The sequence below is a fragment of the Schistocerca serialis genome, chromosome 7 (genome assembly GCF_023864345.2).
Source record: "Schistocerca serialis cubense isolate TAMUIC-IGC-003099 chromosome 7, iqSchSeri2.2, whole genome shotgun sequence".
NCBI lineage: Eukaryota > Metazoa > Arthropoda > Insecta > Orthoptera > Acrididae > Schistocerca > Schistocerca serialis.
Window position 1 is genome coordinate 167,373,406 of NC_064644.1, and position 72,089 is coordinate 167,445,494.

Consider the following 72,089-nt stretch of genomic DNA (forward strand, 5'->3'; position numbering starts at 1 on the left):
AGTGAATAGACTCGCGTTCCCTGTTCTACCTTCCGCTCAAAGACATGCATTGTATAGGAATGGTGTGTTAATTACTGTCGATTGACTGTCATCCATTTTTGCATTACATATTGATTGGCAAATGTTCTCATAACTGTCGATTTACTTTAGGTGTCATCTTCACCTTCTCATTGCGATTTGTAAAGGTCTCATGTAAGGTGCAAATCTGACCATTTATTCTGCCACCTTACAAGGTGAAAGGATAATAAATGTTAAATAATGTCAGTATTTTTGAAGACAAGAAGTTTCTGATGAGACTGAAGCACTGCAAAGCTAGGAATGATTACTATGAGCTATTTAACTAGCTCAGAGCTGAGAGAAAGACCACCCCACTTCCCTGAGTCATGTATTTACATTGTTTAAGCTGTTTGATTTTTATAGAAATTCTCTGTTAACTTAGTACTCTCTCTAAATCATTGGTAACTTTCTTGTGCACAATATTGTTCAGAACCATATTATGTGTGAAGATCACGTGAATTTTCTCTCTGTCTTTCTGAACATATATTTCATTCAAAAATCTTTGTCTTGGAAAATAATTTCATAGGCATAGTTACTCTCCCCATTCCACTGTTTATCATTACACATTACCACATATAACAGTATGAATATATATTTCGAAACAAAAATCTGGCTTACCCGCTGCCTGCTTACTGTTTGCTGTTGTGCTTTAGAGGAATCTGCAACAATGTTGTCAAGATACGAGGAAAGTGGAAATTTTAATTAGGGGCAGATAATTTTTTTTTACTTCAGTTGTGCATTTAACATAAAGACAAGCTGCATTCAGATCAGTTGCAGTTCAGTTCAGTTTAGGTTCTGTTTAATCAGAGATTAGCATATGAGTGTAAGTTGAGTAACAGTTCATGAATACATAGTTTTAGTTATACGTAGGCTTTTATAGGGTGGGAGATAAAGTTAGGCTAAATTACGTACTGAATCAAATACAGAGAGGAGCTTGAAAAGTCAACATTAAAATTCTGATTTGCATGTTTTCAGTGTGCTCCTGCTGTGGTCACTGTAATGTGTGCCACCTCGGAACAATTAGCTATAGTTGACTAAAGATTAATCACTTTATTACACATTCATTATTTGAGGGATACATTACAATACCTTACTGACTTCAACTACACACGTAATTGTTTGACAGGAATTAATCCATCAATAAGAGGCACGCATACCCCCGCCGTAATTAAATATATATTCTAGGAAGCTCCAATTTAGCAGAAATTGTCGTTCGTAGGTTATATAATCAGGCAGAGAGGAACCGTAAACGCCAAAACGTTGCTTCTACAGTGTACAATTAAGGTTGGGGAGTTACAAACCCATTTAATATCAGTAATGTAATAAATAAGGTTATAAGCCCCTCATGCTATGTTTATATCTGAACTGAACTGGGAATCTGTTTCTATATTGAGTTCGGGTATTGATTGTTCCTCCAACACTTTACATTCGTTGTGCATTGTACAGAAGATATCGGGCATACTCAAAAACTTATAGTATAGCGCTGTGAGGGTACTACATACAGTGTTACTAGCCTTTCTGCTGCCAAAGCATTGTTTCCGCCAACAATTCTACTCAGTCATTGTTCTCATCTTGAAGCTGAAAAAAATCTCAAACTGTCAAAATTGTTAAGTGCAACAAACAGGACAAGAAAGAATAAAAAAATATCATCCCAGTAACTACCCTGATGCAGCAGTCGAAATCGAAGCACATTCTGCTTTAATCTAGGAAGACCATCGAAAAGCAAAGCGTCAGCCAGTACTAGGTATCAGAGTACCAGGTTCATCAGCTATCTGCCAAGGGCACTTCACAGGGCCTGGCAGCACAAATGTTTCATATCCTCTATATCTACATGTATCCCGACTGAATGAAGACTCTCCAAATCCAAAGAAATCCGCACACACAAAATCAGATACACCGCTAGCCGATTCCACTGCACGATACGACGCGAAATCTTTTACAAGCTTTCGTTTCTGTGATCAGAGTCTACGAAAAGTCATGCTGTGACACAAGTTTATGGTTAATTCCACCATTAGTTTCAGTTTAAGTAGTGCACGGTCCTTTTTTACGAACAATGACGTACATTTTGACTTCAGTCCATATTCGATGAGTAATACTAGTACACTATGTGATCAAAAGCATCCGGACACCACAAAAAATATACGTTTTTCATATTAGGTGCGTTGTGCTGCACCCTACTGCCAGGTATTCCATATCAGCGACATCAGCAGTCATTAGATATTGTAAATAGGCTGTTTATGTTTTCTTATTGGCAACGTTACGTAGCGCTCTGTATGAAAAACACTGGCTGTGCTGTGTACAGTCTGTGGCTAGTTTGCATTGTTGTCTGCCATTGTAGTGTTGGGCAGCTGGATGTGAACAGCGCGTAGCGTTGCGCAGTTGGGGGTGAGCCGCCAGCAGTGGTGGATGTGGGGAGAGAGATGGCGGAGTTTTGAAATTTGTAAGACTGGTTGTCATGAACTGCTATATATATTATGACTTTTGAACACTAGTAAGGTAAATACATTGTTTGTTCTCTATCAAAATCTTTCATTTGCTAACTATGCATATCAGTAGTTAGTGCCTTCGGTAGTTTGAAACTTTTATTTAGCTGGCAGTAGTGGCGCTCGCTGTATTGCTGTAGCTTGAGTAACGAAGATTTTTGTGAGGTAAGTGATTTGTGAAAGGTATAGGTTAATGTTAGTCAGGGCCATTCTTTTGTAGGGATTTTTGAAAGTCAGATTGCGTTGCGCTAAAAATATTGTGTGTCAGTTTAAACACAGTCATGTATAATTGTTCTAAGGGGACGTTTCATATGTCGACCCTTAGCCGAGGATACCTCACTGGAATCTTCTGATTTTTTTCTTGTAGTTTGTGTAATTAGTGTAGCTATTGTTTATTGCTAGCGCGTAATTGTAGAGAGAATCTCCTTTGTAGTTGCTTTTTATTGAGGCATGCATGTAGATTTGCACCAAGTATTTCGCAGCTGCGCTTGCAATTAACTAGATTTTTTTTTTCAGTGCTATGTTAATGTGTTCTCTTATTTTTTTCTCTTCAAATTGTGCTTTTTCTGTGTTATCGTGTGAAATATTGTGACAATAATGGCGTGTGAAAAACGTAACACTAGGGTCCAAAGTAAACTGAGAAATAATAGTGACTACGAGCGTAGCTTATCAGCACCACTGTGTAATGAATTAACAGACATTCAAAGTAGTAATTTGGTAACTGTGCATAGGGAATTGGAGCGGGCGTCAAATAATGGTGTAGGCAGTGAAACAATCAGTGAACAGGGAAGCATTATCGATCGATCGGTCGGCAACAGCTCGCCTCAGGGTTCCGAAATGACAGGACACAATATTGCAAATACTGTAGACTCAGGTTTTGGGTTCTCACCGTTTTCTCAAATGAGTCAAGACACATTTTCCGCTTGTCAAAATGTGAATGTTGCCGGTGCAAATTCACTGCCGAAAAGCACTGAGGAACATGTTTCAGACACCAGTGCATTGTTATTACAATTAATGCAACAAATGGGACAAAAGCTTCAAAAGTTAGACACAATGGAACAAAATCAGAGACAAACACAGCAAAAGCTTCAAAAGTTAGACACAATGGAACTAAATCTTCAAAAGTTAGACACAATGGAACTAAAACTTCAAAGGTTAGGCACAATGGAACAACACCAGAGACAAACACAACAACAGTTAGACGCAATGGAACAAAATCTTCACACCACGCTTGAACAAACAAGTCAAGATTTAACTAGTGTGTTACATAAAACCGAATCGAAATGTCAAAAAGTCTGTAACGACGTAAAAACACAAATTTGTGAGCATTTTCAACCTATTTTTTCGCGGCATGAAAATGCATTACAGAATCACGAAGCAGCCATAAAAGAACTGCAAATTATTGTTCATGAAAATCATGAGACCTTGCAAGCTAAAATTGACTCAGTTCCATCTACCGATTCAGTTACGCAACTTGCAAAAACTCAGGAAAACTTAAAGGACACAGTAGAATGACACATGGAGGAAATTAGTTCATTATCAGAGAAAGTAGTTGAACTTTCGGATCAGCTAAATAATTTATCTATGAAGGTAGATGATAATCTGAATGACACAAAAGCGGTAGTCTTTAGTGACACAGAAGAGTGCGAACAAATTAGGAAATTCAAACAAAATCAGAATCAAATTAATACGCAACACCAAAGAGAAATCCGGGAAGTACAAGATCAGCTGACACAGGTAATACAAGAATTACGTATTTCAGAGGCCACTCGTGCTCCAATACGGGAAGAGGGACATAGAAATACGGAACAGCCACAAAATAATAACTCAGGGCACTTCGGAAATTATGAAAGAAATTGGCAAGGTACACCGAATTTTGAGATGGAACCGCCGAAACGACGTAACAATGACCGACATGCGACTCGCTGACATGATGATTTTGACTATAAGCTGTTCATTACTACACGTAAATTCAAAACATTTAAGACTTCTGGCAACGACATTCATCCACAAGCATGGCTCCATCAATTCTCTCATTGTTTTCCTCCCAACTGGTCATTAGAGCACAGATTAGAATTTATGTGTGGCTACTTGGAGAATGAACCAGCTGTAAGAATGCGATCGGTCATTCACGATTGTCACAGTGAAGGAGAATTTTACCATGCCTTCCTCTCAGCATATTGGTCTCAAGCTACACAAGACCGAGTAAAACATGGCATCATAATGATGAAACGTTTCGAACAATCTGAATTTTCCAGTCTTATGAAATATTTTGAAGACATGTTGCATAAGAATCAGTATCTTTCAAATCCATACAGCCCCTCAGAACTCATCCGCATTTGCTTAATCAAACTGCCTGAACATATACGACATATTATTTTAGCAGGACGTTGCAAAGACGACATTGAAGCTTTTCAGGGACTCTTACAAGAATTAGAAATTGACACTGACAATCGCGGAACGCGAAAACAGGAACACAACAATTACAGGTCACATGCGTCGCAATTCCGCGATGAAAGAAATAATAACTCGACACGACAAGGCTATTCTCACAACACAAATCGTGACCAAAACAGACACCACCCGTATGACAACCACTGGCAGAGTAATAGTTACAGAGAAAGTTCGCATTTCCGTAGTAATAAATATGGCAGAGACAATCATAGAAACAGACAATATGGTAACCAGAAATATTATTATCAAGGGAGACAGAATAATTGCAGATGCAACAGTTCAGCGCGCAGTTACGATTCAGGGAGAAATTCTCCTCCACATGACCGACAAAAAAGAAACTATGTAAACTACCGACAAAACGACAGACCTGAATTCCATCAGAACTGGCGAGCTTCAAACAGGGCAGGGCCTTCGCGTCAAGGTGAATTTGTAGAAGTTAGGTCTCCTAATCCCAATAACGGCGCACACCAACAAAGAGACAGACAATGACTTGCACCGCAGGCAGCCACGTGCGCCGGCTGGCTCAGATAAAAATAACATAGATGCTAACCTTAAGAAAAATTTCAGTATTCTTTACATTCAGAAAGTCGCCTTTGAAAACTTCATCACCACATCTTTAAAGGACATTGCTCATGAACAAGATAAAGATCCGATTTGAAAAGACATCAAGAGCAAATGGCATGAAAAGACACACACACAGATTCGGCATTATTACCTGGTTAGAAACAACATACTCTTCAAACGCTGCACTGTTGATGACAAGCTATGGGTACTTTGCATTCCAGACGATTTTGTTAATAAGCTCATTTGGTACATTCATTTCAGCTACGCACATTTTGGTCCACGAAAATGTTATCATATTCTTCGAACGACTTGTTATTTTAACAATATGGAAAAGAGAATTTGAAGAGTCTTGTCTATTTGTAAACTTTGTCAAAAGGCGAACCATCTACTGTCTCACATCGTGCTCCATTGGTTCCTATTATTCCTTCTAAATTAAAAGAATTTGCTGCTGTTGATCTCTTGGGACCGCTTCTCAGAACATGTAATGGATTTTCGTACGTTCTAGTCGCTGTTGAACTTACTTCAAAATTTGTTTCTTTCACACCGTTATGTAAAGCCACTGGACGGTCTGTATCCAACGCCTTTGTTAAAAATTTCTTACGTGAAGTTGAACACGTTAGTAAAGTCGTTTCAGATAACGGACCGCAATTCAGATCTGCTGTTTGGTCACGCATGCTTTGGAATCGTAAAATCAAACCTGTTTTTATTTCATTGTACTCACCACATTGTAACCCGTCTGAACGGATTATGAAAGAAATCAATAAGCTTTTCAGACTTTATTGTCACAGAAAGCATCAGCATTGGGACAGATATTTACACTTATTTCAAAACGTGCTGAATGAAATGCCTCACGACTCCACTGCTTTACCACCTACTCTTGTACTAAAGAATGAAGAACCACCGAACAGAATCAGATGGCTTGTACCTTTCCCGAATACACGTAAACTTCGACACAAAGAAATAATTGATTTGGCTGTTATAAATATAAAATCAGCAGCAGACAAAAGGAGAAAACTACATGGTAAAGCAAATGCAAAGAATTTATATATTGGTCAGAAAGTTCTCATTAAAGCTCATTCATTGTCACATAAGAAGAAACACTTGAGTCACAAATTATTTCTACTTTACAATGGACCTTACAGAATCCGACGTATACCACATGATAATTGCGTTGAAGTTGAAACTCTGCGTACTAGGAAGAGTAAAGGTTTAGACCACACTTCACATGTAAAACCGTTTATTGAAAGATAATCTGCTTTTTAACTTAGTCTTTGCCATATAACTTTTCACTTTACATTACCAGTATGCTTTGTCAGACTTAGAATCTGTTAACATGCAACAATGTTTGAAGTTAAATATCCAGTCAAGAACCAAGAGAACTTATTGAAACAGAAATTACGAATGCATTGTTATAGTGAACAGACATCACAGTGTTATTGTGTGTGTACATTCTTGCTTGTTAGTTGCACGATTACGTAATGACTACCAGGCTTACATACTTAGGAGATATACTGGTACTGCTAATGAGATTTGAATGCAACATTTTGGTTTACTTGAAAATACATTCTGGATTTAAAGTACTTTCAGTGAGATACCAGATGACATAGTGGTTAGTTTATGTGACAGCTACACGATTTTATCACGACGCTACTAATGAGTGACAATTTACAACGTTGCTTTTGCGGTGTTTCTGTTTTATATCTGCACAGTTTTCTGTTTTACTCTGGAAAGTAAAACATGTTTTAGTAGTAAATTTTGTGGTATAGCTGCAATGAGACAGCCTTTTCCATAGCACAACAATATGTTACAGTACAGTACTTTCTTCATCACAACAATAAGTGTAACAACTACGATATCTGTATGCAAAGCATTTCACTTTTGTTTATCATGAGGTAAATACATTGGCTTCTGCAGAACTTAGCTTTCGGAGGACGATAACTCTGAGACTTCCACAGAGATTATCTTACAACATGACGCACAGTTTAGCGCTACAGCACACGTATTTGAGTGATTAATTTCGCACTTAAAACATTTGTTTTTTTAAGATATTTGAAGTACAATGATACAAGGGTTTTCCGTGATACATTGCATTCCATTGCTGTAATCTTTAACACCTGAGGGTATAATTACATTAATCCTCAGGGGGGTACACGCTTAGTTTGTGTACGATGTGTTTGGCAAGCACAAGGAGCCCTAGCTAATATGGTATTTGCTTATACAACTTTACACATCTGTACCATATTTCTCTAACACACAAATTACACAGCTATTTGATCATTTAACTGAGAGATAAATATTTTTTTACTACATCAGTGACACATGTTTACGCAATTACACAGTTGGATAATTTCATACTTACGAAATTTTGTCCGTACTTTGTGAACTGTTCATATTTTTTCAGAACCATTGTGATACTATGAGAGCATTGAATGATGTATTTGATAAGGGAGCATGATTTTAAAGTACGTTTGAGTTAGATGACACTATTGAAATGAGCAGAGAATATTTTTTAGGTTTTGACATTATTGCAGAAAGCTATGCCTTTTTTGAGATTTGGCTGAGGTTTTATGATGTTATGATGACGATGTGTATTACGCTGTTGCGGTATGTTTATGATCAATAAGCTGATGCTATATGAGTTATTTGAGTATGCTACATATCTGTTATGATGAAATATTGAAGAAGTGTCAACGAATATTTATATGTGTAATAAGGTAAGGAGTAATGAATAGTGGTTAGGGACTCTGACTTGTGAAAAAGGTTGTTGGAAACCAAGAATCGTACTTTAAGGGCTATGAAATGTGTGTAAATGCGCGAATGTATCACAATGCCGACGAAAACTTTTTGAACACTGTTGTATTCATAGGATTTTGTTTCTAAACATTTGCAATGCAAATTCTCGACCGGTGAAATTTTTTATATGAGACTGTCACTGTAATGCAAACTGGTGTCCTAAATATTTCAGTAAGAAAGCTAAGTGACCACCTTCACGTAATGAGTCGTGGGCACCCTGCTGCGCGACAGTCGCCTGGAAAAAAGCCATTAGTGTGTGCCTTTCAGAGGCACAGGTGAAAAAAAAGGGGGCCATTATCCTCGCTATTGACATTCCTTTGTAGAAAGCATCGCAAATACGACACGCTCAAACTTGAAAACATACAATAACACTGTGGAGCTCTTAATTTATGATATTTACTGAAATGCTTAATGAAATGACGAGAAATATTTTTATGTCTATAAACCCGATTATGACTACTGTCTTTCTAGTTGAGAGATTTTTCTACTAACTTATGAAATGCCTCATGACTACTGAATGATGTTCTTATGCTTTACTTTGTACATAGTTGCTTATTTCATTTGATATCTGGTTTCCAGCTGTCTTGCAGCATTGGTTTCATAAAATAAAATTAAATGCATTTGCTAATGTGAACACTTTCTGTCAACAGATCTATTAAATAATTATTTTATGATCCACATTCTTCGAAAAAGGAGCTCTTGGAATGGAAAGAACAATAAGAAGGGACTAATAACTGTAAGTGCATATATAATTTTCTTTTCAAGTACTTGGTAATTTTTTCTATAATTAGTTTTTGTGGTGCACCACTTTAATTACATAGACATTAAGATGTGAATATACATTTCCCTTGTCTGCATTGTTGTCTTTAATGTAATATTTTTTCTGCTTGAGCTTTGTCATGTTTAGATATAAGTCATTGCATTTGCTGCTGCTGTTTGCCAGGCATAATGTTACTGAATTTGACTTTGTATTATGCTGTTAAGCCAGTTTTACTACGGATTTATTTTTCTTGTTTGCTGCACAGTGCCTTATATTAGTTGTAATATTGAATTGCTTTGCCAATTTGAATTTTTTGTCATTGATGTTTGTGTTAATTTGTTATGTGCTGCTGCATTGCCTCATCCCTTGGTATATATATCTGAGCTCAGTAGATTTAAGTTAGCTTAAGTGGGGGTAGACTATATAAGAAACTAACTATGATGAATCGGAAGAAATGCATTGAGAGGCTATAAGAAAATGGTTTGGCCGAAAAAGTAGTGCACAGTGGAGAAAAACTATTTTTGAACGAGGATGTGAACAGAATACAGAAAGAATTCTTGGATAGGATTTTTTTGGTGGAAACAAATGTTGAAATAAGACGAAAGATCTATGGAATGAAGTTTTGGGTTGTACTGCACTACCAAATGTTACACTGAAAACAAACCCTGTCCTTTCCTCTGGTGTTATTCTCCTATGTGTTTGTGTTCTCTTGTGTATTTGTATTTTTCCTGTCTTTATGTGTTTAGCTAACACGATTTATGTTGTAGAATTTTTCTAGTACTAAGCAACATTCACTATGATGAGGAATACTGTTATCCTCAAATATAATTTGCATTAATAAAATGTCATTTTCTTTGTAAAGATGTTTACACATTATTAATTCTGTTCTGTTTCAATTCTCATGTGTGAAATTAATGTTTCGAAAACTATTCTCATTATTTTATGTATTTACTTATATCATAATTCCTGTAACACTGATGTATATGTTTATTTCTATTCTTTTGTAAAGCCTGTGTTACTACAAATGTTATCTGTACTGTTATGTTCTTTAATGATGTATTTTGTACCTTTGTAATTGTATTCTTATTTTATAAAATTGTAATTGACACCAGTTCATCATATTGTTAACTTGTAAGTTCCATTTCACTGCACACGTTTCTGTTGGTCATAGTATATGGACAATATGTGAGAAGTAGGGACTGTTAGTGTTCGCATGTGTGTTAATAATCCAGCAAGAGACTGGATAACAGCTTTGCTAGTTCTAAGGACAAATCCAAAAACTTTGTGAGTGCACAAGTGGTGGTTTATGGACTTGCTATATTGTCCGCAAGACTCTCTGATGGTGATTGTGCACCTGCACAGTTGCAACAGATGGCTGTTGGCCGTCTCTACAAGGACTACAGTGGGTCTGCACCTTTGATGACCCACCAATACCATTATTTCTACAAGGACTACAGTGGGTCTGCGTCTTTGCTGACTCACCAGTACCATTATTTCTACAAGGACTGCAGTGGGTCTGCGCCTCTGGTGGCCCACCAATACCGTAATCTCTACCAGGACTACAGTGGGTCTGCTCAGTGATGACCTACCTACCAATACTCTTCAAAATTTCGGCTGACTCTGCTGTGGGTTTGCTCTGTTGTGGACCAATACCTGTCTGCATGTCAAGAGTCAGCACTGTCTTTCCGTTGGAAGGACAACACTACTTCTTCAAGATTGCATGGAAATCCACTACTTCCGTGTGCATTTTCTTTTACTGCTCAGAATTTGAGAAAAACACTGCAATGCTACTGTGATGAATGATCGGGACTGTCTTTATGGACTGTGAGAAAATTTTAGCTTTTGACCAACATTGTATCAATAAGTGGGTGCATATGATATCTTTGTTATTGTAATTATGAAAAATTTTATCAAATCATTATTGGCAACTGCCCAAAACAATTTGTAAAATTTTTTTGTGGGGAGCATGGGGGCTATGTAAGTAGGCTGTTTATGTTTTCTTATTGGCAACGTTACGTAGCGCTCTGTATGAAAATCACTGGCTGTGCTGTGTGCAGTCTGTGGCTAGTTTGCATTGTTGTCTGCCATTGTAGTGTTGGGCAGCTGGATGTGAACAGCGCGTAGCGTTGCGCAGTTGGGGGTGAGCCGCCAGCAGTGGTGGATGTGGGGAGAGAGATGGCGGAGTTTTGAAATTTGTAAGATTGGTTGTCATGAACTGCTATATATATTATGACTTTTGAACACTAGTAAGGTAAATACATTGTTTGTTCTCTATCAAAATCTTTCATTTGCTAACTATGCATATCAGTAGTTAGTGCCTTCGGTAGTTTGAATCTTTTATTTAGCTGGCAGTAGTGGCGCTCGCTGTATTGTTGTAGCTTGAGTAACGAAGATTTTTGTGAGGTAAGTGATTTGTGAAAGGTATAGGTTAATGTTAGTCAGGGCCATTCTTTTGTAGGGATTTTTGAAAGTCAGATTGCGTTGCGCTAAAAATATTGTGTGTCAGTTTAAACACAGTCATGTATAATTGTTCAAAGGGGACGTTTCATAATATCGTGAGGAAGCAGAATGGGGCCATCGGCGGAAGTCACGGACTTCGAACACCTGGTCAGGTGATTGGGTGTCACTTGTGTCATACGCCTGCACGCGAGATTTCCACGCTCCGTAGCATCACTAGGTCAACTGTTTCCAATGTGATATTGAAGTGAAAACGTGAAGGGACACGTAAAACACAAAAGCGTACAGGCCGACCGCGTCTATTGACTGACAGAGACGACCGATAGTTGAAGAGGGTCGTAATGTGTAATAGGCAGACATCCATCCAGACAATCACACAGGAATTCCAAACTGCGTCAGGTTCCACTGCAAATACTATGACAGTTAGGTGGGAGGTGAGAAAACTTGCCAACAGTAAAATTCGGAGGCGGTGGTGTTATGGTGTGGTCGCGTTTTTCATGGAGGGCGCTTGCACCCCTTGTTGTTTTACGTGGCACTACAACATCATAGGCCTACATTGATGTTTTAAGCACTTTCTTGCTTCCCTCTGTTGAAGAGCAATTCGGGGCTGGCGATTGCATCTTTCAACGCGATCGAGCACCTATTCATAATGCACGTCCAGTGGCGGACTGGTCACACGACAATAACATCCCTGTAATTGACTGGCCTGCACAGTCAAAATGGCTCAAATGGCTCTGAGTACTATGGGACGTAACTTCTGAGGTCATCAGTCCCCCAGAACTTAGAACTACTTAAACCTAACTAACCTAAGGACACCACACACATCCATGCCCGAGGCAGGATTCGAACCTGCGACCGTAGAGGTCCCGCGGTTCCAGACTAAAGCGCCTAGAACCGCTCGGCCACTGAGGCCGGCGCCTGCACAGTCCTGACCTGAATCCTATAAAACACATTTGGGATGTTTTGGAACGTCGATTTCATGCCAGACCGCACTGACCGATGACGATACCTCTCCTCATTACAGCACTCCTTGAAGAATGAGCTGCCATTCCCCAAGAAACCTTGCAGCACTGGGGAAACCTTCCAGCACCTGACTGAACTTATGCCTGCGAGTGTGGAAGCTGTCATCAAGGCTAAGGGTGGGCCAACACCATACTGAATTCCAGCATTACCGATGGAGGACGCCGTTAACTTGTAAGTCATTTTCAGCCAGGTGTCCAGATACTTTTGATCACATCTCTGGTAGTTGCTGGAAGGAGCCTAGCGTGACCTTAGGACCCAGGTGACAGTCATCGTCCGTTCTGACTTGAACTTTGAACAAGTGTCGTCGGGCAAATCCTCATAATTACAAGCCTACGTCGCTAACGTCAATTTTTTGTAGAATGATGGAACCCATTTTATATTTGCCTATGATCTGAACAGAAGGGAGTGAAAGACTCCATCCCCTTCGTATACCTTTTTAATCTGAACACTTCGTTCTTGATTTTCCAGAGTTATTGTTCTCTCTTGGTTCTTGTTCGTATTGTATATTACCCACCCTTTCCTATACCTTACACCTATTTTTCTCAGAATGTCGAACATATTGCACCATTTTACAATGTCGAACGTTCTTGCCAGTTCGACAAACCCTATGAACGTATATTGTTTTTTCTTCAGCCTCTCCTCGATTAGCAAGCGCAACTTCCAAAGCGCCAGTCTCGTGCCTTTACCTTTCTTAAAGCCAAACTGATCGTCATCTAGCACATCCTCACTCTTCCTTTCCGTACGTCTGTATATTAACCTTGGCAGTAATTTGGATGCGCGAGCTGTTAAGTTGTTTGTGCGACAGTTCTCGCACTTGTCGGCTCTTTGGAATTGTGTGGACTATATTTTCCTGAAATTATGATGGCATGTCGTAGATGGTCTCACAGATGGTAGACGCTAAATAGAGTAATTGTTTGGTTGCCACTTCCCCGAATGATTTTAGGAATTCGATGGTAATGGAGTGAAATTGTTGACAGTTAAAAGTGATTTCGGGAGTACGACAAGAGAGAGTTACAGAACCCTTGCGGTTCACAATATACTTTAATAATCTGCTGGCTCGTCGTTCGTAAAAGAAAGGTTCTCGACTTTACACTTAAGCGATTTAGGGAAATCATGGAGAAAGTGAGTGTGAATGTCCGAAAGGGTATTTGATCCCCCGTCCTCCGTGACTACGTTACCCCATTACCAAGTGCAAAAATCTTCGTAATATTGGCAACCTAAGCCGTGATAAATCGTATTGAGAAACAAAACCGCTTCATCTGTAAAATCTTGTTATTCTTAACCGCTACCGGTTTCACAACACTTCCAGCTTCATATTCAGCTGTATATTGGAGTCAAGTCACAATATACATAACATGTTATCAAAAAAGCCAGCTTTCATAGCCATTCCCATGCAGTGTTACTACACTCATGCTCAAAAATTAAGGATAATTGCAGAATGTGGTGGCACGCAACGTGGCACTACACAAAATGGCGCTAATAGCATAGGCGCATAGGTAACACACACGACACAGATCTGTAAGTCCATGGTATTGGTGATAAGTTGAGAAAACCGTCCCGAAACACATGCGCTAACAAATGCCACTGTTTCCAGCGCATGTACCTCGACATCAATATGGGATATGATCACCATGCACACGTACACAGGCCCATAACCGTTTGGCATACTCTGGATCAGATAGGTAGTCGAGCAGCTGCTGGGGTATAGTCTCCCAATCTTGCGCCAGTGCCTGTCGGAGCTCCTGAATTGTCCTAGGGGTTTGAAGACGTGCAGCGATAAATCAACCGAGAGCATCCCAGACGTGCTCGATATCAGGCCACTCCATTCGCCTGATATCTTCTGTTTCAAGGTACTCCTCCACGATAGCAGCTCGGTGGGGCCGTGCGCTATCATCCATCAGGAGTAAGGTGGGACCCACTGCAGCCCTGAAAAGGCGGACGTACTGATGCAAAATGACGTCCCGATACACCTGACCCCGTAACAGTTCCTCCGTCAAAGATATTAAGTGGTATACGTCCACCAGTCATAATCCCACCCCAGACCATCAAACCACGACCTCCTTACAGGTCCCTTTCTAGGACATTAAGGGGTTGGTATCTGGATCCTGGTTCACGCCAGATGAAAACCCGGCAAGAATCACTGTTCAGACTATACCTAGACTCGTCCATGAACATAACCTGGGACCTCTGTTCCAATGACCATGAACTTGACACCAGGCCTTACGGGCTCTCCTGTGACCAGGGGTCAGCGGACTGCACCTTGCAGGTCTCCGGGCGAATAAAGCACGTCTGTTCAGTCGTCTGTAGACTGTGTGTCTGGAGATAACTGTTCCAGTGGCTGCGGTAAGGTCCCGAGCAAGGCTACCTGCAGTACTCCGTGGTCGTCTGCGGGCACTGATGGTGAGATATCGGTCTTCTTGTGGTGTTGTACACTGTGGACGTCCCGTACTGTAGCGCCTGGACACGTTTCTTGTCTGCTGGAATCGTTGCCATAATCTTGAGATCACACTTTGTGGCACACGGAGGGCCCGTGCTACGACATGCTGTGTTTGACAAGCCCCCAGTCGCCCTAGTATTCTACCCCTCATAACGTCATCAATATGGTTTCTTTGAGCCATTTTCAACACACAGTCACCACAAGCACGTCTGAAAACGTCTGCACAATTCAAGAATAGGACTTCAGTGGCCGATCAACAATGTTACGGGAGTCGTTCTGCTTATAGATATATGTGCTGTGTCCATCTAATCTATTCTGAAGCCATCGTAAAACTATCTCATGAGTCAGTACTGAGAATGTTACTCACCAGTTTTCAAACGTGTGGTATATTTGAAATGTTCAAATGTGTGTGATTTCCTAATGGACCAAACTGCTGAGGTCATCGTTCCCTAGACTCACACACTACCTAAACTAAATTAAACTAACTTATGCTAAAAACAACACCCGTGCCCAAGGGGGGACTCGAACCTCCGGAGGGAGGGGCCGCTCAATCCGTGACATGCCACCTCTAACCACGCGGCCACCCCGCGCGGCTGGTGTATTTACCACCATATGTTCCGGGACTACGTTATCCGTTTATCAAGTGCTTAGTGGCATAAAAACTTTAAGCACTTTGATTAAGGTATTGAGCTTGAGCTGTGATATTCTTTTAATCTTAGTCTCTAACGGGGTCACAGCACTTAACACTTACATCGTGAGGTGGCAGTTGGGGTCAAGTCACAAAGCACAGAACATATTAATAGATAATGCAGCATTAATTCCATGCCATAGATTACCCGCAAAGTACACTCATACTCATAAATTAAGGATAATGATGATACATGGTGAAAAAACGCTCTGGTGGGCGGTTTGCGGGCTTAAATCACTTCGGGGTATGACCATGCGGTGCATTTGGAACTGCGGAGCTTTCTAGGCCTAATTAACTATTTTCGTAAGTTCATACATTACAAAGCTCTACACACTCCCTTGTTATACCAATTAACAAGCAAAAATACAATTTGGTCGTGGAATGAACAAGTCTAATCTGAATTCGAAAATTTGAAACACGCATTACTAAACGCACCTTTACTATCACATCCAGACCCAACAAAAAGCTTTCCAATTGCAACTGACAGCTCAACAACCACATTAGAAGTCCATATTTACCAGGAAATAGAGGTTCAAAAATGGTTCAAATGGCTCTGAGCCTATGGGACTTAGCATCTGAGGTCATCAGTCTCCTAGAACTTAGAACTACTTAAACCTAACTAACCTAAGAACATCACGCACATCCGTAGGATCGCGCGGTTCCAGACTGAAGCGCCTAGAACCGCGCGGCCACACCGGCCGGCAGGAAATGGAGGAAGACGGTAAAATAGTCATCAAACACATTGCATTTGCAAGTAGAATATTTTCATCCGCCGAACGTAATTATTCCGTAAGGGAATTAGAGACATTATGTGTAGTTTGGGCATTCAAAAGGTTCCGCCATTATCTGTACGGAAGGCACACAACTGTCTATACTGACCAGAGAGCGATACAATTTTTACTGTCAGCCAAATTCGCCCATGATAGATTGAGCCGTTAGAAACTGTATTTACAGGAATTCGACTTACTGTCAAGATCGCTAAACAGCAAACGGCAGGAGAAAGAAAATACTTGCTGCCAAACCACAGTTTAATTTATATGCAGCAAGTCGCCTTTGAAAATTTTATTTCATCTCTACGGGAAATAGCGAGACTGCAGAAGAAATATGAAACTCTGAAAGAAATCATGACGCTTTGGCAGGACAATGGTAACACAAAAATTGGAAACAGCTACACCATACATAACAATATTCTATTTTGCCGCCCGTACCCAAACAGCAACAACTGGCTGCTGTGCATTCCGGAAGAACTACACTACTGGCCATTAAACTTGCTACATCACGAAGATGAAGTGCTACAGACGCAAAATTTAACCGACAGGAAGAAGATGCTGTGATATGCAAATGATTAGCTTTTCAGAGCATTCACACAAGGTTGCCGCCGGTGGCGACACCTACAACGAGCTGACATGAAGAATGTTTCCAACCGATTTCTCATACACAACAGCAATTGACCGGCGTTGCCTGGTGAAACGTTGTTGTGATGCCTCGTGTAAGGAGGAGAAATGCGTACCATCGCTTTTCGACTGTGATAAAGGTCGGATTGTAGCCTATCGCGATAGCAGTTTATCGTATCGCGACATTGCTGCTCTCGTTGGTCGAGATCCAATCACTGTTAGCAGAATATGGAATCGGTGGGTTCAGGAGGGTAATACGGAACGCCGTGCTGGAACCCAACGACCTCGTATCACTAGCAGTCGAGATGACAGGCATCTTATCCGCATGGCTGTAACGGATCGTGCAGCCACGTCTCGATCCCTGAGTCAAGAGATGGGGACGTTTGCAAGACAACAACCATCTGCACGAATAGTTCGACGACGTTTGCAGTAGCATGGAGCTCGGAGTTCATGGCTGCGGTTACCCTAGACGCTACATCACAGACAGGAGCCCCTGCGATGGTATACTCAACGACGAACCTGGGTGCACGAGTGGCAAAACGTCATTTTTTCGGATGAATCCAGGTTCTGTTTACAGCATCATGATGGTCGTATCCGTGTTTGGCGATATCGCGATGAACGCACGTTGGATACGTGTATTCGTCATCGCCATACTGTCGTAACACCCGGCGTGATGGTATGGGGTGCCTTTGGTTACACGTCTCGGTCACCTCTTGTTCGCACTGACGGCGCTTTGCACAGTGGACGTTACATTTCAGATGTGTTACGACCCGTGGCTCTACCCTTCATTCGATCCCTGCGAAACCCTACAATTCAGTAGGATAATGCACGACAGCATGTTGCAGGTCCTGAACGGGCCTTTCTGGATACAGAAAATGTTCGACTGCTGCCCTGGCCAGCACATTCTCCAGATCTCTCACCAATTGAAAACGTCTGGTCAATAGTGGTCGAGCAACTGCCTCGTCACAATACGTCAGTCACTACTCTCGATGAACTGTGGTATCGTGTTGAAGCTGCATGGGCAGCTGTACCTGTACACGCGATCCAAGCTCTGTTTGACTCAATACCCATGCGTATCAAGGCCGTTATTACGGCCAGAGGTGGTGGTTCTGGGTACTGATTTCTCAGGATCTATGCACCCAAATTGCGTGAAAATGTAATCACATGTCAGCTGTAGTATAATATATTTGTCCAATGAATACCCGTTTATCACCTGCATTTCTTTTTGGTGTAGCAATTTTAATGGCCAATAGTTTAATAAATAGGTATGGTATACCCACTTAAGTTATGCACTCAAAGGAGCCAGGAAATGTTTTCTGATTCTTAGACAAAATTGTCACGTTAACAACATGGACAAACGCATTCACAGGGTTATAGCATCCTTCAAGATATGCCAAAAAGCAAAATCCTCGTTGGACGAGCACTCCCATTCTTCCTTGCCCATAGAACTCCCGAGGAGAGGAAGAGTCACGATGTCAACACAGTACGAAGTTCCCGGCGGTACGCACCTTAGGTCGCGTCCACATGAGGTTCGGCGCCGCGCGGTGCTTCCAATGGGGACGTCAAACCGCGCCGCTCTGCGTGAGAACGAACAACTTTCGCACTGTGCCGCTACATCAAAGGAAATGGTTAATTCGAGCGCGGCTCTGGAGGGCGTTTCTCGTTTTCCATTGTTACAGAAGCAACAGTGTGCACACCGAACATTGCTGCGCGCCGACGAACACATTTCTGCATTCTGAGCAGTTCTGCTGTTCAACGCCGTTCTGAGCTACTCTGCGTCCCGCGTGTGTGCGCAACGCGGTGCTACTCGGTGCAGTGTGTCCTGTGTGGGCGCGGCTTCGAGTGGCGGGATGAGGAAAACTGGCAGGCGTGTTTCGTTCGGCTGGTAAGTGGGCCGCGTAACCCCGCGTGCAGCGATCCCGGAAGCTGGCGATGACAGCTGCAGCAACAGTAGTGCACGCGGCGGCAGAGCCGGAGCGCAAACCCGCTAACAGCCGCGTCCGGCGCCGGCCGCGCACGCCTGCCCACCAGATGGGCGGCGCCGGGGAGCGGAACGCCGCTCCGGATCGTGTGTCGGCGGCAGAACCAGCGGCACGCACACTACCAGCCTGGCTGCCCTTCCTTTGTCTCTCCAGTCATCAGTCTTCAGGTCCGCAGATCATGGTGTAGGGGGTAGCGTAGCTGCCTCTGCATAACGGGGTCCCAGGTTCGACTCTCAGCCAGGTTGGGAATTTTCTGTTCCCGGGGACTGGGTGTTTGTGTTGTCCTCATTATTTCATCATCATCATCATCATCATTCGCGACAGTGACTCGATTGGAATGTGTCAAAAAACTGGACTTTGTAAAACTTGAGACTTCGTATAGGCGCTGATGACCGCGCAGTTGAGCGCCCCACATACCAAACATCCCTATCGACTCACAAGGGAACACTCTCAGGTGCAAATCAACTATCTTGGTGAAACCTGGCAGGTATGTACGAGGGTCACTCCAAAATAAATGCACACTATTTTTTTTCAATCCATCTTTTATTCTACATGTTTGAAAGTTTTACAGTGTGTAGATACATCCTTTAGGAACAGTATTTTCATTTCTGCACATAATTTCCATTCCTCTCAACTGCGTTACGCTATCTAAGAACCAGCGCCTGTATACCCGCCTGGTAAAATTCTGGACCAACCTTTTTGGCAGCGTGCAAAAAACCTTGTTCCACGAAGAGAGTCTTTCAGTTTCCCAAAGAGATGATAGTCACATGGAGCCAGGTCAGGACTGTAAGGCGGGTGTTTCAGTGTTGTCCATCTGAGTTTTGTGATCGCTTCCATGGTTTTTTGACTGATATGTGGCCGTGCATTGTCGTGCAACAGCAAAACATCCTGCTTTTGCCGATGTGGTCGAACGCGACTCAGTCGAATTTGAAGTTTCTTCAGTGTCGTCACATATGCATCAGAATTTATGGTGGTTCCACTTGACATGATGTCCACAGGCAAGAGTCCTTCGGAATCGAAAAACACCGTAGCCATAACTTTTCCAGCAGAAGGTGTGGTTTTGAATTTTTTTTCTTGGGTGAATTTGCGTGATGCCACTCCATTGATTGCCACTTCGTCTCTGGTGAAAAATGGTGGAACCATGTTTCATCACCTGTCACAGTTCTTCCAAGAAATTCACCTCCACCATTCTCGCACTGTTCCAGAAGTTCGCTGCATACCGTTTTTATTGCTTCTTTGTAGGCCACTGTCAACATCCTGGAAACCCACGTGGCACAAACCTTTTTTAACGCTAACACTTTCAGTATTCTGCAAACACTTCCTTCCCCTATCCCAACGTGGCATGACAATTCGTTCACTGTGATGCGTCTGTCAGCAGCAGCCAATTCGTTAACTCTCTGCACATTGTCTGGAGTGTGTGCACTACGAGGCCTGCCGCTCCTCAATATTGCCGTGCCCGGTTTCATCATGTAACCTGCTTGCCCACCGACTAACTGTACTGCGATCGACAGCAGCATTTCCATACACCTTTTTCAACCTCTTGTGAAAGTTTCCCACTGTCTCGTTTTCACAGCACAGGAATTCTATGACAGCACGTTGCTTCTGACGAACGTCAAGCGTAGCAGCAATCTTGAAGACATGATGTGACGGCGCCACTCACGGGAACAGGTTGAACTAAGTTTGAAAACAAGCGGGAAGGATGTATCTACACACTGTAAAACTTTCACACATGCAGAATGAAAACTGTATTTTTACAAAAATAGTGTGCATTTCTTTTGGAGTAACCATCGTAGATGGGTCGAAGTAATGCAATGCCTGTCTTTTGGTTTTCACCCAATTTCACTTTTCGTGCGTAAAACACACCCGAAAGGTAATTCTGCAGTTTAGGTTTAGAGGGGGAATCTTCGAGGCCATGAAATACATTGACGGGAAAAAAAATCGCAACACCAAGAAGGAGTTGTGCGACATAAACAAAAGTTGGTAGGCGTGTTTCTACATCTGAAATACACTGAAGAGCCAAACAAACTGGTACACCTGCCTAGTATCGTGAAGTGCCCCCGCGAGCATGCAGAAGTACTCCTGCACGACGTGGCATGGACTCGACTAAAGTCTGAAGTAGTGCTGGAGGGAACTGACATCATGAATCCTGCCGGGCTGTCCACAAATCCGTAAGAGAATGAAGGAGTCGAGATCTCTACTGAATAGCAAGTTGCAATGCATCCCAGATATGTTCAATAATGTTCATTCTGGGGAACCTGGTGGCCAGCGGAAGTGTTTAAACTCAGAAGAGTGTTCCTGGAGCCACTCTAGCTATTCTGGACATGTGGGGTATCGCATTGTTCTGCTGGAATTACCCAAGTCCGTCGGAATGAACAATGGACATGAATGAATGCACGTGATCAGACAGGATGCTTACTTGTCACCTATCCAGACGTATCTAGACATATCAAGGGTTCCATATAACACGAACTACACACGCCCCATACCATTTCAGAGCCTCCACCAGATTGAACATTCCCCTGTTGACATGCAGGGTCCAAGGATTCATGAAGTTGTCTCAATACCCGTACACGTCCATCCGTTCGATACAATTTGAAACGAGACTTGTCCGACCAGGTAACATGTCGAAGCGTAAAGCTTTGTGTCGTGCAGTCATCAAGGTTACACGAATGGACCTTCGGTTCCGAAAGCCCATCTCGATGATGTTTCGTTGAATGCTTTGCACGCTGACACTCGTTAATGGCCCAGCTTTGAAATCTGCAGCAATCTGCGAAAGGGTCGCACTTCTGTCACGTTGTAAGATTCTCTTCAGTCGTCGTTGGTCCCGTTCTTGCAGGATCTTTCCCCGGCCACTGCGATGTCGGAGATTTGAAGTTTTATCGGATTCCTGATATTCATGGCGCACACGTGATATGGTCGTACGGGAAAATCCCCACCTCATTGCTACCTCGCAGATGTTGCGTCCCATCGCTCGTGTGCCGACTGTAACACCACGTTCAGACTCACTTTGCCGGCCGGAGTGGCCGTGCGTTTCTAGGCGCTGCAGCCTGGAGCCGAGCGACCGCTACGGTCGCAGGTTCGAATCCTGCGTCGGGCATGGATTTGTGTGATGTCCTTAGGTTAGTTAGGTCTAATTAGTTCTAAGTTCTAGGCGACTGATGACCTCAGAAGTTAAGTCGCATAGTGCTCAGAGCCATTTGAACCATTTGAATCAGACTCACTTTAATCTTGACAACCTGCCACTGTAGCAGCAGTAACGATCTAAAAACAGCGCCAGACACTTTTTGTATTATATAAAGGCTCCTGACCGCAGCACCGTATTCTGCCTGTTTACATACGTCTGTATTTGAATACGCATACCTATACCAGTTTCTTTGGCGCTTCACTGTTTGATGTCTATTCGAATTTTGCGTCAGTAGCATAGGATTGGCGCTAGTACAGCCACTATGAGAGTAAAAATCAGGTCTGGTTTAAATACACCCTTTAACAACTGTGAGATTTAGTTACTTTTGAGATTGGATGTGGTGAACTGATGTTAATCAAGGATGCCTCTAAGGCGACAAAGGCGCCATTAGCAGCACCTCACGAGGTCGTGTCATAGGGCTACGAGAAGCTGGATGTTCTTTCTGCGATATTGCAGGAAGATTTGGCGGGAACGTAGCCACTGTACATGATTGCAGGCAGCGGTGGTCACGAAAATATACGGTGGCAACAAGACCGGGTTCCGCATGGCAACGCGGCACTACTGAAATGGAAGACCATTGTGTTCTGCGTATGACTCTGACGCGTCATATTACATCTGCAGTTGCAGTTTGAGCAGCAGTTAACGCCAAAGGGACAGTACTGTACATGGCTGCTCTGGATTGGGTTTCCCCTTGCCAGAGGTGGATCATCATTGGGGATCCCTGAGCTTTCGCTCATACTCTCTTCAAGTCCAACCCATGTATCCGCTACCCAACTTCACCACGACGAAGGGAACCAGCTTGGAAAATCTATCCCCTTTCTGGCGGAATGGACCTTCCATTTGAAGAGCGCTTTTAGCCACCCCTTTGGGTGCCCACGGGGAACGACGTGGAGGCTTCACCGCCACTGCTGACGGCGACCTCTTTCGTCAGCAGTATAGCATCCACTTACAGCATATTCACAATTATGGAGGTGCTCAGGGGGACCACCTGTAGTCACCAGGTAGGCCAGCCCACATGCTGTCGATCGCCAACGCCACAGAGACACGGAAAACTGTTACAAATCGATTACTTCAAGGACAGCTCCGTGACAGACGCACTGTAGCGTGCATTCCACTGATACCAAACCGCCGCCATTTGCGACTTCAGTGGTGTCGACTGAGAGCTCATTGGAGGGCAATGTGGAGGTCTGTTGTTTTTCCTGATGAGAGCTGGTTCTGCCACCGCGACAGTGATGGCCGTGATTTGGTTAGGAGGGGACCAGTTGAGAGTCTCTCTGTGTGATAGACACACTGGAGCTACACCTGGACTTATGGACTGGGATGTGATTCCGTAAGCAGGAGCACTCTAGTGGCTATCATACGCAACGTGACTGCAGATTTGTACTCCAGTCTGCTGATTCGATCTGTTGTGGCGCCATTCATGAACAACATTCCAGCGGTGTTTTCCATCAGGATAATAGTGGCGCACTTACTGCTGTTGTAATCCAACATGCTTCTTGATCAGCAGATCCGTCTCCAGTCGAGCACATGAGGGATATCATCGGGCAACTCCAGTCCAGCCATGTTCAGGAAAGACAGATTAGGCAGAATTGGTGGTGGAGTGTTTGTGTCTGTCAGTAGTGGTTTATCTTGTAGTGAAGTCGAAGTAGATACTCCGTGCGAATTGGTATGGATGGAGGTTATTCTTAACAACCGAACTAAGTTAATAATTGGCTCCTTCTACCGACCCCCAGACTCCGATGATATAGTTGCTGAACAGTTCAGAGAAAATTTGAGTCTCGTAACAAATAAATACCCCACTCATACAGTTATAGTTGGTGGGGACTTCAACCTTCCCTCGATATGTTGGCAAAAATACTTGTTCAAAACCGGTGGTAGGCAGAAAACATCTTCCGAGATTGTCCTAAATGCTTTCTCCGAGAATTATTTCGAGCTGTTAGTCCACGAACCCACGCGAATTGTAAATGGTTGCGAAAACACACTTGACCTCTTAGCCACAAACAATCCAGAGCTATTAGGGAACATCATGACTGATACAGGGATTAGTGATCACAAGGTCGTTGTAACTAAGCTCAATACTGTTTCTTCCAAATCCACCAGAAACAAACGCAAAATAATTTTATTTAAAAAAGCGCATAAGGTGTCACTAGAAGCCTTCCTAAGAGACAATCTCCATTCCTTCCGAACTGACTATGCAAATGTAGACGAGATGTGGCTCAAATTCAAAGATATAGTAGCAACAGCAATTGAGAGATTCATACCTCATAAATTGGTAAGAGATGGAACTGATCCCCCATGGTACACAAAACAGGTCCGAACGCTGTTGCAGAGGCAACGGAAAAAGCATGCGAAGTTCAGAAGAATGCGAAATCCCGAAGATTGGCTAAAATTTACAGAAGCGCGAAGTTTGGCACGGAATTCAATGCGAGATGCTTTTAATAGGTTCCACAACGAAACATTGTCTCGAAATTTGGTAGAAAATCCGAAGAAATTCTGGTCGTCTGTAAAGTACACAAGCGGCAAGGCGCAGTCAATACTTTCGCTGCGCAGTGCCGATGGTACTGTTACCGACGACTGTGCCGCTAAAGCGGAGTTATTGAACGCAGTTTTCCGAAATTCCTTCACCAGGTAAGACGAATGGAATATTCCAGAATTTGAAACACGAACAGCTGCTAGCATGAGTTTCTTAGAAGTAGATACCTTAGGGGTTGCGAAGCAACTCAAATCGCTTCATACGGGCAAGTCTTGAGGTCCAGATTGTATACCGATTAGGTTCCTTTCGGATTACGCTGATACAATAGCTCCCTACTTAGCAATCATATACAACCGCTCGCTCACCGATAGATCTGTACCTACAGATTGGAAAATTGCGCAGTTCGCACCAGTGTTTAAGAAGGGTATTAGGAGTAATCCATCGAACTACAGACCTATATCATTGACGTCGGTTTGCAGTAGGGTTTTGGAGCATATATTGTATTCAAACATTATGAATCACCTCGAAGGGAGCGATCTATTGATACGTAATCAGCATGGTTTCAGAAAACATCATTCTTGTGCAAAGCAGCTAGCTCTTTATTCGCACGAAGTAATGGCCGCTATCGACAGGGGATCTCAAGTTGATTCCGTATTTCTAGATTTCCGGAAAGCTTTTGACACCGTTCCTCACAAGCGACTCCTAATCAAGCTGCTGGCCTATGGGGTATCGTCTCAGTTGTGCGACTGGATTCGTGATTTCCTGTCAGGAAGGTCGCAGTTCGTAGTAATAGACGGCAAATCATGGAGTAAAATTGAAGTGATATGAGGTGTTCCCCAGGGAAGCGTCCTGGGACCTCTGCTGTTCCTGATCTATATAAATGACCTGGGTGACAATATGAGCAGTTCTCTTGTTCGCAGATGATGCTGTAATTTACCGTCTAATAAGGTCATCCGAAGACCAGTATCAGTTGCAAAGCGATTTAGAAAAGATTGCTGTATGGTGTGGCAGGTGGCAGTTGACACTAAATAACGAAAAGTGTGAGGTGATCCACATAAGTTCCAAAAGAAATCCGTTGCAATTCGATTACTCGATAAATAGTACAATTCTCAAGGCTGTCAATTCAACTAAGTACCTGGGTGTTAAAATTACGAACAACTTCAGTTGGAAAGACCACATAGATAATATTGTGGGGAAGGCGAGCCAAAGGTTGTGTTTTATTGGCAGGACACTTAGAAGATGCAACAAGTCCACTAAAGAGACAGCTTACACTACACTCGTTCGTTCTCTGTTAGAATATTGCTGCGCGGTGTGGGATCCTTACCAGGTGGGATTGACGGAGGACATCGAAAGGCTGCAAAAAAGGGCAGCTCGTTTTGTATTATCACGTAATAGGGGAGAGAATGTGGCAGATATGATACGCGAGTTGGGATGGAAGTCATTGAAGCAAAGACGTTTTTCGTTGCGGCGAGATCTATTTACGAAATTTCACTCACCAACTTTATCTTCCGAATGCGAAAATATTTTGCTGACCCCAACCTATATAGGTAGGAATGATCATCAAAATAAAATAAGACAAATCAGAGCTCGAACAGAAAGGTTTAGGTGTTCGTTTTTCCCGCGCGCTGTTCGGGAGTGGAATGGTAGAGAGATAATATGACTGTGGTTCGATGAACCCTCTGCCAAGCACTTAAATGTGAATTGCAGAGTAATCGTGTGGATGTAGATGAACTGTCCCTGTATTGACCGACCAAGTGCAAACTGGCTTGGAAGTCCATCCCACAAACTGACATCCAGCACATGTACAACGCAATGCGTACACGTTTGCCTGTTTGCATTGAACATCCCAGCGGTTAGATCGGTTATTACCTATCAATAGTTCCAGAGATACGAGTCCCCTTCTTGCTTCTGTTTGTATGTACAGGGACTACTGGTAGGATTTTTAACCACTTGTGCCCAACAGACTGATTCACGAGGAAGGTTTGTGTGTACAAATTTGTGAATATTTCGTGGAACCTGGCTGAGCTGTGAGGAATTAAAGTCCGCCACCGCTGTGAGAAAGGTGGCATTGCAATCTAGTGGTATAACCGTCTCAACTCCAGTCAGTAGGGAGGCTTGAGCTGAATCCGAGTCTGGCCTGGTGGTCTAGTGCATCCTTGAAAACCGAAAGTTCACAGAATTGAATCCCGGTCGGATCACAGATTTTTCACGACATCTCCCTTTCAACAATGTGGACAATTGCCAGATGTGAAACGTGGTTCGGATTCCATGTGAAGCTGTAGGTGTTATTTTCCCCGAGTGGAAACAGCGTGAGTTTGGTGCTCTAACGGCAAGGTGCGCGCATTATAACATAAATGTCGCTGGATCGAATTCAGATCAGACAGAATTTTATCTTTCTTTTTACCTAACAATCACCTCTTAATTAGATGGAGATTCACAAGATACGAAACGTGCGTCAAATTTCACTTTAAGCTGTAGGTCGCCTTGTCCTGATGGGATAACTTGCACGGAACATTCAGCCACACTAAACTTTTATTTTCATAATCTATATATTATAGATTCTCCTTCAATACATCTTATAAATTAAAGACCCACTCCCATTTATCTGCCAGTATATGAAGACTAATCTCAGAGCTTCTGTAAAGATTTTGATAACGATTTCACTAGCAAATACATTGATTCACGAGGAAGATTCGTGTATACAATACAAGGTGACAAATATTGAAGCATATGAAAAGAATGTAAATTAGTTCCAAACTTTATTCAACATATAAACATCACTTCATGTATTCGGATGGGTTATGACATGTTCGCCATCATTGGTGATGAAGTGGCGCAGACGAATAGCGAAATTCCGCATGACCCGCTGAAGTGTCGGAACATCGATGCAGTCGATGACCTCCTGAATGGCTGTTTTCAGCTCAGCAATGGTTTTGGGGTTATTGCTGTACACGTTGTCTTTAATATAGCCCCACAAAAAGGAGTCGCATGTATTCAGATCCGGAGAATAAGGTCAATCGAGGCCCATGTTAGTGGCCTCTGGATATCCCAGAGGCAGAATACGATCCTCAACGGGTTCGAAGGATTGTCTGCTATGTGAAGTAGGACAGATGGTGGTTTGTGGCATATCTGCAAATAGACCACAATGGTGGTGCACGCACAAGTGTTTCGGAGCACATCGTTCATTGTAGGTGTTCACATGTTGACCCAACTACACGTCAGTTATGATTTCAGTAGTCACGGTACGATCGGGATTCGACCGTCGATCAATGGAAACATGTCGGCTCTTGGGGTGAATCACATTTTTGCTCACTAGGTCGACGGTCGTCTCCACAAACGCCGTCATCGAGGTGAACGGCGGCTCGAAACGTACAGCACGCCACGGACTCAGTCTGGTGGGAGCAGTATTTTGTGGGAGACATTTTCCTGTGCTTGTATGGGACCTGCGGAGGTAATAGAAGACACACTGACAGCTGCAAATCACATGCACCCATTCATGCTTGATGTCTTTCCTAGGGACGGCGTCATCTTTCAGCAGTCCATGTCTTGGAGGCAGAACCGTGCTACAGTGGTTGGAGGTGCATGATGTAAATTCTACAGAAAGCTTCTGGGCCACTATCGGGTGCCGTAATCGCGTACGCATATCAGCAGGCCGCTGTTTACGCGAATTAAATGACCTGTGCGTAGACATCTAAAGCAAACTGTCGGATCCCTGATGCGCAGAATCAGTAATGTATTTCGTTCCAAAGACGGACAAACAAGCTATTAAGCAGGTGGTCATAATGTTTTAGCTCATCAATGTACCTTTCACTTGTTTTCTGAGGCTCAGGGACGCTGCTGACTTTCTGCTGTTTCCGTTCTATATATAGCCACAAATAATCCTGATCTAATAGAGAGCGTCAGGACGGATACATGGAATTAGTGAACACAAGGTCATTGTAGCGAGGCTCAAAATCATATTAGCCAGAACCACTAAAAATAAACGCAAAATATATCTATTTAAAACAGCAGATAAAAATTCGCTTGATGCCTTCTAAGAGAGAGTTTCCATTCCTTCCAAGCTAATTATGTAAGTGTAGACCAGATATGGCTCAAATTCAAAGATACAGTATCCACAGCAATAGATAGATTCATAACGCATAAGTTAATAAGAGAAGGTACACAAAACACGTCAGAACACTGTTGCAGAAGCAACGAAAAAAGCATGCCAAGTTCAGAAGAATGCAACATCCCCAAGACTGGCTAAGTTTCACGGAAACTCGAAATTTAGTGCGGACGTCAATGCGAGATGCTTTTAATAGTTTCCACAATGAAACATTGTCTCAAAATATGGTAGAAAACCCAAAGAGATTCTGGTCGTATGTGAAGTTCACCAGTGGCAAAAAACATTCAATGCCGTCACTGCGCGATACCGATGGAAATGTTACCGATGATGATGCCACTAAAGCGAAGTTACTAAATACAGTTTTCCGCATTTCCTTCACGAAAGAAGACGAAGTAAATATTCCAGAATTGGAAACCAGAACAGCTGCTAGCATGAGTGACATAAAAGTAGATATCTTAGGTGTTGCGAAACAACTCAAATCACTTAAGAAAGGCAAGTCTTCCGGTCCAGAGGGTATACCAGTCAGGTTCCTTTCAGAGCATGCAGACACTATAGCTCCTTCCTTAGCAATCATATACAACCGCTCACTTGACGAAAGGTCTGTTCCTACAGACTGCAAAGTAGCACAGGTCACACCAATATTCGAGAAAGGAAATAAGAGTAACCCATTGAATTACAGACCCATTTCACTGACCTCAATTTGCAGTAGAATTTTGGAGCATATACTGTACTCGAACATTATGAATCACCCTGAAGAAAATGAGTTATTGATACATAACCGCCGGCCGGAGTGCCCGAGTGGTTCTAGGCGCTACAGTCTGGAACCGCGCTACCGCTACTGTCGCAGGTTCGAATCCTGCCTCGGGCATGGATGTGTGTGATGTCCTTAGGTTAGTTAGATTTTAGTAGTTCTAAGTTCTAGGGGACTGATGACCTCAGAAGTTAAGTCCCAGAGTGCTCAGAGCCACTTTGATACATAACCAACACAGATTCAGAAAATATCGTCCTTGTGCTCTTTATTCCCATGAAGTAATGAGTGCTGTCGACAAGGGATCTCAGATCGATTCAATATTCCCAGATTTCCAGAAGGCTTTTGATACCGTTTCTCACAAGCGACTATTAATCAAATTGCGTGCATAATGAGTATCGTCTCAGTTGTGTGACTGGATGCCTGATTTCCTCTCAGAGAGGTCACAGTTCACAGTGTTGGACGGTAAATTACCGAGTAGAACAGAAGTGATATCTGGCATTCCGCAAGGTAGTGTCATAGACCCTCTGCTGTTCCTGATTTACATAAATGATCTAGGTGATAATCTGAGCAGCCCCCTTAGATTGTTTGCAGATGACGCTGTAATTTACCGTCTAGTAAAATCATCAGACGATCAGTTCCAATTACAAAATGATCTAGAGAGAATTTCTGTATGGTGCGAAAAGTGGCAATTGGCACTAAACAAAGAAAAGTGCGAGGTCATACACATGGGTACTAAAAGAAATCCGATAAATTTTGGGTATACGATAAATCGCACGAATCTAAGGGCTGTCAATTCGACTAAATACCTAGGAATTTCACTTACAAGCAACTTAAATTGGAAATACCACACACATAATAATGTGGGGAAGGCGAAACAAAGGCTGCGCTTTGTTGGCAGAACACTTAGAAGATGCGACAAACCCACCAAAGGGACAGCCTACATAACACTTATCCGTCCTCTTCTGGAATATTGCTGCGCGGTATGGGATCCTTACCAGATAGGATTGACGGAGGACATCGAAAAAGTGCAAAGAAGGGCAGCTCATTTCGTGTTAGCGCGCAATAGGGGTGAGAGTGTGATTGATATGATACGCGAGTTGGGGTGGCAGCCACTGAAACAAAGGCGGTTTTCTTTGCGGCGAGATCTATTTACGAAATTTCAATCACCAACTTTCTCTTCCGAATGCGAAAATATGTTGTAGACACCCGCCTACATAGGGAGAAATGACCATCATAATAAAATAAGAGAAGTCAGAGCTCGAACGGAAAGATTGAGGTGCTCCTTTTTCCCATCAGCCATTCGAGAGTGGAATGGCAGAGAAGTAACATGAAAATGGTTCGATGAAACCTCTGCCAGGCGCTTAAGTATGAATTGCACAGTAATGATGTAGATGTAGAGTACTTAAATAAATTGGACGTACTGGAGGAAAACTTCATTGTTATAAAATATTATTGGCACTTTTCTGTGGTGTCATTTACATTAGTAAAACATGTGCATTATTTCGATTTCGACAGATCCACGGCACAATAAAAGCTAATAAACTTTTGAAAAGAATCATACACTACACGAATGCAAACCGCAACGAACAATATGGCTGGCGAACAGATGAGTGGGCCTGGCGTACGAAGGGCAGCCAGGGGAGTGAAAGCAGTACCATAGACACAAGCAAACAGTCACTCACTCACTGCTCGGATATGCACGTAAAATCGATTCAAGTAATTTTCATTCGGTACTGAGTAAGTATTGAAAGGATGATTCGGAAAAGAAATATCGGATACTTATTTGTATTTACATACATCGGTACATCCCTACTTTACTCGATACTCTCAAACGCCAAGTGATGCACGGTGGCGATGCTATTCTTCTTCGTCCCCGTTTATCTTGGCTTTCTCCCGTCACTCATGTTCGCGTTTCCTAATAGTGCTGTGCTAAGGCTTAGCTTCTTGTGTTAAGACTTATCTTTTCCATATCATTTTGGTTGTTCGACAGACAGCTGGTGTGGGGATTTCCTCTCCCACTCCTCTTTGTAGCCGTGGAAAGGCACTTTTTCACGGTCTGTTACCCAGGTCTTCGTGTTATGTGACCACACTACCACAACCTGGACTCAGAGTTTTTCATTTATGGGACGACTTAAAAACTACCCTTACGACTTCATTTTCCGCCTCCGTAGCCCAATGGTCGACGTGTCTGGCTCCTATTCCCTCTACTCCTAGGAATTTTTTCTCCAGGGGGGGTCTTTCGTGGAGTGCACACTGCCTCATGAGGAGCCATTAAAAGCCTACTTAGTGGAGGAGTAGCGGCTCCAAGCTCCAGAAGCCCGACAATGACCGGAAAGATTCATCCCTTCATAGTGCATCCAAATGAAGCAATAGACAAATGAGTCGGTGGTCGGTCGGTTCCGACTGGCCCATCTCAGCCATAAAGCCGAACTTTACATACGAATCTGTTGCGTAGCTTGTCTGTCAGTGTCACTTCTCACGCCCCTAGTGACACGCGCTATTCTGTTGTGTGGAGCTTCTGTTTGTGACTACTTTTTAATTCCCTGACATCACTGCCAAACAATAGCTCTGGTCCCGCAGCCGTTGCGAAAATCTTGCCTTCGGTTTTTATCGGCGTTCTTGCATCACAGAACCCCTGAAAATATACCACACTTCTTCGCACCAGGTGTTATTCATTGGATTATGTGTCCTTCAATAGATATGTCCTCTGACATTATTTAAAATTTGTAACTGTCGGAATCGTGAAGTCACCTGTGGTTATTCTTTTTGTTTCTTTTTGCGTTGAGGCGGAAGCTGCACGTATGTGCTCGGATTTTTTTTTTTTTTTTTTACTTATGCATAAGCCATTTGTGTCAGGTGCCTTCCTCAGCTCCTAAAGTTTATCTTCAACTTCCTCGGTATTATTAGATATAATGGCTATATCATCGGCATACAACGTGTTCCACGGTTTTGGTTTTTGTTATTCGTTATCAAATTAAACAATTAGGAGATTAGGGAACTTCTCTGATAGATACCTACATCAAAGCTATTTGACATTCCTGCTGAAATTTTTACTAAGTTTGATAATTGTTGTACACGTACATGATAAATCTAGTATAGCACTCGGGGTCACGATGGACACGTAGATCTTGCCATATAATTGCTCTTGGTATTCTGTCCGAAGCCCTTTCTAGATTTGTAAAGATCAATCAGTTATTTTGTTCCTTCTGTCGAGATTTTTCTACCACTAATCTTACTGCACGGACAGCGCCTGCGATTCCCTTTCCTCCTGTGAATTCATGCAGATGCAATTGCCTACAGGACAGTTGCAACGGCAGGAGGGTGCAGCAATGTACAGGATAATGGTAAGGAGAACAACCAGAAAATACCTAGGATTAATCGTCCGGAGAGTGGAAGAACCACACAAAACTTGTTATTGGACTATTACAGGCCACAGAAAACTCTTAAGGAAATGTAACAATATTACGAAAAGAATAGATTGCTACTCACTATAGCGGTCGAAGATAGTGGCCGTGTGTGCGCGGGATGTGCATGCATGTGTGAATGTGAGAGTGTTTGCTTTCTGAAGAACCCTTCGGTTGAAAGCTCAATGTGTAACAGTCTTCCCATTGTGTCTGCGTGCAAATGATCGCGTCGTCTTTACTGTGAGTAGCACTCCTCTCCTTTTCATAATACTGTTGATGTTCCACCCATTGTTTGAAGATCACACATCATCAGTCTAGAACTCTTATCATGGTTATAATTATATACAATACCTTCAGCTGCTAACGGGCGTTGATATATATGAACGGGGGCAGGTGAAAATGTGTGCCCCGACCGGGACTCGAACCCGGGATCTCCTGCCTACACGGCAGACGCTCTATCCATCTTTTTTTTTTCTTTTTTTTTTCGTTGAATTTGTTCGTGGCGGACGTCCGATGACGCCTGTTCAGGTTGATCGTTGATTCGTTCACTCAGTTTTTTTGTTACAAAGGGTAGCTAAACCCTCTGACCCAACACGCTGAGCTACCGTGCCGGCTTTTTTCCTGTTCGTTGTTGATCGTTGTGTTTGGTCGTTGCGAACGTCCTGTTCGAGTTCGGTGGTTGATCCTTCCACTCAGTTTTTTATTACAGAGCCAACCGGCTCTCTGACCGAACACGCTGAGCTACCGTGCCGGCTAGAAGACATTCTTATCAAGTCCCGTAAGACCAAAGAACAGACAGCATTGATGACCTGCAGCTGTCTAGAACGAAATTAGAATTATATATTAATACCTTCAGCTGCTTATGGGCGTTGATCTACATCAACGGGGACAGGTGAAAATGTGTGCTCCGACCGGGACTCGAACCCGGGATCTCCTGCTTACATGGCAGACGCTTTATCCATCTGAGCCACCGAGTGCACAGAGGATAGTGCGACTGCAGGGACTGTGTTGGGTAGGGACACAGCACTGTAGGGACATAAAAGGTGAGAATATGGGTCTCGCGGGAGGAGTGCGCGAGATAGTCAAAAAATGGCTCAAATGGCTCTGAGCACTATGGGACTTAACATCTGAGGTCATCAGTCCCCTAGAACTTAGAACTACTTAAACCTAACTAACCTAAGGACATCACACACATCCATGCCGGAGGCAGGATTCGAACCTGCGATCGTAGCGGTCGCGCGGCTCCAGACTGAAGCGCCTAGAACCACTTTCTACGTAATTGGAAGGTTTACCGTTAAAGTTTTGAGAGCGTACGTTACAAAATGGATGGCGGTGGAACCAGTCAAACACAGGATTGAGGTTCGTACACTGAGACGATACGGGCATGTCCGACGGACTGAGGAAGAACGACGGCCACGGTGATTGCGCAACTCGTCTCCGCCAGGGAGACGGAGCCGAGGGAAGCTGAGTGCAACGTGCAGATTTGTAGTCAAAGCCGTGGAAACATGGAAAGGATAGGTCTATCTGAAGAAGACTGGCAGGACAGAAATTTATGGCACTTGATAACAGTCATCGGGAAGCTAAGTGCAACGTGGAGATTTGTAGTCAAAGCCGTGGAAACATGGAAAGGATAGGTCTATCTGAAGAAGACTGGCAGGACAGAAATTTATGGCACTTGATAACAGTCATCTGCTCATAACTGGAAACGTCTGCTTCAGTAAAAAGTAAGTATGTAATTCCAAGGGCCAGTCACGTTGATGCGACGACTTGTTAAAACCTGAATAACGACCTACTGCAGCGCCAGCGTGCAGAAGAGAATCAATGATGTTTGGAAAGTACCGGTAGGGATGTGGAGCTATGCCAGCTGTAGTGGCGTGCCCAGGTGCACTAGGTTTCTCTGCGCGACCACCCGGATAGAGGGCGTCCCCAGATCCTCGACTGAGCTTAAATCTGGAGAGTTTGATGGCCTCCAGTAAATTCTTCCTCGAGATCTTCGTACGACGCGCGTACACCGCGAGGCGTGTGACACGTTGCATTGTCCTTCTAGTATATTTCATCATGCAGACGAAAAAACAAATTCTATGGACCCAAGGAACGATTTTTAATTGTCTTGATCCAATGTGTCCTTCAAGAATGACGATATCACCCAGGGAATACTACAATAACACCCCGCAGACCATAACAGACCCTGAAGAACAGTCCGCCGGAATTACACCGGCAACTTGTCGATGTTTTCAAGAGATCCTCCGATCAGGTGTCTACCCCTCTGCGTGGAAACACTCGGAGGTTGTGGCCATTCTGAAATCCGTCAAGGACCCACGCCAGACATCCAGCTATCGACCCATCAGCCTGTTTCCGTCCCTCTCGAAGGTTTTCGAGTGGCTGTACGTCACGCAGGAGGGCATCATCCCGGACGAGCAGTTCAGGTTTCGAGAAGAACATGCCACTTCCCACCGGCTCCTGCGGGTGGTAGAACCGGCGATGAGGGCACTGGAAACAAGGGAATACCTTGGGGCAGTGCTCCTCGACGTCTCCCGAGCGTTTGACTCGGTGTGGCACGAAGGACTCTAGTTCAGACTTTTTGAACAGGGGGGACCGACGTCCCACATGATGCTACTGCGGTCGTACCTGTCTGAACGAACCTTCCACGTGAGGGCCGACGACGTTACGTCCACAAACCGGCAGATACGTGCAGGAGTGCCGCAGGGGTCGGTACTCGGCCCCTCGCTGATAGAGCCCTGTTCATTCGCAGCATGAACGCCCAAGTGCGACGCCTTGGGCTCGTGGGCATCAAAATGGCAGCTGAAATTCAACGCCACGAAAAGCCAGGCAGTTGTCTTCACCCGAAGACTTCTGCCGCCAGGGCTTACGCCAGTCGAAATGCTGGGAGAACCTATCCCATGGAGTGGGAAGGCGAAATACCTAGGGGTCACGCTAGACCGCAGGCTCACCTTGAAGCATCACATCCGTGATGTCAAATGGAAAGCAATAGGACGCCTTCGCGCCTTGTATTCGCTTCTAAACCTGCAGTCGTCATTGCCACCACAACACGGCATCACGCTGTACCTAACACTGGTGCGCCCACTGTTAGAGTATGCGGCTGTGGTCCGGAGGAAAGCCGCAGACGTTCACATTGTGAGTCCGCAGCGGACTGCCATGCATCTTCCGAGGCGCTACTCGACGCGCCAACTCCACGAGGGCACCGGGATCCTGCCGGTCCGAGATAGGATCCGCGCCATTGCCAAGATGTTCTACTAGAAAGTGAGCCACTCCCGCAACCGGCTCTTCCGAGGACTGGGCCAACAACCTCACCACAGGCCAACCACGCGTTGGCCTTACCTGCTGAAGAATTACGTTTTACCAATCCCCCATCAGAGTGTGTTTACCACTTTTACAGGCTCCTCCAGCAAGGACAAATCATCCAGAACGGTAATATCTCTTCTCTCCCCGCTAGGAACCGCAGGAATGACAATTTTGTCTACACTGTACCATCTCGAGCCAAGGACAAGCTCGTCTTTTCAGCCTCAGCGTCAGCGACCCTCCTTTGGCACTGACAGTTACGACGCCTGTGGCAGAGCCGTACCCGCCAACTGCCATATGCCCCATGGAACATAAAACATGATTACCTCAGAAGGTCACCTGTCGCCACTCTGTGGACGTCCAGGTGTGGTATTGGTGTGCATATGGCTGCATGAACCACGCAACTGATGCGGAGCCCCACAAACAGAAACGTTTGCTGAACGGTCATTGAGGAGAGAGTGCTGGTAGCCCCTAGGTTTACCTGGGTGGTTAGTTGCTCAACAGTGGCACATCTGTTTGCCCTTCCACCTCTCCACAGCCATCGCTCACACCTGTCATCTAGAGCCAGTGGTGTACCACAGTTGGATACAGTCATTTGTCCATACACGGTATACTTTAACCAGCACGGCACGCGACAAGCTTGCAGACTTCGCCGTTTCGGAAATATTTCCAACCTTGGCCCGAAAGCCAACGATTATGCCACTTTGGACGTCAGATAAATCGCTCGGTTTTTCGGTTTTTGCATGGTACCTCACTTTTTTGTCAGGTAGTATATAGTATACTAGTCAGCATAAGTTTATTCGTTCACCCCTGAATCTTTTTCTTCTTTGAGTCCCTCATTCTTTCTTCTGCTAAATTTCGTCACTGTCGTCTTTGATTTCTTTATTTTTACCAATAAATTTGGGCTAAGTGGTACATGCATTCAATTGAAAGAGTTTTCCATGTCTTCTTTATTTTCATCTAGAAGGATTACTTCATTTGTGATCCCTGCTCTTAATACCTGTCTTTACATTTTTATTCTTTTTGGTAAAATTTCCCTCGCGTCTTATTTTGGCATTTCGATGAAGAGCGATGAAGGTAATGTGCAACGTAGCCTTTCCAGAGGTTATTACTAATTGTTTTTTATACACTACAAACGGTGTGGCATCCCAAGGATGAGATTATAGTGGTTGCGGACAGAGATGATAAAAGATTTTGTCCGCTATTGTTGGACGCTGAAACCCATTGACTTACTGAAGCGAATGTGTTCGTCTTCCAGCAGACAATACAATCGAAATAGAATGTTCTTCTGTATCAAGGAACGTAAAGGGTATTATATACTAAAAAGTACGCTTCAGAATGTACAAGAGTAATGACTTGAGGGTAGAAACACATTTCCGAAAACCTTGTTCACCGACGCTCCAAAGTATTAAAAACATAATGATCCACTGCCTCCTCTAAAGTACTGGACGTGATTTGAACTTGTCTCCTTTCTTTTAAATACAAGAAAATGATTAATCTTTCAAATTTGTATTTTTATTTATGAATCTCCTCTAATTTTCCATTGTGAAGATGGCAATAACGCTTCATCTTAGTTTTGTCCTTAATGCAGTTTCTATAGCACCTGCACATTCTTGGCTTCAGTTTTGGTACTAATTTGACACAATAAATCTCAGTACCTTGTGGGTATCTGGATGTCGCTTATTGATTTGTTATCATCATCGAGTACCGTGGCAGTATACGCACAAAAGGTGGGATATAGCCCTTATTGAACACCACCATATAGACGTTATAATGCACATATATACGACTTGCTGCACACTAAAAAAAATGCAGAAAGTAAACATTAATGTTCTATCTCTGAGCTTATTCTCATCCTCTTCAAGATTTCGAACACTCTGCAGCGATGAAAGCGTTATCTGGTACCTACAAATCGTCTGAAGCAATTATGAGTTAGCTCTCGTAATTTATCCCTGAAAGCAGCAGTCCATATCAGATGACGCGCAGGAAATCGAACTCCCCACCGTTTACCGGTTGAGTGAACGCAGCGCTTCATCGCGACCCATCCTGTTTGAAGCTGTGACCCAACTACCCTCTCCTACCGCCCTGGCGTAAAACAGCAGACTCACTTCCTAGACCCATTAATCACAAACGTATCTATGAGACATCCGTTCGTACGACTCGATTGCACTTCGCGTGGAATTGCTGATAAATGAACACCTGGCGCCGATGAATAACCGTCGCGTAACTGTCAACATAAGGCCGTTGTTTGAAAGCAACTGCACCTACACTTTCAGATTCGCTTACAGGGTGATTCAAAATGTTGCGCACAAAATGAGGAAGCTGGTAGAGGATTCGAAATACAATAACTCTGGAATAGGAACTTATAGTCTTGGAAATAATTCTGAGCCAGTGAAAGCTTTGAATCATGAGGAACAACTAAAACAGTCACTGCATAATCGCCTCAAGTGCAGCAATGCTAATGCACTTTTTTCTCAGCAACATTGTCCATTACAGATGGTGTTCAAAATGGCTATCACCACATTCAGTACAGGCATAACATCTTCGTAGAATTTTCTGGCGCAGTGTAAGAGGTCACCAGGCATCGCGCGAACTTCATCAGACGCTTCAAGTATTCCAGCAAGAAGTATTTGTAGAAACAAAATCCGGTTCAGTTGCCAGTAATTTCCTAATTTATTTCACGGACGGTTTTGAAGCATAAAGATTCTTCTCCCGGTGTCACCAAATAATTGTAGGAACATAAATGTGTGGTGGTAGGGCCAGTCACTATTGGGGGATCACACTCACGCCAAACAAACGCGTGGGAGCATAGGACCAGTAACCACAGCGCCCGTCTGGGCAGCTGAAGCTGAAGCTTTATGCTTCGAAACAGGGCATCGAATGATTTAAGAAATTACTGCCAGCTGAAGCTGACTTTTATTCTTTAAATATTTTCCTCAGTTGCGGATGTTCACGTGATCAAATATTTTGTTCCAACGAGAAGTATTTCTTCGTCGGGAATAGGTGTCACGTATATGAAGCTTTTCAATTGCCCCCCCCCCCCCCCAAAAAAACCATCAAGACGTGTCATATCAGGGGAGCGAGGTGGCCATGCAATTGGACCGCCCCCCCCCCCCCCCCCCGCCCTTCCGATCCAGCGATTGGGAAATGTGGCATTGAGTACTTCTTGTACTGCCGGCCGGGGTGGCCGAGCGGTTCTAGGCGCTACAGTCAGGAACCGCGCGACCGCTACGGTCGCAGGTTCGAATCCTGCCTCGGGCATGGATGTGTGTGATGTCCTTAGGTTGGTTAGGTTTAAGTAGTTCTAAGTTCTAGGGGACTGATGACCTCAGAAGTCCCATAGTGCTCAGAGCCATTTGAACTTCTTGTACTTGCATAGAAAAGTGTGGAGTTGGTCCGTCTAGTTGCATCCACATCTGCTTCAGTGAGAAGCAGTTTGATGAAGTTACGGTGCATATGCATTTTGACTGTCATTGTTTTTCCCAACATACAAAAGCTTTCACAGACTTAAGATCATTTCCAAAGTCATAAGCTCCTATCCCAAAGCTATTGTATTTCGACTTCTCTATCAGCTTCTTCAATTTGTGCGCAACCTTTTGAGTCACCCCGCATAAACCCAGCTTACCAATTGTATACGCAATGAATACGTTTCGAAAAAAAGAATCCATAATGGCTTAACACGCCATCAACAAAAAAAATGGCTCTGAACACTATGGGACTCAACTTCTTAGGTCATCAGTCCCCTAGAACTTAGAACTACTTAAACCTAACTAACCCAGAGACATCACACATATCCATGCCCGAGGCAGGATTCGAACCTGCGACCGTAGCGGTCACGCGGTTCCAGACTGAAGCGCCTACGACCGCACGGTCACCCCGGCCGGAACGCCATCAACAGCGTAGTCCTTAGAGAATAAACACGAACTAGAACGAGGGAAGGAATTCGGCCGCGTCCTTTTGAAAGGGATAAATTCCGCATTTACCGTAAGCGATTTAGGGAAATCACGGCGCATCTAAGCCAGGATGATCTGACGGTTATTTGAGCCCCTGTCCTACCGAGTTTAGTGTCTCGGGCATTGCACCACCTCCCTAGCATGTAGTTCTAAGACTAGCGATCTAAACGGCAAGATACCTCATGGTAATGCCTCAGAAACGCAACGGAGAAGTTCCAAATTTAAGCCAGTTCAGTTATGTACAGTCTAATGTCTCAAATTATTTGCTACCACAGAAAGGAATAGAAGCAACTGCAGGACGGAAAATGGTTCAAATGGCTCTAAGCACTATGGGACTTAATGAAGTTACTGTTGCCACAGCTGAAAATGCACTACCCAATGTGTGACCTTCAGACAGGTGCACAAGCTGTTTCACGACAGCTCCACCGTTCGAAAAGTCCTGCGAAAAACTGTGAAATGGTATCAGTACAAATTTACAGGCTATCGTGGATGCAGGTGGTCTCATCCTGAGCAACATTTTTGACCTGTAACGTAAACATAGTATGCAATTATCAAATGGTACCCTCTCATGTGGAAGCTGAAATGTGTTTCTTTCATTGGTTTATTCGTTATTTCTCCTCCGCGTGTCCTGACAAAGTTTCATTTTCCTACGACCGTTGGTTTTCCGTGAGGGCCCTCTCAAGTATCGAAACTTTGATTGCACCCTGTACTTCGATATCGGATATCACCACCATGTAGCGTATTAGAAGCTACGGAAATTAAGGCAGGCAACATTTGGATTTTATTTCAGAATAAAATTCAGTCGCCCGTTGCAAATAGATATATTTTACTTATATTTTCCTTTACCGGTTTCGATAAATTAATTCTCCATCTTCAGAAGCCTATAAAATTAGGGATATTATGTCTTTGCACCTTGGCTATATATTTTTGTAACGTATGTGTAGTGTATTACAGAAACTTACTTAGTATTAGTTCAGAAGATGTCAGTATCATCTCCACAGACGAGTAACCCTGATTTTTTAGGCTTCCGGAGATGACAAGTTAATCTGTCGAAACTGGTAAGGCAAAATAAAAATATATTTTCAATTGAAACTGATATTTATTATGAAATATATACTACAGTTGCTGGAAAATAACAGCTATGAATAAAATAATTTGGCTTTTAGTTAAAACAATCCCCAGTATTTCAACTAATTAATTCCGGGACTCCGTTTCATTCACTTTGTGCTAATCGCCCCATCTCTGCTTCACCCAAGTTCATCGATAATCTGTATTGTTTCTACACTTTTTCTGTCCACACCCTTCCTTGTAGGTTTCTTGTGCATTAAAATCTTGCTCTTAATAAGACACAGTGGCGCGTATTAAAATTGGAGGATTTACTGGGTCTCGAAACGTTTTCTGCCTTCGTCAGCCATAACATGTCCGCCCCTGGTAGTTGAGTGATGCAGACACGGTAGCGCAGCGTGTTCGGTCAGAGGGTTTAGCTACCCTCTATAACTAAAAAAACTGCGTGAACGGATCAACGAACAACCTGAACGAGTGTCATCGGATGTCCGCCACGAACAAATTCAACGAATGAGATCAAAAAAAAAAAAAGTGGTCAGCAGGACAGAATGTCAATCCTAAGGGCCCGGGTTCGATTCCGGGCTGGGGCGGAGATTTCCTCCACTCAGGGACTGGGTTTTGTGCTGTCCTAATCATCATCATTTTGTGCCCATTGACGAGCAAGTCGCCGAAGTGGCGTCAAATCGGAATACTTGCACCCGACGAACGGTCTGCCCGACATTTACTCACTAGTCACTCGACATTTACGTTTAGTCCTAACATCTCATTTAACTAGCACTGCTATCGCTGCTGCTGCTGTTTCGACAAGCGTCAAAAATTCTCCACTTATTGAGTCTAGATTCGAATGCCAACCGGAAGCCCAGTTTCAGTTAAAGTTCTCTTTGTGACACCGGCGATTGCCAACTGCTAATCCACTTGATGTCGTAAATCGTTTTTTCGGGTTTCTACTACTGTGTAGTCAGCAGACGAAGTTCTCCTCGACTTGCAGACCGAGTTCGTACTGAAGCAAATCATTAAATATGGAGGCTACTTCAACGTCACCAACAACCGTCTCACATATGTGGCCTCCGTATTTTCCCATTCATTATGGTGTTCAACTAGACACATTCATGTTGCTGCTGCATGTTTACAAATTTCGTTCATTCATCTTCCATTTGCGCGTCTCGACAAACCACTTCCTTGGTTACATCACCAGATCATCAACATTTTATTTCCAGTACAATAGTAATTACAATTCCCACTTAGTTCTGTTCCTTGATGAAGTCTGTTGTAAACAATCCACTGCAGTTCGAAGGAACAATGACGTGTATAACTACAATACAAGAATAAAAAGGATATTTATTACTCCACATGAAGGTCGTCTTTAGCACAAAAAAGAGTGTGCAATACTGCACACCCAGTTATGTAAAATGTCTGACCGACAGTAAAGTCGAATCACTCACTTCTGCGCCAAAAATAAATAAAACTTGTAAATGGTCAGCATGTAGCCTTTCCTGAATGTAAAATATCTCATTTCACATCACAACAATTAACCATACAAACGATCCATGCAATATTAAATCAACTGATTAACTAATCCTCGTCGATTCTGCGGAAAACCTGATCATTTTTTATCTTTCCAGTGCATAATTCTTCTACAGAACCACGTTTCCTATGCTTCAAATCTGTTTTTTTCTTTTTCAGTTTCCCATCAGCCCATGATTCTTTTTCATGCAATGTTGGGCCCTGAACGTGGATTATCAGAAATATTTTCATCAAATTTAGGCCGATGTTGTGGTAGACTTCTATTGGCCAGGAATGCCCTCTTTGTCTATGTTCGCTTTTTATGTCCTCTTTTCTTTGTCCGTCATGTTTATTTTCCTTCCAAGATAGCAAAGTCCCTTTGCTAACTTCGTGATCACTAATCCTGATGCTGCTCTTATCGCTGACCTCATTTCTGCTTCTCCTCATTACTTTAGTCTCTGTTCGGTTTACTCTCAGTTCGTCATGCTCATTACGTGCTTCATTCCATTCAACAGGTTCTGCAGTTCTCCTGTATTTTCGCCGAGGGTAGAAATGTCATCAGTAATTCTTATTACTATGTGTCGTGAGCATAGTATTGCTCAGTGGTCGACGACACCACTTTAGTATCTTTTGCATTCTGTCGGTGTTTTGTTTATGTAGCAATAGGTTACACACGTCAACAAGTTCCTTTTTTTATAAGTACTTGTGCCCCTTTTATCATGGCAGACGATATACATATATAAATAAATACAAAATTTGTTTGTTTCATAAATTTGTTTATTTGCATTGTGTTTGGTACTTAGTATTTCTATTTCATATGATATGCAGCAAAACAGTCGGCCTAACAAGTGACTGAGGAGATTAGGTGCAGTTATTGCCATGAGATGAAGAGGATGGCACAGGAGAGGCTTTCGTAGCAGGTCACATTAAACAAGTCAGGAGACTGATGGAAAAGAACTTCGGCGTAATGTGTTCCACTGTAAAGTCGTGAGAATGAAACTGATGGTGGTATTGGCAGATGCAAACACAGATAGGCAGGTGTCCGTTCAGAAGGCTTGCTGACTAGCGGCACTGATGACTCAGATAGAGGAGAGGCGTGGGCAGATGCGAGCCCTGGCGTGTTATTAATTACCCTCCGGCGGTGGGGGCGCTACGTGTGGTAACATCTCACGCACGCACGCCCACGTGTGCACGCAGCTGCACTGATCTCAGGCTGAAGTGGCACGTGAGCGCGTAGGGTGAGGTATACCCGTCCAAAGGCCGATTAACTGAGCCAAAACTAAAAGATTATATCATCCAACAAAACGTACGAAGCCCTACCGTTAAGCTGCATTACTAGAGCAACGCAAAACGCTCTTGGTCTGATACAGTGGTAGCACTGAATAAAATTTCGTTTTTGCTGTGTTGTTCCATGGTAGGGCAGAGTGGAGCAAGTTAGGAAAGGGAAGATAGGATACTTGACCTTATGGCTCAGTTATTACAGAGATATGACGGAAACGCCCATGCTGCTAGAAGGCGTGAAGCAGGAGGATCATGGTTCTCCCACACACATTTTAATTTTTGAGCAGCCGCATTCCACAGACATTTTGCATGGACAACTATTCAATTACACTTGAACTACAGTCCTTTTACACACACTTATTCCCATAACATATTTCCAAATTTATCCCAGTTCCTCTCCCTGCCACCTTGTGTGGTTCAGTTGTTCATACTTTAACTTCAACCTCTTCCACATATGGAATTCCAGTTATACACGAATGTGCTTGTTCTGCACTAGTGTCTAACAGCGATCGAGGTCTTGGTAGAATGACAAGTCCAACTGACGAACGCTTTTGAAATATATGTGATACATTTAACAGCCACCAGCGTGGTAAATTTGAGAAGTTCATCTCTGTGAGAGAAAGCGTCAAGGCTACAAACCATTTCTCTTAAATGGACGGTGACAATGTAGTAGCAGTTGGAATACTGGTTCAAATCAGTAAGTAATCACCTAAAAGACCTGCGATCATACCATAAAAATTGGAGTTGCCTGACGTTAAAATTGGTATTCTGATGGAGCAACTGCCTCGAATATCGCAGTGGCCCTAGGTTCTTCTTCGATATACATAGTCAACTGCAGGTTAGTTGGACTGTAATTTTGTCTTACTCCATGTCAATCAAACCATCTCGCTCTTGAACTTACATTCCAATAGGTTTTCCTACATGTTATTTGTTATAATACTTTCCCTATGGCCTACACTTATTTCTTTCTTAGGATTTTCCATGCCTTGTCGGAAATCTACCTTCTTGACAGTCAATTGTGTTTCAGTTTCTTCTCGCCACCTGGTACATAGATACCCGGTAATGGTCATAATTACACTCCTGGAAATGGAAAAAAGAACACATTGACACCGGTGTGTCAGACCCACCATACTTGCTCCGGACACGGCGAGAGGGCTGTACAAGCAATGATCACACGCACGGCACAGCGGACACACCAGGAACCGCGGTGTTGGCCGTCGAATGGCGCTAGTTGCGCAGCATTTGTGCACCGCCGCCGTCAGTGTCAGCCAGTTTGCTGTGGCATACGGAGCTCCATCGCAGTCTTTAACACTGGTAGCATGCCGCGACAGCGTGGACGTGAACCATATGTGCAGTTGACGGACTTTGAGCGAGGGCGTATAGTGGGCATGCGGGAGGCCGGGTGGACGTACCGCCGAATTGCTCAACACGTGGGGCGTGAGGTCTCCACAGTACATCGATGTTGTCGCCAGTGGTCGGCGGAAGGTGCACGTGCCCGTCGACCTGGGACCGGACCGCAGCGACGCACGGATGCACGCCAAGACCGTAGGATCCTACGCAGTGCCGTAGGGGACCGCACCGCCACTTCCCAGCAAATTAGGGACACTGTTGCTCCTGGGGTATCGGCGAGGACCATTCGCAACCGTCTCCATGAAGCTGGGCTACGGTTCCGCACACCGTTAGGCCGTCTTCCGCTCACGCCCCAACATCGTGCAGCCCGCCTCCAGTGGTGTCGCGACAGGCGTGAATGGAGGGACGAATGGAGACGTGTCGTCTTCAGCGATGAGAGTCGCTTCTGCCTTGGTGCCAATGATGGTCGTATGCGTGTTTGGCGCCGTGCAGGTGAGCGCCACAATCAGGACTGCATACGACCGAAGCACACAGGGCCAACACCCGGCATCATGGTGTGGGGAGCGATCTCCTACACTGGCCGTACACCACTGGTGATCGTCGAGGGGACACTGAAGAGTGCACGGTACATCCAAACCGTCATCGAACCCATCGTTCTACCATTCCTAGACCGGCAAGGGAACTTGCTGTTCCAACAGGACAATGCACGTCCGCATGTATCCCGTGCCACCCAACGTGCTCTAGAAGGTGTAAGTCAACTACCCTGGCCAGCAAGATCTCCGGATCTGTCCCCCATTGAGCATGTTTGGGACTGGATGAAGCGTCGTCTCACGCGGTCTGCACGTCCAGTACGAACGCTGGTCCAACTGAGGCGCCAGGTGGAAATGGCATGGCAAGCCGTTCCACAGGACTACATCCAGCATCTCTACGATCGTCTCCATGGGAGAATAGCAGCCTGCATTGCTGCGAAAGGTGGATATACACTGTACTAGTGCCGACATTGTGCATGCTCTGTTGCCTGTGTCTATGTGCCTGTGGTTCTGTCAGTGTGATCATGTGATGTATCTGACCCCAGGAATGTGTCAATAAAGTTTCCCCTTCCTGGGACAATGAATTCACGGTGTTCTTATTTCAATTTCCAGGAGTGTATTATGGAAGAAACTACGAGAAACTATACCAGAAAATTTAAATCTTAGGTCTTTGGTTTCAAGCTGGCTGTTTTTCAAGGAATTCCTTGCGTGTAAGGAAGTGTACGTAAAAAACAATATTCCATTTGAGTTCATAGACGTTCCACGGCACTGCACTGAACAGATATTTGAACGTTGTGCAGGGGCAGTTGAATTTAGTGAAACTAAACTTTTAATTGTTGTTGTTTATAGGTCCCCTAACTCTGACTTCAGAGCATTTCTGCTCAAGCTAGACAGGGTTCTTAATTCACTTTGTAGGAAGCACCAGAAATTAGTTATATGTGGCTGTTTCAATATAAATTTTGTATATGATGAAGCAAGAAAAAGTATGTTGGTAGATCTCCTAAATTCATATGATCTGATGCAGACTGTGGTTTTTCCAACTAGGGTGCAGGGGAACGGTAGAACAGCCATAGACAATATTTTTAATCATTCTTCATTAGTAGATGGGCATTATGTTAGTAAAAGGGTGAATGGTTTTTCAGGCAATGATGCACAAATTTTAACACCAAAAGACTTTTGTACTCAAACAATTGTCACATGTAATTACAAACTATGCGGAAAGTTAATCCAACAGCAATAGAGAGTTTTTTAAACCTTGTCAAGGAACAAGAGAGGTAGGATGTTTATAGTGTCGAGAACATAGATGATAAATATTATTCTTTCCTTAACACATTTCTCATGCTCTTTAAGAGTTGCTTTTCATTAGAACTTTCTAAACAGCGTACTGCAGTAATAGGCAGCCCGAGTGGCTGACTGGTGGGATAAGGATATCACACAGAACAAAGCGGGAATTATATCAAAATGTTAGAAATGGTCACAATCAAGCTACAGGACCCATTACAAACATTATTGTAAGGCGCTTAAAATGTTATTAGGAAGGCAAAGAGTATGTGGTATGCAAATAGAATAACTAATTCACAGGATAAAATTAAAACAGTATGGTCAGTTGTGAAAGAAGTATCTGGTCAGTAGCACAAGGTCAACGATATAAGTCAGTTCGTAGTAAAATATTTCTGTTACTGAAAAATCAGATACATGTGCAGTATTTAACTATCATTTTCTGAGCATTGCTGGTGAATTAAATAAAAATTTAGTTTCTACAGGAAATCATATAACTTTCTTGGCAAATGCCTTTCGAAGATTGATATATGAAATACTCCTCTGTGATACAAAGAAGGGGAAGATTGAGTCAATAATTAAATCACTGAAGACTAAGGACTCTCACGGTTATGATGGAGTGCCTAGCAGAATATTAAAGTACTGTGCTGCTCATGCTAGCCCTATATTTAGCTATATTTGTTATTTTTCCTCTAGGAATGGTCAGTTTCCAGAGCGATTAAAGTACTCAGTAGTAAAACCACTTTATAAAAAGGGAGAAAGGGGTAATGTAGACAATTTTAGACCTTTTTCTATGCCATCAGTGTTTGCTAAAGTTAGTGAAAAGGCTGTGTATGTAAGGATAATTGATAATTTTATATCACACGATTTGCTATAAAATGTACAGCTTTAGAAGTCGCTTAACAACTAAAAATACTATATTCTCTTTTTTATGAGAGGTACTGGAAAACTTGGAAAACTTGGCATATTTTTCGATTTAACTACGGTGTTTGATTGTGTTGATCACAAAATATTGCTCCAAAAGTTGGACCATTACAGAATACGGGTAGCAGTTCACAATTGGTTCACCTCTTACTTTACCAACACACAGCAAAAGGTCATTATTCTCAATGTTGACAATGGCTGTGATGTGGGGTCTGAGTGGGGTACAGTCAAGTGGGGGATGCCCCAGGGATCAGTGTTGGGGCCATTCCTGTTCCTTATTCATATAAATGAAATGCCCTCTAGTATTGTGGGTAACTCTAAAATACTTCTGTTTGCTGATGACACTAGCTTGGTAGTAAAGAACGTTGTGTTAAACATTGGCTCGGTTTCAAATAGCGCAGTTCGACATAACTTCATGGCTTGTAGAAAATAAACTAACGCTAAATCACAGTAAGACTCAGTTTTTACAGTTTCTAACACACAATTCAAGAAAACCTGACGTTTTAATTTCACAGAATGGGCATATGTTTAGTGAAACTGAACAGTTCAAATTTCTAGGTGTTCAGATAGATAGTGAACTGTTATGGAAAGCCCACGTTCAGGATCTTGTTCAGAGACTTAATTCTGCCATTTTTACTATTCGAAAGGTATCTGAAGTGAGTGACAGTTCGACACGAAAATTAGTCTACTGTGCTTATTTTCATTCACTTATGTCGTATGGTATTATATTTTGGGGTAACTCTTCCCATTCTAAAAGGATATTTTTGACTCAGGAACGGGCGGTTCGGGCAATAAGTGGTGTTAGTTCACGAACCTCTTGTTGACCCCTGTTCACGAGTCTGAATATTTTGACATTGGCCTCTCCTTCAAACTGTCATTTCTTGTTAACAATATTAGTTTATTCCCAAGAATAAGCAGCTTTCACTCAGTTAATACTCGGCAGAAATCAAACCTGCATTTGAACCAGACTTCCTTCACTCTTGTGCAGAAAGGTGTGCAGTATACTGCTGCATCCATTTTCAATAAGCTACCACTCGAATTCAAAAATCGTAGCAGTAATCCACGCGATTTCAAATCGAAACTGAAGACTTTCCTCATGGGCCATTCCTTCTATTCTACCGAGGAGTTCCTTGAAAAATTAAGCTGATTCTTGTTGTATTGCTGATTGCATTTACTTAAACTTACGGATTGACTGTCTTCGGGTTCATAAACATTTTATTTTTATCTGTTATTACTTTTATGTTTGAATTTCATGTACTGACACGTTCCGTGACCTTAGAGATTTGCTCCTCAATTTGGTCCTACGAAACTTGACGCATAAATAAATAAATAAATAGACAATACATATACTGTAACTGTTTCGGATATTACTTACCAAAATACTTAAAGGTTCGTTCCACAGCGTTACAAGGCACACATGAGGGTACTATTGATCTAACTTAAAAGATAAAATTTACTAGTCGGTGACTGATTTATGTTGCTCAAATGGCTCTGAGCACTATGGGACTCAACATCTGAGGTCATCAGTCCCCTAGGACTTAGAACTACTTAAACCTAACTAACCTAAGGTCATCACACACATCCATGCCCGAAGCAGGATTCGAACCTGCGACCGTAGCAGTCGCGCGGTTCCGGACAGAAGTGCCTAGAACCGCTCGGACAACGCGGCCGGCGCTGTTGAGTTGCCATTACACTGGGGGCTATAAGACATTTCGATGAGACAGGTCTTTTGTACGTTTGTAGCTGTAGAGTAACATCATAGAAATACCATAATCCAGCTGTGTGGTTTACTGTATTACATTCCAGGTGAGTGAAAAACGTGTTTGTAGACTTTAAATAATATTGGGGTGGGTACCAACGGTCTGGAAACAATTTTGTGTGTTCCGCTCCGATGTCAGTGTATCGTAGAGCTTGTCTGGAACCAGTTCTGCGTCCTGCTACAATATATCTGACGCTGTATCTGCTGTGTTGATTTCGGATTTGCGGTTATTCCCCTATATTACGAGTCCCAGGAACTATTATTGTTGCTGTGAAACTACATAATGTACCTCTATTGACGTTTGACTCACATTTTCACCTTTCAGGTACGTTAATTCAGATATTACGGATTACTGACGACAACTGACGAATAGATAGTTGCAGGATCAAGTGTGTGCCTAACTGGTATTCTGAAATTACACTCGTGAGAAGAGATCGACTATAGTCAGCCGTTATAACGTAGTGTATTCTGCTAGTTAAATGTTCATCGAGTAAAGACTGAGAGTGATTCGAATAGGATGCTCTAGAATGGCTACTGCTCAAGCGTACTCGATTTACACTCCATCCTGTTGGGAGCTGCATTAGGGAGCTTGATATCTACCACTGCTGCTTCTCAGATATATCTGGCACTGTCTCATCTACATCATGGAGCTGTTAAACTGAGGGAGAAATAAAAGAAAACCACGAAAAAGACATACATACACATAAACACACGGCGAATAATAAGCATTGAGAGAGAGAGAGAGCGAGAGATACAGGAATGGTTTAATACTTACAATGGAGTGTGCAAGTCATTTTCTTCTACCTGAAGATGGTAGATCTCTGATAACACTTAATGGTGATTGTCAACCTTCCACTGTCGTATACAGTGCACAACTAGTGGGCCTGCTTGATAACTTTTTAGTCTGTGCGCTGAGGGTGAGTGGTGGGGTGTGGGGGGAGGGGGGAGGGGTAGAAGACCGCAACACCACGGGAATTGGAACAATGATTTTGGAAAAATTTGTGGTAAGATCTTATGTTACCAAACTTCTGAGGTCATCGGTCCTCCAGCTTACACACTTACACTTAATCTAAATTAAACTAACTTACGCTAAGGACGCCACACACACCTGTGTCCGAGGGAGGACTCGAACCTCCGACGGAGGGAGCCGCGCGGGCCGTGACAAGACGCCTGAGACCGCGCGGCCATGATTTTGGACTACGCTCATATCAAGTCAGGCATCTTGGATTCTGACATCATCGAAGACGACATAGATTTTCTACATAGAACGATGCTGGTTAGTACCTGTAGGGTGACATCATAGAAATACCGTTACCCCGCTCAGTGGTTTACTGTGTTAGAATGTCACACTTGAATAACGTGCTAAAAATTCATAATAGAGTTTTCTTCTGAAATGTTCTGATGGGTGAGCTCTCTAATGTTTCTCCAGATAATTCTATAGAATCGGTAATGTAAGGATGTCAGATGCTGGATGGTGTCAGATTCCTGCACGTGAGTGCACTGTATGGTATTCGTGTTGTTGATATATATTTTCACTGTTTTTGGGTCGGTTTCTCCTACATCAATATCAAATTTCCACCAACCAAACGTGTACCTACATTGAAAATCTTTTTGTTAAAAAAATAATACTCTCGCCCATCAATAGAGTGGGTTGGACACTGCAAAACATCTGACTGAGAATGCTTGGCATTGAGTTGTGAACCTATTGAAATCTGAATTCGCCATGAGACCTACTGTTTGAATCTATTGAATATACTACTACTATTACTACTACTACTACTACTACTACTATCATTAGTACTACACGAACTTAGCCACAGCAATCAACACGTCAACATGAACAATTACAGCACATTTTCCTGTACAAGCATACTTATAATTAATCAGAAATCAAAAGTGTGATGTGTGGGTGGTTTGTGATGTGTAGTATGTGTGCTGTGTGTTGGGTGTGTGGTGTGTGGTGTGTGTAGTTTGTCATCAGTGAATTAGCGATGCACTGTGTGATGTGGTCTGTGGTGTGGTGTCTGCGGTGAGCTGTCGTGTTTAGCGAGTGGTGTGCTGCATGTGTGTTGTGTGTGGTGTGGTATAATATGTGGTGTGGCTTATGTTGTGTGTATGTGTGTGTGTGTGTGTGTGTGTGTGTGTGTGTGTAGTGTGCAGTGTGTAGTGTGATGTGTGGTGTGTGGTGAGGGGTGATGTGTGTGGTGTGTTAATGATTTTGATCTTGCTTCTGCTAAGCCTGATACCTTAAAAAACCGAGTTTGTGCACTCTGCAAACCTTCATACAGCAAACAGAGGTGTACATCTTATATCACTGCACTGTACAAACTGCTCATTGATTATGTTGTCAGTAGGTGTTGGAACATAAAGTCAGCGTTCTTGACTTGTGTTCAGTGTTAAATACAGTCTCAAGATGTCACCACATGAGCAAAATACGGAATATTATGTCAGATTTATGATCGGATCGAAGAGGGCACCAGTATAGATCAAAATGCGTGTGGAACTCCCACTTCCCTAGCTGTTGTGGTTGGATTTGTATCAGAAACTCAAACACCTTAACATGATAATTCAGTGGATAATACTGCCACATGTTATTTGACATACATTCAACGATTTTCTGTACGCATGTCAGCTGTCTCCATATACAAACCCTATGGGGACATCTGATGCCATGTATGCAGCGTTGAGATGTAGACTGTGGAACAGTGTTCTGAGACGTGTGCACTGTGTCATAAGACGACCACTTTCTGTATATAGGAGCTGGGAAACAGTTTCTGGAATTTTTAAAACTGGTGGAATAACTGCATTTAACGATATTCGTTTGCTATAGACGTTAACTTACATGTAGATTGCATGAAACTCGATTACACAGACACCAATACTAGTTATGACTCTATAGTGAACTTACAAAACTTAAAAAGTGTCTACCAGTTCAAAAATTGCGCCCTTCAGTCCCTTTCAAATTAGCAAGAGCTTGCTCGATCCATATGACACAGAATTGCCACATGTACTGGGTGTGAAAAGAGAGAGACCAACAATCCAGTAAGAAGGCACCCACATTTTCAGGATGTGTCATCGAGTTGATGCACATAACGAAAGGCCTATAACCTTAGTGCTGGTCGATCAGCCAATTTTGGTGACGAATTCACAACGTAGCAGTGTCATCACTAACATTCTCGAGTAGTTTAACACAGAACTGACGCTCAATGTGTACCGTTATGCCATCCAATAGCCATGCCCATTTTTCAAGAACTGACAGTACACTCATATATTTTCTGATTTCTGTAGAAATGGTGCCGCTTTACTCGCTATATCTCAACGTCTGACTCAGAAATCCAGTGGAGATGTCTGATGTCATTATGGTTTGCATAAATCACATTAAACCCTGGAGTAACGATACTTTAGCGAGGTGTGTACGTAAGGTGTGAACCGTTTCTCTGCCTGTATCAGCTGTAGATTCTGGAAAGCCTGGTACTAATTTTTCGCGAAATACACATCCATACGCCTCTGAACTGCTCTGCATTGGCGGAATCGAACTGCAACACTGTCGCATACTCTTATCCGAATGGATAGATGAAATAAGGATCTTGCCCGTTTGTCAAACGACCCTGAAAATTTTGCATATGCTTCTGTCAATAAGCTTTTCAAAAACACACACTGTTGTTAAACAGAAGTCCCACATCCCATCAAACGGAAATGATCAAGGAAGCCTTTCGCAGTGGCATAGGCCTTTGATTTCGTAAAGTACAGCCCATATTATAGAATAATAAGCATTAAAGGATGGATACTACATTTTGCGTGACAAATTTGAATCCCATTACGTCATCGATCACACCATCGATGACTTCGTCAATGACAGACCTCGGCGCACGAACCGGTGCTGCGTACCTTCTGCTTACTCCAGTAAGGACTGCAACCTTCAAGCTTTGCAAAATATATCATTCTCATGCTCCACACAAAATACATGGAAACGCTATCTCACTCGTAAAATTGAATGGAAATAGTTAGACGCATACATACTTTCATAATTCATGATGATAAAGAAACGGACTTACATAGCTTACACTTGAACACTGCACAGTGTACCGATTCATAGAGGACAGCGAATTAAACTGAGTGAATTTTAGCATTCTTCTTAAAGAATCCAGCGGTATGATGAAGAAGCTTCCTTCGTTTTGTAATTGTTACTAGAGATTATAAAGAATACATAAATCATCTGACTCAAAATGCAATTCATGAATTTCACTTCCATGTTGCTTAAGAATGTTTGTGAAATCCATCCTCATGATATATAACCAACAGAAACTGGCAAAACAGCCTCTATTCTCTTACCTTGAGTGGACCTGAAACCGAATAACACGAAAAGAAAGTTCTTTCGCTATCAATTTCTTGAGAGATCGGAATTCAGTGATTGATTTCCAATACACCCTGAGTGATTTGTGGAGTGGGGAGGGGGGGGGGGGGCGTGATAATACTAAATCGGGACGCCAGTTTATTGAGCCGGAAATATGAATTCAAAAATTGATTAATTTACTGAAAGGAAAGGAAAGCAAAGCAAAATACGTTCTGACGTAATAAAAAATTATTTTCGAAAATAGCGTCCATGTTACTTCCCCTCTGATACCTCTGAGGTAATCCATCAACTTATTGCACACATGTGACACAGAGCAGTAGAAGGCCATCGATTCTGGGCTTGTCCAATACTGAATCGGTTATATATTTCAAGAGAAGGTAAAATCTTTGACTTTGCGGTAAGGTGAAGTGAAAAACTAATGTATGACTCTGTAATCAGCTACCACTCAACTAAGTATCAGTAACCTACCTATTTCGCTTTTTCTACGAACAAGCACGCTACTCATTTACCACTCTCAGACCGATTGCAGCTGAACAGTGCAAATCTAGCCACATAACATTAACTGAGCGTCACCACGGTAAATAAATTGAATTGGTCTCACCCAATTCGTCGTTTCTTATAGAATCTCCATAACAGCATGGATCTCCACAAGCCAAAAGAGCTTCTCTCCAAAGACAGCTCCATTGACTAACCTCTAACCAATCTTGGCACAGAACACTGACAAGACTCGAATCGCAAGTAACAGCGAATTCTCTTTCAGACAGACGAATTCTCTTTCAGACAAGCAAACTGATTTCCCAAAGATGTATAATTTATTCAGTGACCAACAAGCAGGTTTCTACAGTGCTTGTATTAGTCAAAACTAGCCATGGCAGACTGGTGTAAAATATTTCAAAGGTAAATATCGCAATCCACTACAGGCAAAATTTAATTGGAAGAAAGTGAAAACACCAAAGAAACAAGTAACTTTATTCACCATCTCCTTAGTAAATTGAATGGAATTGTAATGTGCGTTAGGGGAGACCGCCACACATAGTTACAAATTGCTATACCACATCTTACCTATTTAAAAGATTATTCAGTAACAAAGATAGCAAAAAATTGTTATAAAACGTTATATAAACAAGGTAACTCATTGCAGTGCTTCTTGACTTAATTTTATAGTGCTGGGCTACAATTTCCCAAAATTTTAATTTGCTGCTCTAATGTTTCGCCATGGCAGGCTCTTCAGGTTTATTAATTCGTCGAGCAATATACATTTTTGCCTATGCAAGGTGAATTAAAAAATAGTTAATCTAATACTGGAAGAAACCACGATTGAATGTGGATTAAACAGAGTTGCCATCAGCACGAAAGAACGAAATGGATCTTATTAATTCCCTAATTCATCCTAATATACAAAAATCTAATTTTGTTTCACTGTGGCAGTCCAAATGTTGTATAAAACAACAAAGTAATTTGACATTATAATTAAAGACCTTCTAATAATACTAATATTAATAATGACATTCTAATTCATAAAAAGGTATCAAGTTTTTTTAATTTGCAAAAAACTGAGCTGTACAAAAACAATATTGATACATCTTAATGTATAAAAATGCGTAACGCTTTCTAACTTGGAATAAACAGAGTTCTAGCGGAAGAGGAATAATATTGACATTACTACAACTTACACTTTATGTCTGAAATCTGTTTCTTTTCTATTATTCTTTTGACATATGATGAATGCAATGTAAGTATTGATGACAAAAAGATATTTTTATGTGATATAATTACAGTTTTACAGTTCTCGGAGTGTTTTCTTTACTTGAACTGTGAGTCCCTCCTTCTTGACAAAATTCATGGTTCTAGATCAACAGGAAGTAGCCTTCAGATTTTGATAAGCCAATTTGTGAGCAGCAACACACGGGACTATATGGCCGTATCTACTAATTGCATTGACTTGGAATCTTAAACGTTTTTACACCGCCAAGGGATCATGGATAGTCTACATGGTCCTGAGAAAAAAGGTTCGTTATAGACGCACAGACAGACACACAGACGGACGGATAGACAACACAGCAATATTGTAAGCGTTTCATTTTTACTGAGTGAGCTACAGAACCCTAAAAAGTAGAAGAGAATATGGAAGATGAATACGTCTGTGGTCAGTATTCTTGAATATGGTTCCTGAAGGGGCCGCAGCATTTTCAGTAGTAGGAGGAACAACAGTCTTAATAAGTGACTGATCTGGCCCTGTAAGATCAACCAAAACTCCCTTGCTATGCTGGTACTGCGAATAGCTAAACTAAGGAGACTACAGCCGTTATTTTCTCCGAGGGCTTGGGTTTTACCGTATGGCTAAATGATGGCATACTCATTCCAGAGGTCAAGTAGTCCCCGTCGCATCTCCGGGCGAGAAATACTCAGGAGGATGCCGTCATCAGGAGAACAAAACTGGTGCTCTCCGGATGGGAGCATGTAATGTCAGATCCCTTAATCGCACAGGTAGGTTCGAAAATTTAAAAAGGAAGTGGACAGGTAGATAGAGAGGGAATTAGCGAAGTACGATGGCAGGAGGAACAGGACTTCTGGTCAGGTGAATACAGCGTTATAAAAACAAAAAGAATCGTGGGTAATGCAGGACATGTTTGTTTGCGTGATCATCCTCCTCAGCAAGCACATAAATATTTGTTTTGTAAATAAAACCTCCTTTTCTTGCTGAAACTTAAATCGTTTTTCCCAGACGCGTTTCGGCTTTTTCTTACTCTAAGTTATCTTCAGTGGGATCTAGAACGATACAATTTTGTTATTTTTGGATTGTCAGTCGTGTTTTTTATGTAAATAAGTAATTAGTTACAGTCCGTTGGCATCGGTGTTTCCTCTTATCTGGTCTGGAGGTCGCAGTGAAATGGTAGTGCGACGTCCACACCAGACGAGACAAAACACAGTTGCCAGCAAACTGTAAGTAATTGCTTATTTACACAAAAAACCTCACATGAACTGTTTGACAATCTAAAAATGAAAAAAAATCTGTATCGTTCTGGATCCTCCTGAATATGCCTTAGAGTAAGGAAAGGACGACGTGTATTCATCTACATCATTCTCTTTTACTTTTTAGGGTTGTAACTCCCTCTCATGTGAATGGTTAATTGGTATATTTTTACTGAGATTTAATGATTCACGAGACGTGTCATTATTTCACCCTGAACCCAGTTACTGTAGGGAGATCTGTGTTGAAAATTTTCTTTCAGAGACAAAAAGTAACCTCGATGAATTGCTTTTTCTTTTTTTTTTTTTGTCCATGTTGTTCCCAATTTTTTATTTCTTCTGTTTTGAAAGCCTTCCAAATTTAGTATTTTGTTTTTAAAACGGTTTCTTTCTGCTATTTCTGATTCTTTGATGTTGTTTCTTTCAAGATCTTTTCTTACTTCTGTAATCCATGCTATTGTCGATTTCGTCCTCCAAAAATATAGGAGTATTTGTTTTGTTAGTCTATTTCCATCCATTCGGTAGAGATGTCCAAAAAAGGTTAATCTTCGTTTGGCCGTCACTTCAGATATTTTCTCTATACTTTTGTAGATCTTCTCATTACTTCTTATTTTCCAACCATTATTATTCATTTAATTACTGCTTTGATTTTATTATTATTATTATTACTGATTCGAGGAATTAGTTCTTTAGTTTTCGGTCTCTCTAAGAAAAGAGTTTAAGTCTTTGAAATGAACAAACAACCAAACAGATGTCACTAGACCATGTCTATGTTCAGGGGATTGTGAATGGTGGACCAGAGATCTGCTGCTGCACGCTCACTGTAAGCTGTACCCGATGTGTCTGCCGGTCGTCGAACTGCGTGCTGAATCTGGAGGAATCTTAGTCTATGTTTACCACGGTCCAATTCTCCTTTCTATGGAAGCCTGTCAGTCGAAGTGGATTTGTTTAAATGACTTTAAATTAATGACCTATAGAGTTTGCAGGTTGGAGCTTCCACAGTCCAAAGAAATGGCTGATAGGCATGCACAAATACTTGAAAACGTGATACCATAAGATGGAAAATAATTTACGCAATACACACCTTGTTTACTCTGCCGAAAAATTTGTTTATTGGCTTATTATTCTCGCACAAAATCAGAAAACGCCTTTCGATTAAAGATGGCAGTCTCGCAACAATGCCTTCTCTCTGAAGCCGTAATACATTCGTCCATACTCATTAACGTCGAAAAACTGACACACTTGACCATTGTGCTACATGCTCCAGTCTGTTATGGTAATTTTTTTATCTGTGTGCATCAGTCACTTTGTATCCCGCTCTGTGTGACAAGCAATGGAAAAATTAACTGTGAGTAAGAAAAGTGTGAGTGGCACACTCATAAATGTTAATTCAGTGCCTCGCTTCCCAGAATGCTATCTCAATAAATTAGATCTCATGATCTGCCTTTTCAAGAGATCATACAGGTTATCACTCATAAAAATCTATCAAAATAAGAATACAGGGAAACGAGTTTGACAAAATCTGTTATGTCAAACATACAAAGTCTGTTCTGAGCCAATTAGAAAGTATGAAAGTCACATGACACGAAAGCAGCACATTTGCTGCAGGAAATACGAAACTGCCAAGACGCTTAAATGAAAGTTTCATACTTTCTGCGATGTGATTGGCGCTCTCGCACTTCATTTGTGTTTTTATGACAATATTTATACAATAGACACTCAAGATGTTATTATCTGTACTATTACAAAACATCAACTGTTTCGAAACATTCCATTGTAATGTTTCATTTGTTTGGAAACGGTGCGCCTATCTCTACCTCCAAAAGACCTTAGACCTTACTCTGTGACGTAAATTGGTCAGACAGACAGAACAACGTAAATTGAGTGAGTGAGGTACGGAATACTTTGGCGATGCGTGATACGCCATAGTAAAAGCTACATAGCTGAACAAGAAATTATTCGAAGCGTACTCGCGCATAACTGACTACGAGAAGGCAACATTATCGCTGACGCTCTCTCTATTCCTTGAACTGAGAGAGCTTTGGTTCGCTATTAAGGGTATACGGAATGAGTTTTTCGATGAAAAAATCGATTTTTGGGTAAATGCATTTTCGAAAAATTTAGACTCTTCCGTTTAATTCAATGTATAAAATATTTGGATGACGTGAATAGAACTATTTTAAATAATTTTTTTAAATAATTTCGACACACCATGTTCCGCACCTTGTATATGAGACGCGAAATATACCTGGTATAGACAGCCTTGCAAGAGATATAATTGAGCACAAGAGAGTTAGCTTTTCTGTTGGTTACACTACTAGCCAGTTGACAATAGATTCTGCACCATTTGTATTGTTTCCTTTGTGAGTACATCCATGTCATTGTTGTGAAAGTCGTATATGGAGAAGTCGTTGAGTTTTCTTTCCTTCAACACGCCAAGACCTAGTCTGAAGGTATTTAGAAAGCGTGTACATTGGCGCAAGAAAGTAAAGTGTACTGAAAGTTCGTCTGATTCATCTTCATCAGTATCTGATGTCCCAGTAGCGACTAACCTCAACACTGGTAGTGATACATTGAGTGATGCTGCTGCCACTACACCGGAAAGTGCTTCAAGAAGAAAACTAGCTGTAATTGAAGAAGAATACAAGAAACTAAATGCTGGGACTACAAAATATGAGGTAATTAACGTCTCTTTATTATCAGACGTTTTGGAGAACAATGTGTGCTGCAAACAATGTGGAAAATGTGGTGTTTCATTGAAAACAAACTTACATGTAGGACTTGCTTGTGAATTAGAGTTGATGAGCAGTTATTGCAAACACAGCGTTACTTTCTTCAATTCCTCACATGTTACTGCAGATACAGGTAAACTATACGATATGAACATTAGACTGGTTTATGGATTACGGTGTATAGGAAAGGACAGGACTGCAGGTGCCATGTTGTGTGATGTGATGAACCTCCCTCCTCCACCTTCAAAATTTAACAAACACATAATTGCAATAGGCTCTGCTGTAGAAGATGTGGCACAGGAAAACATGGAAGATGCTGTTGAGGAAGCAGTTGTTGAAAATAATAATAGCAGAGACTTCTCCATAGCTTTTGATGGAAGCTGGCAGAAGAGAGGCCACACATCTCTGAATGGTGTAGTAACAGCTACAAGTGTGGACACTGGTAAGGTAGTTGATGTGGCAATACTTTCCAAGCATTGCAGATGCAAGGAGAAAATGAAAAATAAACATGAAGAGGAGTGCATGGCAAATTACTATGGGTCAAGTGGTGGTATGGAAGTTGCTGGTGTAAGAAGTATTTATCAACGCTCAGTAAAATGGTACAACGTTAGATACATAAATTATCTTGGAGATGGTGACTCAAAGGCTTTCAAAGAAATTGAGGAACTGAGACCCAATGGTAACGATGTGAAAATTTCCAAACTGGAGTGTGTTGGCCATGTTCAGAAAAGGATGGGATCAAGACTTCGACAGCTCAAGGCTAGCATGAAAGGCAAGAAAATGAGCGATGGAAAAACTTTAGATGGGAAAAATAGACTGACAGATGCTACAATAAATCATATTCAGAAGTGCTATGGTCTAGCAATAAGACAGAATACAGCAGATGCAGAATTAATCAGAAGAGCAGTCTGGACTCTGTTTTTTCATACAGCTTCAAACAATGAGAATCCCCAACATGGGCTATGTCCAAAAGGAGACGATAGTTGGTGCAAGTACAACAGAGGCAAGGTAACTAAGAAACAATACAATCACCCTCATCACCTGCCACCTGCCATAATGGATGAAATAAAACCAATATTCCGAGACCTTGCAGATATTAGTCTACTAAAGAAATGTCTTCATGGCCGGACTCAAAATGCAAATGAGTGTGTGAACGATGTGATATGGAACAGACTACCTAAAACTGAGTTTGTCGGTATAAACACACTTCACTTTGGCGTTTATGATGCTGTTTCATCATTCAATCAGGGCAATATAACAAAGTGCAAAGTTCTGCAGAAGTTGGGGCTCTGTGTAGGCCTACGAACTGCCGCAGCCATGCTTTGTTTGGACAAGGAACGGCTCAGGTCTTCAGATAATGCCATAAAAGTATATTCAAAGATGGCTGGACAGCATAGCAGAGCTATCAAGAGGAAGCTGTTGGACGATTCTGATGATACAAGCTATGGAGCAGGCTTGTACTCAAATAAAAACTTTGAAGCTCTCAAGTAGCGAGAGAGTGATTACAGCCTCTCTGTACTCTCAGTTGTATCACCCGAAAAATGTTGGTGTTAACTAAATGTATGTTGATGTCTGATGTATTGTTATGAAAATTTTTTAACTGAAATCTTTTCCGTTCGTTCTAGTAGTACCCGAATCCACAGTGTTCTTTATTGAATTTGTAACAGAACTATCTGAGTGATACGAAGCTCTATACAATTTCCAGTTAATATGGGTCAAATATCAGATGCTAAATGTTTATTGCTGATTTTCTTGGATTACATTTATTTGAGTTTCTCCGATTTCATGTGCAAAAAATATTCATTTAGCATAGCTTCTTTAATAGAATCAATCCGTCTTTTTGCTGGGTGAAGTCGTACGTTTATTGTGGCCTCGCAGCATACCACTCCGTGCTTATTAACATTTTCCGCTAACCATTGTGTCATATTATGAAGCATTCTTGTACTCTTCCACCAACTCAACGCAAGATACTTCACTTAATGGGCTCTATGTTCTTTTATTTGATTCCCTAGCTGCGTGCTATAGTAATGCAGCACAATATCACAGTCTTGATTCTAGAAGGTTTGCTAAGAACGCCAGTTGGTGGTTTTGCGATCTTTTCAAGGCATTTGTTGTGTGGATCGTATTAAACGCTTAGAAAAACTTGAGCTCTCTTAAACTGATTTTTTTACACATGGTAGAAATCCGCGTCCGACCATCCTGATTACGATATTCCATTATTTCCTTAAACCGCTCCTCGAAAAAGTCGGGATGATTTCTTTCAAAGGGCACAACCGATTTTAGCCACACCCTCGAATCATTCTAAGCTCGTGCTCCATCTTTAATGACATCAATGTCGACAAGACGTTAAACCCTAATAATTCTTCCTTTTTCTTTTCACAAACACATGGTTTGCATCATAATTAAAAAACAGAATTCATTGCAAACAATTACTAAATGTTTAAAACAAATGCTATTAATTCTTCAGTCTAAGTTGTGCATTTTTAATTACATGACACGTTTCGATCTATCTGCATCATCTTCAGGCCTTATGTAGTAGCGTCAGCTTCTCGCTTGCTAACATATTTCACTAACCGTTGTGTCATATTATCGCGATCTTTTACACCTCCACCAACTATTACTATACTGAGTTTCAACATACAGTATTTTTACTTGAGGTTTGTTCAGACAAGACTGGTTGCTCGCCCAATACTTGAGGTTCGTTCAGACAAGACTGGTTGCTCACCCAAATACTCAGATATGAAGATGAGTCACAGAGCCAGCGCGACTGAGGAATGAATGACAATTGCTTTAAATATCAACACAGCTGATGATTCTCTCGGTACGAATATGTCATCCATAGTGACTCTCTGAAAATAGACTCTCCTTAAATTTCGAGGAAACACACTTTATTTTGATTTGTACAATAAATAGTCATACCAACTAATGAAGCAGCTCATGAACAGGAGTCAGTAAACAGGGTAGACAGCGTCAAAAAATTTTGGGGTTACATACTGATGAAAACTTGAACTGGAAGAAGTGAGCTGCCCAAACAATTAACTTCAGCTATTTTTTTTTTCTCTTCGTGTAATTACTAGCCTTGGAAAGAAACGAATCAAGCGTCTGACATATTTTGCACATTTCCAATCAACAATGTGTTACGGAATAATTTTCAGAGGTAACTCATTTTTGCCTGTCTCGTGGGCCCCTACCACCACGGCACAGTGCGTCCCCAGGTTGCGGATAGGGGATAAGGCTTTCAGATATGAAGGGTAGCTGCGAATACAAAAAAATATGCAGTCGCGGACAGCCGGTGGGGAGCAGGCGATGGCGTGATGAACCATCCCTGTTTCTTCTTCTTTTACTATCAAATCTATTCATCAAGAATCAGCAACATTAATGGGCATGGGTCCCTTTGAAGTAAAATATTCCGGAGGTAAACTAGGTTCCCATTCGGATCACCGGGCAGAACCTACTTCGAAGAGATTCAAGCCGAAAGGAACTTTCAGGTTGAGAACATGGAACGTTAAAAGTTTGAACAGGCCAGGTACGTTCCAGACATTATTAGACGAATTAGATAGATACGATGTAGACATTACAGCTATTCAAGAAACTCGGTTGCAGGGGAAGGGTAGCATAAAAAGGGGTTACTATACATTTTTCTATGGAGGTGCGGAAGCTCACAGTTTCGGAACAGGTTTCGCAGTACAGAGAAAAGTGCTTCACGCAATCAGAGATATAAGGTTCATTACTGACCCACTATCAGTTATAGTGTTGTCCGGTAGATGGAATAGACTAGTAGTAATTAATGTACACACACCAACTGAGGACACTGAAGAAGTTGTTAAAGACGATTTTTATGAAGAACTACACTCCTGGAAATTGAAATAAGAACACTGTGAATTCATTGTCCCAGGAAGGGGAAACTTTATTGACACATTCCTGGGGTCAGATACATCACATGATCACACTGACAGAACCACAGGCACATAGACACAGGCAACAGAGCATGCACAATGTCGGCACTAGTACAGTGTATATCCACCTTTCGCAGCAATGCAGGCTGCTATTCTCCCATGGAGACGATCGTAGAGATGCTGGATGTAGTCCTGTCGAACGGCTTGCCATGCCATTTCCACCTGGCGCCTCAGTTGGACCAGCGTTCGTGCTGGACGTGCAGACCGCGTGAGACGACGCTTCATCCAGTCCCAAACATGCTCAATGAGGGACAGATCCGGAGATCTTGCTGGCCAGGCTAGTTGACTTACACCTTCTAGAGCACGTTGGGTGGCACGGGATACATGCGGACGTGCATTGTCCTGTTGGAACAGCAAGTTCCCTTGCCGGTCTAGGAATGGTAGAACGATGGGTTCGATGACGGTTTGGATGTACCGTGCACTATTCAGTGTCCCCTCGACGATCACCAGTGGTGTACAGCCAGTGTAGGAGATCGCTCCCCACACCATGATGCCGGGTGTTGGCCCTGTGTGCCTCGGTCGTATGCAGTCCTGATTGTGGCGCTCACCTGCACGGCGCCAAACACGCATACGACCATCATTGGCACCAAGGCAGAAGCGACTCTCATCGCTGAAGACGACACGTCTCCATTCGTCCCTCCATTCACGCCTGTCGCGACACCACTGGAGGCGGGCTGCACGATGTTGGGGCGTGAGCGGAAGACGGCCTAACGGTGTGCGGGACCGTAGCCCAGCTTCATGGAGACGGTTGCGAATGGTCCTCGCCGATACCCCAGGAGCAACAGTGTCCCTAATTTGCTGGGAAGTGGCGGTGCGGTCCCCTACGGCACTGCGTAGGATCCTACGGTCTTGGCGTGCATCCGTGCGTCGCTGCGGTCCGGTCCCAGGTCGACGGGCACGTGCACCTTCCGCCGACCACTGGCGACAACATCGATGTACTGTGGAGACCTCACGCCCCACGTGTTGAGCAATTCGGCGGTACGTCCACCCGGCCTCCCGCATGCCCACTTTACGCCCTCGTTCAAAGTCCGTCAACTGCACATACGGTTCACGTCCACGCTGTCGCGGCATGCTACCAGTGTTAAAGACTGCGATGGAGCTCCGTATGCCACGGCAAACTGGCTGACACTGACGGCGGCGGTGCACAAATGCTGCGCAGCTAGCGCCGTTCGACGGCCAACACCGCGGTTCCTGGTGTGTCCGCTGTGCCGTGCGTGTGATCATTGCTTGTACAGCCCTCCCGCAGTGTCCGGAGCAAGTATGGTGGGTCTGACACACCGGTGTCAATGTGTTCTTTTTTCCATTTCCAGGAGTGTAGATCACCTGTGCGATGAGTTCTCCTCGTATGATACAAAATTAATCATAGGTTATTTTAATGCGAAGATAGGGAAGGAGGAAGCATTCCGGCCTACAATTGGGAAAGGAAGTTTGCATAACATTTCGAATGATAATGGCACAAGGGTGGTTAATTTTGCTGTTTCAAAAGACATGATTGTTGAGAGCACATATTTCACAAGGAAGGACATTCATAAAGCAACTTGGGTCCCTCCGGATGGACACACCCGAAACCAAATTGATCATGTTCTTGTAGATCGGAGATGGCACACTAGTATGGAAAATGTTAGGACTTTCAGGGGAGCAGACTGTGATTCTGATCATTTTCTTGTAGTTGCCAAAGTCCACCAACGGCTATCTACAGCAACATCAATGTGTCACAATGCAGAACTCGTTAGGTTCGACACTGACAAGCTAAATGATGAAAACTTTAGAAGAACGTACATGATAGAAATTTCAAATAGGTTTGATGCACTCAGGACACACGAAGATCAAGACGAGGATGTAAATAAACAGTGGATCACTGTGAGGAATAATATCAAAGAGGCAGCGAAGGCCACAATAGGTACAATTAAGAAGAACAGGAGGAAACCGTGGTTTGATTAGGAATGCAAGAAATTGGTAGAGGAAAGGAAAAAAGCACGATTAGATTGGGATAGAGTGGGAGACAGAAAACGAGAGGAGTTCTTGAACTTGAGATGGGTTCAAAAATGGTTCAAATGGCTCTGAACACTATGGGACTTAACATCTAAGGTCATCAGTCTCCTAGAACTTAGAACTACTTAAACCTAACTAACCTAAGGACATCACACACACCCATGCCCGAGGCAGGATTCAAACCTGCGACCGTAGCAGTCACGCGGTTCCGGACTGAAGCGCCTAGAACCGCACGGCCACCGCGGCCGGCAACTTGAGATGGGAAGTTGGTCGTAGGCTACGGGCAAAGAAGAGGGATTATTTGAACAATCAAATTACAAATATGGAAACAGACAATAAAACAAAAAACATTAGGGAACTTTACCAAGACATAAATGGGTATAGGAAGGGCTTCAGGGCTAGGATAAATGCACTTCGAGGGGATGCTGGGGGAATACTGACAATCCCCAGTGCTATATTAAGTAAATGGAGGGCGCATTTTGAGCATCTATTAAATGTACACCAGGAAGCAGGAAAAGAGCAGGCGTACGGAATACATACAGCAGAACCCCAGATACCTGGGTCAACGTTAAAGGAAGTAAGAGATGCAATCAACAAATTGAAAAACCATAAAGCGCCAGGATCAGGTTGCATAACTGCAGAATTAGTTAAAAATGGGGGACAGAAATTGTTGGAAGTAGTTCACAAACTAAAGAACTCAGAGATGAAACCAGAAGAGTGGCATGAGTCGATTCTGATCCCAATATTTAAGAAGGGCGACAAAATGGATTGTAGTAATTATAGAGGGATATCGCTATTACCAGTATGTTCCAAAATTTTCTCGAATATTCTGCTAAGCAGGCTTACACCATATGCAGATGAAATTGTGGGGGATTACCAAGCCGGCTTTCGGAGGAACAGATCAACTTTAGACCAAATATTCACCCGGCGTCAAATTTTGGAAAAGAAATGGGAATACAATAAACCAGTTCATAATCTTTTCATAGATTTTACAAAAGCATATGATTCAGTATTGCAATCAAAATTGATCAGAATTCTTTTGGAACTTGGAATACCAAAGAAGTACTCGTATGTTAGACTTATAGAAGTGAGTTTGAAAAACACAAAAGGTAGAGTACGCGTGGGGAAATTGGAGTCAGAAGAATTTGTAATAAAGAACGGACTTAAGCAGGGAGATGCCCTGTCTCCGCTACTTTTTAATTTAGTCGTAGAATATATTGTACGAATGGCAGCAGATAATTCAGAGGGTGTGGAGTTAAATTGAAATATTAAGATATTAGGGTATGCAGATGATCTAAACATCATTAGCGATATGAAAGAATCTGTAACAGCAAATTCGAATGCGTTAATCAAGGCTAGTGAAGATGTAAGTCTAAGGATAAGTGAAGACAAAACTAAATACCTGGTTACTACTTGAATGCCAACAGCAGTAGATCAGGAAATTTTAACAGTTGGAGACATGCAGTTTGAAAAAGTGAACACATTTAAGTATCCAGGCGTGGACATCACTTCGAGAAATGAGATTGAATCCGAACTGAAGAAGAGATTACGGGCGGGAAATGTGTGCTACTTCTCACTGAATAGATTACTTTCATCACGAATATTGTCTAGGAATTTAAAGATTAGAATATACAAAACTATTATTCTACCAGTTACGCTGTATGGGTGTGAGACTTGGTCTCTCACTGTGCAAAATGAAAAGCCATTTCGAGTATTTGAAAACAAAATTTTGAGGAAAATTTTCGGAGCAAAAATAGATGACATTAGCGGAGAGTGGCGAAAACTGCATAACGAAGATAACTTCACGAACTCTATTCAACCCCTGACATAATCAGTATTATTAAATCACGCAGGCTGTGATGGGCGGGTCACGTAGTTCGAATGGATGAGGGCAGGGCAGCGCGCAGAGTACTGGTAGGGCACCTAGAGGGAAAACGTCCTGTGGGGAGACCGAGGCGTAGATGGGAGGACAATGTGAAGGCTGATTTGAGGAGCCTAGGTATTGAAGGTGAATGGAAGGAAATAGCCCAAGACAGGGACAGATGGCGAAAATACATTGCTGCGGCAATGGACTCTCGCGTCCGGTATGACCAGTGAGTAAGTAAGTAAGTAAGTACTCATTTTTGCACAGAAGCAGCAGTAAGGAAATGTGTTCAGCCGAGTAGCGGTCGTCATATAGGTACTTCAAAAAGTTACGCATTTTAACTACACGATGAAAATACGTAATCGCTACTGAAATTTATCTTACATAATCCATTACAATTTCAAGACAATAGTGCTGTGCATACATTCAACAGCAGAGAAAAAAGTCCTTATTACTCATTACTGACTCTGTCAGTGGATGATAAAGATCAATACGCAGCAACAATCTTTTTCATCAATTTCCGAATACCATAAAACATCTGACAAGTAGCAAAGCACCTTTAGTCTATGATCATTTCTCCTGGTCAACTCCATCTACTCCATGTACGAATTGCTATTTAAATACAGTAACTAGGATCCTGGAAACAAATAAGAATAAAAGAAAAGGTGGTTTAAATGTAGCTGCATGAATAGGATTACAAAAATAAATATGTTCATTAATGTTTACAATAACCATGCAGAGCCCACATATTCTGAAAACTCACTCGTTCCACATCGTTTCGAAAAAGGAATCGTTCAAATACTCTGTGGAACACTTAAGTGCCTACATGTAATCAACTATCGGGGACTTCTGCATGTACCAGGACTGCAGACGTGTACCTGTACGAGAACCAAAAAGCAATTATATAACTATTTTTTGCAAGTGTTAATTAAAACTTTGTAATTACCTCTCGCACGTGCAAACAGTTTTAGTGAAAGTTACTTTGATGAACTTATGTCTAGTGTAGTGTCTTATTAGTGCTACTACCACAATAAGAAGGAAGGATGACGTATGAAAACGGATGCTGGATAGCTGCTCGTTGCACATATAAAGGGTCGGCAGTCAAGATCAGTCAAGATCACCTTCGACAGTGTTACATAACCTCACTACCTGATGGACGAAACCTAAGACGTTGCCAAAAAATATAGTGACCAGCAACGTTACACGTCTGCCTCAGCTTGCCGAATACTGGACGACGAAAATTTGTTCCAGTAAGGAGATTTACAGCAAGGCGATTCGAATCACTTCGTGCGTTAGCAAATCCGGTTATGAGGGTAAGTAATTCAAACGAAACAATTCCATTTGAAACAGCGCAGCGGACTTCTCAAGAAAATTATAACCATACCGTGAGCACGGCCTGTTCAGATTTTCTTTCAACTAACGCACACGGAGCTAGCGGAACAATGTGTAAACATAGATAACTCATGCCCGCCCAGTTGGCCGTGCGGTCTAGCGCACGGCTTTCCGGGCGGGAAGGAGCGCCTGGTCCCCGGCACGAATCCGCCCGGCGGATTTGTGTCGAGGTCCGGTGAGCCGGCCAGTCTGTGGATGGTTTTTAGGCGATTTTCCATCTGCCTCGGCAAATGCGGGCTGGTTCCCCTTATTCCGCCTCAGTTACACTATGTCGGTGATCGCTGCGCAACCAAGTTCTCCACGTACGCGTAAACTACCATTACTCTACCACGCAGATATAGGGGTTACACTCTTCTGGTGTGAGACGTTCCCTGGGGGGTCCACCGGGGTCGAACCGCACAACAACCCTGTGTTCGGTGTGGGGCGGCGGTGGGGTGAAGTGGACTGCGGTAGTCGTCGTGGGGTTGTGGACCACTGCGGCAGCGGCGGGGACGGAGCCTCTTCGTCGTTTCTAGGTCCCCGGTTAACATAACATAGGTAACTCATTCACAGGTAATTATAGGCGTGACCTGATAATAGAAATGCTGACCGCCACTACGATTCCTTAACCGCGTCAGCAGGTATTTAAATTTTGTAAATCACTTTAATGTGTTCGGCACGCCGGAGGTCTGACGGTAGAGTCGCGTTAGGCTGAATTTTCATTTGTAGTCGGGTCTCAAGACTTACAGTTCACTGTCTAAGAAAGTAGAGGCCGATTACGAGCACGGTTTAATAGACCGTAGCCTGTCATATTATTGATATATTCCTTAAGGTACAGTTTTCTGTTTTAATTCCTGAAACCGAATTTATGAATATTTATGCGGAAATTTGCACAACATTAGGAAGTCAAATGAAGTCGTTACAGTTTATGTCAAACATTACATGCTGCCAATGTATGTAATACATCACCACAATATTAAATCACGTTAATGTGCTGTCACGCGAGATTAGCCGAGCGGTTTAAGGTGCTGTAGTCATGGACTGTGAAGAGGTTCGAGCCCTCCCTCCGGCATGGGTGTGTGCGTTTGTCCTTAGGATAATTTAGGTTAAGTAGTGTGTAAGCTTAGCGACTGATGACCTTAGCAGTTAAGTCCCATAAGATTTCACACACATTTGAACACTTTTTTTTGTTTATGTGCTATACTTCTCGTTGCAAAGTTCATTTGTGAATATATTTAAGAGAAAATTTGAGAGATTCGCTGATTTTACACCGTACACTATCTCTAACGTACGCAGAATGTGAACAGTAGTCAGGACATGGATAGAAGCTTCCAGAGAATGAAGTAACCTAGAACAGCCTTCATGTCGCCTTGTGCTGCTTTCGGTAATCGCGTAAGTGAGAGCTGTTAATACAAAAGAAACAGAAATGACTCGGTCTTTGGTGCGGCCGAAAAGCAATGTAATTACAGGAAAGTCAGAAAGAAAGACATGTCATCTTTAGCACCTGCATGAAGCAACAACGCATCTGCCCTCTCCAGGACACGGTGCAATCCAGCCAACACAGTGGAACCCCATCCGGATGGATGATGATAATCAGTGTCATCTATTATATGTAAATATGATCACTATCCCTTAGCTTTAATCCCAAAGTACGGAGGTGATTGAAATGAAAATCTTCAAGGTGAAGTAAAATTCCTAAAAGCTGCACTGTCGATGTGGCAGTTAGCAGGTGATATCCTCATCTTGCGATAAATGGTCAACAGTTGGCAGCCTGTCACACAAAAGGAAGATGTGTCAATGCGATAATAATGTGTCAGTGCAAAGATGGTCACTCCATTGCCGAATTGTAACGCGTTGGATGTCCGATATGTGACACTTTATTTTTGGTGGAACTATTAAACCTATAAAAAGGCGTTACAGGATGAAAACACAGTATGGCGATTCGTGTGTGTCCCTACAGCAAGTGCACGAGGCTCCTTAGATGACGCTTACGCGTCCGGGCTATGCACAGCACCCAATAACAGCCGGAAACATTGCCGCAGTGGAAGAGCTTCTGAAGGTTATTGGCATACTACTGTGATCGAAACTGCACTACTCTGGATATCACTATTTGTTCAGCACACAATATCGTCCACGATGTGCTGCAATTCACTGAAGCGTCCACAAGACGACTGCTACGTCAGTTGACTTGTGGATTGAGGAATTGTCGCGTTGATGACTATGAGGAACTTTGGCGTCGTTCCCTGGTCGAAGGTAATGGATTTCTGGACAAATCTATTACCTGGGTGTACTATCGCCATCCTGAAACGAAATTGTCGAGCAAGAAATGGCGCTATAGCTCTTCGGGTCAAAAATAAAAATAACAGATAGTCAAATGAAAGCGAGACAGATGGAAACAAGCATGTACACTGTTTATAAGAGTAATCACTAACTGTCAACATATTTATGCCGTGTGAGACAAAACGGTCATTGCCTTCCTGAAGATGTTTGCAGTTGCGTACCTAACCAGGTTTCTCCCAGCCGTGCACATCTTTCTCCGAAGCAAATCGGCAGCTATTAATGTCATTTTCAGGGTTCCAAAAATAGGAAATCGTATGGGGAGAGATCGGGAGTGTATGGAGGATGTGTAAGGGGTTCCCAAAGAAACTTCTGCAGCATCAGTCAAAACAACCGTGGTAAAATGTGGGCCAGCATTATCCTGGAACAGATAGATGCCTTGCGTAGACTATCATGGGTCTTTCGACTTGATTTCTCGCTTCAATTTTTGCAAAGTGTCCACGTACCACTGTGCGTTAACTGTGGTCCCGTATTCCAGAAAGTCAATGAGGAGCGGGCCCTTGCTGTCAAAGTAAAAGGTCATGACTTACCCAGTGCCTGTTGGTTACACTACGCTGCAGA